Source organism: Seriola lalandi, unplaced genomic scaffold (genome assembly GCF_002814215.2).
Source record: "Seriola lalandi dorsalis isolate HSWRI2012SDOR001 ecotype SW California unplaced genomic scaffold, Sedor1 jcf7180002052459, whole genome shotgun sequence".
Taxonomy (NCBI): domain Eukaryota; kingdom Metazoa; phylum Chordata; class Actinopteri; order Carangiformes; family Carangidae; genus Seriola; species Seriola lalandi.
In genome coordinates this window covers 150,279-212,809 of record NW_019523012.1, presented here as the reverse complement: position 1 = coordinate 212,809, position 62,531 = coordinate 150,279, and the positions used below count along the sequence as shown (strand labels likewise).

The window sequence follows — 62,531 nt, the reverse complement described above, 5'->3', positions numbered from 1 at the left end:
AAAAACATCATAGTATAGTAAGGCATAAAAACGTCATAGTATAGTAAGGCATAAAAACGTCAAAAAACGTCATAGTATAGTAAAGCATAAAAACGTAAAAAACATCATAGTACAGTAAGGCATAAAAACGTCAAAAAACGTCATAGTATAGTAAGGCATAAAAACGTCATAGTATAGTAAGGCATAAAAACATCAAAAAACATCATAGTAAAGTAAGGCATAAAAACGTCAAAAAACATCATAGTATAGTACGGCATAAAAACGTCAAAAAACATCATAGTATAGTAAGGCATAAAAACGTCAAAAAACGTCATAGTATAGTTAGGCATAAAAACGTCAAAAAACATCATAGTACAGTAAGGCATAAAAACGTCAAAAAAACATCATAGTATAGTAAGGCATAAAAACGTCAAAAAACGTCATAGTATAGTTAGGCATAAAAACGTCAAAAAACATCATAATACAGTAAGGCATAAAAACGTAAAAAAAAACATCATAGTACAGTAAGGCATAAAAACGTCAAAAAACGTCATAGTATAGTAAAGCATAAAAAGGTCAAAAAACATCATAGTATTGTACGGCATAAAAACGTCAAAAAACGCCATAGTATAGTAAGGCATTAAAACACCATAGTACAGTAAGGCATAAAATAAAAAAAACATCAAAAAACATCATAGTATTGTAAGGATAAAAACATCATAGTATAGTAGAGGCATAAAAACGTCAAAAAACGTCATAGTACAGTAAGGCATAAAAACGTAAAAAAACATCATAGTACAGTAAGGCATAAAAACGTCAAAAAACATCATAGTATAGTAAGGCATAAAAACGTCAAAAAACGTCATAGTATAGTAAGGCATAAAAACGTCAAAAAACATCATAGTATAGTAAGGCATAAAAACGTCATAGTATAGTAAGGCTTAAAAACGTCAAAAAACATCATAGTACAGTAAGGCATAAAAACGTCAAAAAACGTCATAGTATAGTAAGGCATAAAAACATCAAAAAACGCCATAGTATAGTAAAGCATAAAAACGTAAAAAAACATCATAGGACAGTACGGCATAAAAACGTCAAAAAACTTCATAGTATAGTAAGGCATTAAAACACCATAGTACAGTAAGGCATAAAATAAAAAAAAAACATCAAAAAACATCATAGTATTGTAAGGCTTAAAAAGGTCAAAAAACGTCATAGTATAGTAAATCATAAAAACATCATAGTATTGTAAGCTATAACAATATCGAAAAACGTCATAGTATAGTACAGTAAGGCATAAAAACCTCATAGTATGATAAGGCATAATATGTCATATAAACACTGAAAAAGGTCATAGTAAATAAGGCATTAAAAATGTCATAGTCACCAAATTAATTGCTGACATGTTTTTATTTGTAGAGTAGTTCTCAAATTAGGATTGGATGAATTAGATTTGAAAAACTTGCTTACAATTAAGTTTTAACACTAGTACAAAACAAGCAGACACTCAGTTTTTAGTGTGGATCAGTGTGTGTATCCTAACCTTTCTGTTTTTACCATGAATGTTTTTCTCTCCATGTGAAAAATGCATGATGCTCTTCGCTGGTCATGATGCTATCGTCCTACTAGCAGGGATGTGGGAGTATTGCAGCAACAATAACATTGCTGCCTTTGAGGAAGTGCTTTGTTGTTCCTGCTGGTGTGCCTGTATCAGCAGATGACTTTCTGATGTGCTGGTAGAAGTCGTCTCTTCTCTGCGGGAGGGAACTAACAAACTGTAGCGTCTGATGGCTTCTCTCCACTTACCCTGCTCTTTGTGTACTGACACACACCAACCTGTACTCTCAAACCATCGCTGATGCTGCTGTCTGTGAGCACATCCTTCATCTGTATGTGTGTCCTCCTCAGGCTGATGAGCGGTACCGGAAGAACATCCAGGGTTCTCCTCAGTCAGCTCAGACCAAACCACAGCAGCCTCCGGTGCCGCCGCGCTCCGAGTCTTCCTACCCCAATGGGAACTCGGCATCCGAGGCACCCGCCATGCACCGTCCCGTGGAACCACAGGTAACCACAATAACCTCAAACCTCTTTCCCTTTCCCCTGAACTATTCCTTCTTCTTGACTCTCACAGCTGTTGAACACAGGCAGCATTTTGAGTTAGTGTCAAGGTCATTTTACACTAGTTTAGTGCCTAATTGGCGTGAGTTAGCAGTTATGATATAAAACAATTCAGTCTGCATATTTGGTACTTTTATATTATATTTCTCTCTTGATCATTGGGTAGATTTCTGGTCCTATCATTCACTGCAGAGAATTGAAAACCCTCTATCTCCGTTAAATGACAGTTCATTGGGAAACAAGAACATCAGCCTTTTTTGTATCTTCACCCAAATGTGACTCCAGATGCTGCCTGTGAACCTAAAATCTTTTCACACCTTATCATAATTAAGGTTCTTTCTTTCAGGTGATTTCAACATACTTGAGTCTTTGCTCTTGAGTCTTTGCTCTTGCGCTTTGCGGACGACTTGCTTGTATTTGTTTCTAACCTCCTGTAGATGTTTTCACTAGTGCTGTTTGACTGTGATTTCCTCTGTCCTGCGCTTTGCCTTCAGCTCAGCTCTTTTAGGTTGTTTCTTTGGATAATGGATCCAGCTATCTCCTGGTGTTGAACTTCAGGGTTGTCATTAAGTAATTTTCGTTCCCTTATTTTAACTAACTAAATTGTGACACTGCATTAAATCTCCAGTTCCCATTTTCTGTAAGAGGAGCTTGTTGTCATGAGAACACAAAGCGAGTGATCACTTCATCTAAAAGAAGTCTCTCTTTTTACTAAACTTTCTGTGGCAATGGAAACAAAATGATCACATCCTTGATTATATACTCCTCCCCTAAACTAACTCTTTGATTGACAGGTAGTCCTCCCACTTGCCGAATGTGTAATTATTACAGCGTTTCTTGTCTGTGTGTGTTTGTGTGAACATGAGGATGTTTGTCTGGTGGTACGTTGGGGGTTTGTACATCTCAGCTCCACATACTGTACCTCCTCATTGTGTGCGGGTGATTAAAAACATCCATAATTCATGGGCACCCAGATTTGCAGCAGGGTGACTCAGGCAGTATTAGTCATCTTCAACCCACTATGCATGAATAATCACAAGTCAATGAAGTCAATCTGTTTTGAATATGTCACACAGATTAAATTATATAGACACGATGCTGTAACTTGGTAAAATGGGGGGGTAATGATGTAAATCACTGGTGCAGTATTAAACATTTGCCATAATGTTAAAAGTGGATTAATCAGTTTTCTCTCATTAGCCGCGAGTCATCAGGCTCAGATGTGCCGTTGTGTTTCAACACTGATGCATACATACTTCACTGAGTCGTGAATCAAACTTGGATGGGTTCATTTTGAGGTGTTTTGATCAGGGCTAATTATATAAAAATGAAAATTACAGTCTGAACTACTTTAATTTCCAAGTTAAAAAAAAAAAATATATATATATATATATATATATATATATATAAATATAACAACAAACAAGAAGCTGTAGTCAAGGAGTGTTCATGCTGAATCTAGTTTCCAGACACTTCACTGGCATTTAAATTCAGGAAATGTTTTTTATTTCCAACAAGTTTTCATACTTAAATGGCCAAATACTTTGTCAGTGCAATCCTAAATGACACTAAAACATCTTATATGAGCTTTAACTGACCTGGCACCTCTGGTTCAGTTTAAACAAGTTTAACTAAAACTAAGTGGTTAAAGTGAAAGAATCCAAGTTGACCGCTGTGTCTAGTGTCGACCATGAATGTGTGCATGCTGTATGATCTGTGTTTGCATGCCAGCCTGTGTTCATGTGTTCGGACCTTCATGTGTTCATGCTCGGTACTGGTGGTGAGGCTCAGTCCTCCTGAGTCCTAAAACTGGTGACAACGAGGTTGTCTCATTGTAAACACCAGTCTCACTTAGAAGTGATGTAAATGAAATTGGACAAGAGACTGAATTTTAAAGCAGAACATATACTAAGACGCCTCCCTTTTGAGTTTTAAATAATAATAAATATTTTATATATTTATATATAATTCTTAAATCACTTCCTCTGAAGGTCTTTTGTGAAATGAAAAGTATGTCAACAGTTTAAATACTTTTGCTGAGATGAAGTTTGTCCTTGTTATTAATGTTTTTCCCAATAGTACTAGTTTTTTATTGGGATGACTTTCTTATCTCTGCCCTATTGTTATCAATTATTCTGAACATTCAACAAGTTGAGTACAAAAATGAAATACAGTAAAAGGATGTGATTCAAAATGACCATAAAAGGGGAAAGATGAACAACGAGAGTTTATCCCGATTGACTCAGGATCCACTCAGCTTCATCTCTCCATCTACCTCCTGTGCTTTTTGCTGTTGTTACTGTCTTTAAAAAAAAAACTTTCCCCATGTGTTACTTTCAGAAATCCAAAGTATGATATGCTACCTTTTGTTGCTCAGGCTCCACCCTTTTCTCCATCAATTAATAACTCAAGTTGTGGCTGGAATAAAAACTCTTAAAGTGGAATTTCCTTTCTGAGAAAAGTGTAGCCTCAGTAACAACAGGTATAGCTTCTATGTATGTACGTAACTGTTCTTCTTTTTTCCTGTTGCACTTTAAAAACCTGGGTTCTTTTGGGGCTCTGCTAAGATTTGGAGCCATACCTTTTTAACCATGTGCCACCGAGGCCAAAAGGTACTCAGGTTTTATCTCCAAACAAACATTAAAACAGCTGTGGTGAAGTGCTTTGGGCACAGAGGACCAAGATTGAAAATCACTGCATTAGAGTTACTTAAAAAAAAAAAAGTTGCCACAAAGAATCTCTCTAGCCCCTTTCAGACATGCACCCTGTAGTGTAAACATGGCATCAACTTTACATTACATTAATTTCTGAATAACAAGCTTTAACAAGTCACTTTAACATTCCACCTTCCATCAGGATGCAGCAGCAGAAGGTTAAATACACATAGATATTAAATGCAGGTCTTGTTCCGCCTTTTTAAAAGCTCTGTGATACATCTATACACACTTAATCTTAATCTCTAGTTCCAATTTACAGATGTCCTCTGAATGCCTCACATGCAGACTATTGGTACACAGCAAGCACAGCGAAGCCTGTAGTCCCCACTCAGTTACTGCAGCACACACTTGTCAAACTCAAACAGGTTTGTGACCAAAACTTAGCTCATTTTAAAAGAACAAAATAAGGCGTTCTAATGAAAGATTTACCTAAGTTGAAACTGAGTGATTTTATCTACCTGGGTGGGCCACCCAAGCAGAGCTTGTGTATGGGAAACACTGGGTGTGTCACATCTGAATAAAGCCATAATGAAGACCTAATTTTGGACAACATGAAACCAGTAATACTCAGTCTACCAAGGTTTAATTTCAGTCTTCATGTCAGTGTTGTTGAAGCTTTTACAGAGGGGTTCCTCAAGGAACTGTTTTAGGCTCCCGTGTATGGCTCCAATCTTACAAACCCCTAAAGATACCCCGAAAACCCCTTTTCTTTGCAGAGTGCTTTGCATGCAGACTGACCCGCCCTCCCCCCAATGTGTTCTGTTTTTGTTGTCTGTAAGGTCCGTTCCCATCTGGCTGCTTTAAAGAGCAGCGGCAGCGTGGCCTCAAACTCCTCTGCTGCCACCCCGCCCGTTGTGTCGCGGTCGCATTCTTTCAGCGAGCCGCTCACCCCTAGCTTTGAAAATCTTCACCTTCGCAACAGCCAGGAACCCCATCAACACCACCACCCTCCATCTTCATCACCATCCTCCTCATCATCATCATCAACGCCTGCACGCACTGACCCACAACCCCACCCCCAGCCCCAGCCTAGGCCCTTGCCCCATGAACCGGCCCCTTCAGAGGAGGTCCCACCCAGGGTAAGGACAGGATCGAAGACCCCCGGTGTAGCCTGGCAGCAGTAGTTAGATATTTTACACAATTTTCTGTTAACTGACCGAACGAGACGATTGTCCTGATTCCCAAGAGATCAAACTGTCATTATCCTCAACTGTTCAATTCATCACTTTAATAGCTTCCCACCCTCTGCCTTATTCTTTCTGCTATCAATAATTCATTCTTTTCTAGTGGTGCAGAAAGGGGAATTATAGATGATTTAATTAAATCCACCTTAAATTAACATAAAAGTTTTTGAAATGAGCAGGTTTGTTGGAGGCTTTAAATCACTTTCCCTCCCCATATACAGGATTCAGTGTCCTGAGGAAATCGCTCTGATTCTATTTCACTGATTCACAGGATATCACAAGACAGAGGATGTTACCATCACTCTGTGTGATATGAATCAGTGTTGACACAAACAGAGGTGGCCTGCTGTTAATATGACCACAACACTCAGTCTGTGACCCCTTTATAACCCAGCTGCAAGTACTGAGACAATGTTGAACACCAGGACATGTTGAGACAATCTGTTTCATGTTGCTTTTTCTTCCCTCACCAAATTTAGCCATTCACTGTATGACCACAAGGACATAAAAAGAATATAAAATAACTACGGAGAGAGAAAAATAAGCAAAAAGAGGAGAGTTCTTTATTTAGAACCCTTTTTTCCACCTGAATGTATAGGGCGTTGGATGCTCTGGCTAAGTATAGGAAAAACAGGGATGCTATTTGGCACTACCCACAAATGTGGGCAGTGAGAAATCAAAGAAGTTCAGGAAGATCTAAATTTAGTCCTCGGAGCCAAAGTTATCTGTCCTTCAGAAAAGGAAACCCTCTGTTATAAACAGAACTGCTGCCAAGCCGAACCACAACCCTGTCGAGACTTAATTGTATAGCACATAGACTTCCAATACAGCACAAACATCAGGTGAACGATGGTAGACGTCATTTCAGTCTTGAAATACGTGAGCAGGTTGTCACTGAGGAAGGACTGACCTTTCATTAACATCAGTCCATTTCCATTTTGTCCCCAACTTCAACTTCTAAACAAAGCAAAACAATGGCTGTTCATGTTATTCTCAATGACACTGGCTGCACTGACTGAGCTGAGTTCTGTTGTGCACGGCTGTGCATTGTGTGGTGTCGCGCTGCGCTTTGGATGCTCTCAAATGTTCTGCATTGGCTTTACTGCACTGATACGTGGCTCAGGGTGAAAAATGTGACTGTGTGTGACTACTGGTGTGTTTTACAGTGGTGCTCTGGGTGTGGTAGGGAGAGATGAAGACTCAGAGGATGGAGGGTGACTTGTCTAAATTCTGTGATGCATAAGTGGGATTTTAAAAGGATGCATTTTAGAGAAGTCCCATATTCTCATGGTAAACGATTTGTATCCAGTTGTTATCTCAGGTGAACGAGCTGCCATATTGGAGATTAACAGCTCATAAACAACAGTGACTGTGATGAAATTAATATTTCTCTGTACAGCAAATGATATCCACTGTCACTGCCTTGTTTTAAATAAATCTGACTATCCTGCAGGTAAAATGCTGAACTATAGACAAGACGGAAAACTATCCTCTCAGACTGTTCACTTTTATCTAGTTTAACACTTTCCAATGTGCTGTGAACACTGTTAACACACCAGCCGACAAGTTATCATTTCCTATGGGTTATGTGACTACATTAGCTTGGCGTGGTGCTTCAGAACTTTTCCAGTGGATGAGGTTGGTGTTAGTCAGGGTTGTTGTGACGCTGCTGTGAAGCCGTTATAAAGAGGATTTTGATGGGTTGAAACAGGTTTTATGTATTTTGTGTATTCACCGTACTTATCTAGTACGCTCATGCTCAGAGAGAGTGTATGTGTGAGCTGGTCACTGTCTTTATCATGAAAGGTTCCTGTCAGGACTACATCAAGGTCCCCGGTGTTGTCGAGGCGAGACTCGCCTCATCACCACGGCAACGCCTCACACAGCAGCCATGTTGTTCATCGCAATGCCGGCAGGTAAACTGACATAACCAACTGATCTGTATGATTCTGTGTTTCTCTTACGGTCTTTGTTTTTGTCCTCACACTCTTTTTCTCTTCTCTCTCCATTACTCAAGTCTCCTCTCTGTTGTAATACAAGCACCAAATCTAATTAGTCTTGTGGTTTGGAAACATACACACAGTTCAAAATATTATTAAATGAACTAGAGAGGATTTCCTGAGAAAAAAAAACACTGTCATACTGTATCCATTTAATATTCATTGACTTAATGTATTTCACAAATTTTCAAATGTAAATACTGTTATTATGAGGTATTCTCAGTCCTTGCTTTGTGTGACACTATATGGTTTCTGAGGAGTGGTTAAGTGCTTAGTGAGTGAGTTGTCGTTGGTGCTTAGTCAGAGCGCAGTACAGAGCATTTTGAAATTAAAGAGGAGTTTTTACTGTTTGGTGACAATTATAGGGACAAACTCAATGAACTCCATACTGTATACTTTAATGAATTACATCACTAATAGTAAATCAACTGTAACAATAACAATAACCATGCATAGCACCATTATGAATTTATGCACAATTGATCAGTTTGAAATAGTGATCAACTGGAAAAGAGTAGAGTTTGTATGGTGTAACATGGACAACATATGTATAAATATAATGCATATAATGGATAGAAAACTGAAAAACTCAAGTATAAAATTAATAAACTAAGTCCATCTTCATCATATAAAAACTATTAGCGATACAATCAAAAACCTGTATTTTTGCCATAGCTTATTAATTATATAAATTAATTATGTAAAAATGAATCCCTGAATTTACACACAGTCCATAAAAGGTCTTTAAAATAAAATTAGCATCAAATTACAGATGAGAGAAACATATATAGGATAAAACTGGGCCCAGAATCGTGCTCTGTAGGACTCCACTGGTTATATCACTAGAAGAGAATATATTAGCGTAGTAAGTGTATGTTTACACAGAACATTTTACGGAAGCTGACTCAGTCTGAGGCTCTGACACAAACAAAGTCATTTGCAGCCTTAAGGAGATGAGTTGAAGCGCTGTGAAGCAGCGTGAATCCAGGCTGCTGTTTTCAACTATGTAATTAAAAAGACATGAAACACGATGACTTTCTCGAAGACTGGAGAAAAAAAAACAAACACTTGCCTTGTTTTTAGACAGATCTTACACACACACACACACGGCTGGAGAGGAATGTTCACTCAGTGTCCTCACTGTCTGTCTGTGCTGCTATAGTCTTTGTGTATGGAGTTGTGTGGGAGGATTTATGTAATAGTGGTAGCTGTCTAACCCGTGATACTTCTTTACTTGTGTGAGTGTGTTTACAGGCACATGCACAGTTTTCTATTTCCAAACCACAAGCCTTCTCATGAGACTCTCTGTGTCATCTCTTTCTCTTCCTCTACCTCTGTGGTGCTGTATGTTATTTTTTCTCTAGAATGACACATATCCTGCGCTCACTGTACTATTACTTATTTAGCATATTTGTCCTCCTCATCATGAGCCTCATACATAATCTAATGGCCATTACAGAGAGATCATTTATAAGAATAAAGTGTTTTTTAATCCGAAACAGAATATATCTTTTATGTTTAATATTAAACCACATTCATAATCTATTTTCCACTGTGGTTTAGAGTAGTGTATATGAGTGTGTTGTGATGCCTTCAAAGACATTGTAGTATTCATTCAGATTATTTTTCAAAACAAAAAGGTGGGAATTTACATATATTTGTTTGGAAAGCAAAAACTGTTTTGAAATCCAGCAGCCATAATGGGGACATTTGAATTGAATGATATTTAATATTACAATACAAAATTACAAAACAATAAAAGAATACTGAAAAAAAAAGTCACAAAGTGCAGTAGGTGCAACAGCTCCTCTCCGACGCTACCAGTTAAACGTGGCTGTCTCTACAATGGCTTCATCTCTGACTGTCTTGGCTCTACAGTGCAGCGGAGCCTCGGTTGCTGTGGGAGCGAGTGGAGAAACTGGTTCCCAGACCAACCAGTAACACTGGCAGCGGAGGCTCCAGTTCCTCCAGCAGCTCCAGTAACTCCAGCTCTCAGCCCAGTTCTCACTGCGGCTCTGGAGAGAGGTTCAGGGCCCGCTGTGAGTCCACACACACTTTAACAAATCAGCACTCACAAACATGCAGGAGGTGGACAAAATACCTGAAACACCACCTGAACATACTTCAATATAGACACCACACACAGGTGAACACACATGTGCACATTTTCTCCAACGACATCACATTTTAGAAAAAAACTGACCGTTTCACCTCCGCCTCCTTCAGCATCTTCCAAATCGGAGGGCTCGCCCCTCCAACGGCCAGAGAATGCTGGGAAAAAACCAGAGGAGAGGAGGGACTTGGTCAGGCCGAGCAGACCAGCGGTGAGAGTTGAATCAAAGCTGACTGGACAGCACTGTAGCTCGCTAGCTGGGATAGATCTAGACCTAGAACTGTGTGTGGTGATAGAGTGTGAGTGATGATTTGACGTGGCCTGATGGCGATTGTTCTCCTTGGCTTTTTATTTTGTGTGTGAGAGAATAATAACTGGATTCTTTGGATTGTGTCATGTGATCTGCTCACCATCCAATGGAGACTTTTTGAACTGGATGTTTTTATCTTTGGATTGATCACTGGCTGAACGGTATTGCTTGCTTTTCCTCCACCGGTCTCTCTGGCTCAGCAGCAGCCATCTTAACACACGCCTTCTCTAACCAATAAAGAATTTACATTCTCTTCTATACTGTTATAATTTTTCATCTTTGCAGCTCTAATAATTGTCCCATTAGAATTAATCCACTAACCTCAGCTACAGTAGCTTGAAGAGCATCAGCTGTACGACAATCATCTCTTTCCTGGCTTCATGTTTTGGCTTTGCTGCTCTCACGTTGGCTTCACATTGGCTGGTGTACCTCCGTAACCACTCTTCCTCTCCTCAGCAGCTTTTTGTTTCCTGCTTTACTTTTTTCAAAGAAGATGAACTGAAAATCTTACATGAAGTCTTAGCTGACAGTTGACTGAGTGAATGGACAGACTTCCGACAAAGGGAGAAAAGTAGAAATCACTGACCGTTGACCCTGGTTTTACCTTTCACCACCTGACTTTTAGGACCTGACGGCTCTGGCCAAGGAGCTGCGTGCGGTGGACGACGTTCGCCCCCCAAATAAAGTGACGGATTACTCATCCTCCAGTGAAGAGTCAGACACCACCGATGAAGATGACGACGAAGAGGTGGACCAGGAGGCAGGTGAAGAGTCGACCTCTGGCCCGGAGGACTCCAGAGCTGTGTATGTACTCAAGAGTAACTTATCTCACAGTAACGGTAACGATCAATAACATCAGTACAGATCAGCTTCCTCTTACGCAGAACCACGTTGGTTCACGTGAAACTTCAAAATAATCAATATAGCGACTAACTTTTTCTTTATGTTCTACCAGCGTGGAACAAAATACAATTATTTTTCCCATAATGCATTTGTGCTGAGTAGCTCTCCTTCTGTTCTTCAGTTCCTCCAGGTTGAGCAATGGAGAGACGGAGTCGGTGAAAACCATGATTGTCCACGACGAAGGCGAGAGCGATGCAGGCTCAACGCCCTGCAAAGACAGCACCCTGATCGTCAGACAGGTACAAGCTGAGAGAAGAAAAAAAAATCAGACAAACACACCAAACATATACCACATACTTTCAGTTGTTTTTTTGTGTATTTTGTTCATTCATACCCCCGAGTGTTTTTCCATTTTGTTTATGTTGTGTTGATCATGTTCTGTTCTTGCATCCTCTGTAGCTCCAGAGTATAACAGAGTTACAAAGCAGCTTAGTGTAGGTTGGGTACACAGAATTTAATTATTCACATAAAGACTGCGAGCAATATTCAACAATGGGAATTTATTACTTTATCAAACATCAATTGAGGTTTGTTACATTTTCAGTTTATTTAGATTTACACATTTAGAAGTTGTGTCATCAATTAATACATACCACAAAAAGGTATTATTTCTAGAATCAATAAACTTATCAATTATCTTACTATATAATTAACCACTAACAAGAGTTTTCTTTCCGCCTGTAGACTAGCCACTGTAGTTTGCCCTTTGCTCTAGCTAACACTTTCCCTTCCCCTGAACTAATCAGGAACACATCTAGACCCAAAGTCGTGTACCCCTCTTTCTACTTCCAGAGTGCAGGTGACAACAGAAAGCGTCCGGGCCCCGGTCCGGGCCAAGCCCAGACCCCTGTCCTGCTTGCAGGCTTTCCCCCAAGCCCCGGCTCGGTGCCGGGCCCGGTTCTTGGCCACCACACCCCCAGCCCCCACCATCATCATCATCACCACCACCACCATCCCACACAGCACACGGACAGGAACGGCTTTGCCGGCCGCATCCATCACCTCCCAGACTTGATCCAGCAGAGCCACCATTCCTCCCCCTCCTCCTCTGCATCCAACTCCCCTTCCTCCTCCAGCCTTGCCAGCCCCTCCTCCATGTCCCCCCAGAGTCCCCTGGACAAGCTCGGCATCCTCACAGAGGTATGTCTCCCAGCCCCAACACGGAGGCCTGCTTAGGGGCGCCATTTCATGAGCAGGAGAGGGAAAAAGAGTCAAAATCATCACTTCCTGCCATAACTGGGAACACAGTAGAGTAGAAATCAGCTCACACAGTTCATTAGTAGAACTAATACTGTTATTTAAAAACAGATGAAACTGCTGATACTTATGTTCTTTCCACACTTCTGTGGAAAGTAGTATTTCGAAGTATCTGCAGATGATGTCTTCTCCTGCATCTATTTTTATTTCCTGGATCTGGAGGGCGCCCTCTGCTGATCACCATTGGCACTGGTGATCTGTCTCTAGCTCTACACGGCCTCCTCACCAGCTCTTGATTTTCTTCTCTACTGACAGACGCTTTTGGCAGAGAGATGGAGGTGTTGGTGAAGGGCTGCATTTTAGGACTCTTTTGGAAGTACAATAGGAGGACAAAACTAATTTTAATTTTTTGCCCTGTGAACATTATGTGAAGTTGATATTACACAAGCTGAAGTACTTTGGTTTGAAATACAAAAAACAGAAGATTGACTTGAGGGGAAGGATTTACAGCTGCCGTCCCATCTCTCGAACAGGCCTGTTAGCTCTGCTTTAGAGCTTTTCTGTTGAAGTGTCCTCTGAGGCTAGTTGTGGTTTTACAAGCATTCCCCCCCAAAAACATCTAAATCTCATTTTATTCCTTGATGTTCCCTATTTTCAGCAAACGCATCATATTCTCACATTCCCCCAGACAATAGATCATAGCGAACAGGGCAGTTAGGAGCATAATGGCAAGTATATTTCCCATGGAAATACTTTGGTTTCGTTTCCCCTTTTGTTCTTGTCAGCAGCAGTCCATATGTTTTCACCCTCCACCATTTCTTTTTGCCTTTTTCCTCAGTATTTATGATGTTACCCCCCGATTGAATGCCCATTGTGTTTGCATGCAACACATACAAACACCTCAGTTTGTTTGTTTACATTGTATTGTTAATTGTTTACATTGTTTACTTTATCTGTAAACATCTGATGCTATAAATATGTTTCTGATCAAAATGACATTCAGAGTTGTGATATTCTGTCACCACTAAATCTTATTCTCTCTCTGTAGAGTCAGTCTAGTAACAACATGCAGAAACACAAGTCTTCTTCCTCCTTCACTCCGTTCATCGACCCACGCCTCCTCCAAGTCTCTCCATCCACTGGCAGCGCCCTCAACAATGTCGGTACGTCCCCTCCCCCAGTGTCTACTGGGAAATAAATCAGACACCTAAAAAGGCTCACAACCATAAAGATAGAACTTCTAATCCCAGGCCTCCATCAGCCTTTCCATCAAAAGCTCCAGGAACTGGAGGAGCTACAAAGTGCAGACACTTTAAGTTTGCACATCAGGCTCAGGATCATCAAGTTTTAGAAAAACATAAGTTAAGAAAAGTCAAGGTTGACAATGTAGTGTTGCAACCTCCACAACAGTAGTTTGAAGCCATAAGTTACACTTTGGAGCTGTGGCCAATGAACCAAAATCAAAACCAGGTTCCTCTGGAGGCAACAGAGGTAAAGATCGAGTGTTCACAATGCTCGCAGTTGGTTAGCGTGGACTCACTGAGGTCACTGAGCTTGTTAGCTGCCAGTTTACAAACATAGCTCTCTTATCACGGCAGTCCTGCTGTTCCCATCGTCCCTCAGAGGATTGGCCATCGCCAAAACCAGATCTTTCCAGCCCTGAGGACTGTGGTATGCTGAGTCATTACCTCACCTGATGCAGCTGGTGACCAGCCACTGACCCCTTGAGTATACTAGATTGTTCAGTCTGCATTTAATCACCGATTTGATGAGTGTAGATTTTCCTACAGATGTTTTATGTCCAGATGGTGATTTAAGAGAAGTGGAGACAAGCAGTGGCCCACACTCTGACACAGATACCATCAAATAACATGTTGCAATGGCTGCAGAGGCGTTCTGAGGTTGCACAGCTTGTCATGTGTCCCAGTTTCAATAACAAACAAGAAACTTTCAGCATCTGTCGCTGTGTTGCTGAACTAAGTGACCTAAAACCACTGCTAAAGAAATTATGATGGACAATTGTCTTGTCTTCAATCAACATTCACAGCTTTATTTTTATTCAATCAAAATCAATCCTGTTTTTCTGATTAACAAAAGCAAATGAGATTCACCCACCTTTCTAATTCTGACCATTTGACTGACCCCCACCCTGCCTGGTAAATTCTACATCCTACACCGTCCTACCTAAGCCCCTCCCTTTGACCTTTTAGGCTATGGCAATGATGCCCGGCTGGCAGAGGCGCTGAGGGCCGACCCATCTCGCAAGGGCTCTGTGGTCAACGTTAACCCGGTCAACACTCGCCCTCAGAGCGACACGCCAGAGATTCGCAAATACAAGAAGAGGTTCAACTCTGAGATCCTGTGTGCTGCTCTCTGGGGTAAGAACGAAGGCGTCAACTCAACCACATTCTCATTGGTTTAAGAGTTAAGAGTCATATTTTTTAGGTTTTCATTTAAATTATATGATTATATTAAGTTATAATACACCAGCTACATTTCCAGGAATCACCCTATTTGCTCTCCCCTTTACCATCCAAGTGATTTTAGAAAAAGAAATCTGAGACCACTTTCCCATAAATATGTATTTATTAACAGGTTTAACATTATTAAAACATGATTTTTGGTACACAGCATGCAAGTATTTTGTAGTGATCTGTTTTTCTAGAGGTTGTAGCTATAAGTCTTCTCCACCTGGTGGCAGCAAAATGCTGATAAAGCTACAAACTCCATCCGTCTGACCAGACTGCACAGTGTCTTTCGAGCTCTAAATATATATATATGTGTGTGTGTGTGTGTGTGTGTGTGTGTGTGTAGGAGTGAACCTGTTGGTGGGAACAGAGAGCGGCCTGATGCTGTTGGATCGTAGCGGTCAGGGGAAGGTTTACCCTCTGATCAACCGACGACGCTTCCAGCAGATGGATGTCCTGGAGGGACTCAATGTTCTGGTTACTATATCAGGTACACACACAAACACACTGTGACTTCAGAGGACATTACATTGCCTTACATTAATTTCCTTGAGACTTACTTTAACCTTAACCTTAACTACTACTTGCCTAACCCTTACCAGAACCTTAAAATAGCTATTAGTAAGGTTGCTACAGAGCCAATGTTAGCATTAACTGCTGTTTACTTACCAGTCTTGCTAAGAGCTTCAGCCATTGTTGTGTTTACAAGATATTAGATTCGCCCCATGAGCAGCGCTACTTCTTCAGACTGGACGCTGATGAAATGTGCCGATCTGACCAGACTGTCTGATTAGCGTGCCAGCTTCAGGTGAAGGAAAGAAGTGATAGGGTTGCTTTCAACTGTTGGAGACAGCTGTTAACAAGTGAACGAATTAGGTTTAATGTTGAACTCACAACGTTTCTTCTAGACTAGTAAGTAAACAGCTGTTAATGCTAACGTTGGCTATGTAACCTAAACCTAACCTTAAAACTTTTAAGACTTGTTTTTTGTGACCATAAAGTGTCTGTGTAAGCAGATTTAGATCTCCACAACATGAGTAATACCTGGACCACACAGACATTTTAAAGATAGTTTAATTACACTTGCAGCCAAATTAGTGTTGGAAGGATCAATGAGATGCGAAGAAACTAACACTTAAACACACACACACACACACACAGCAGCTGCTTGTGCACACGAACAAGTGCACAAACACACACAGACACAGCGGCAGAGTTCAATCTAAATAATGTAGTGTGTGTTAATTATGAGACGAAAAAAGAGTTTCACTTATGTTTACTTCTGCTGTGTCAGATCATAGTGAGAGAGAGACAGAGAGAGTGTTTTGTCTGGTCTGCTTCTCTTCCAGACTTGCACACACACACACACACACACACACTTGCAAATACACACTGAAACCTGCTAAAACCAGCGTATTTTGGGAAAGAATGTTGCATAAATATTTTTGTCCCCTCACACAGTTAAGTTCCAATATTTCTCAGATTGAAAGTGCATCCACGTTCTTACTTCTCCTTTCTCAATTTCACCCACACACGGAGGCCGTGCAGTGTCACAACAAATATTTTGAGCTAAACGGATATTGAGTAAATCCCTGCCAGTTGAGACCACGTCATGTGTGTGTACAATATGTAACGCTGACACACACTATGCGCTTTCCATGATGGCAGGAAATGTCACAGAGAAACATGCGTCGATTTCCTTCCATAAAATTTGTGACCAACATGTAAAGATACACGTCATGGAAATTTATATCACTTCAATGTTTGAGAGGCTGACAAATGATCAGATGTAACCAGAGCTTAGCTTGTTTAAAATGTCTTATAACATCAGTGGAAATGGTTGGCAGTGTAGCTGGAGTGGCACCTCTGGTGCACAGAATGCCAGCAGACAGATGCATAAATAAGGTGCTCTGTCCGTTCTTGATCTGACCACGATCTTCACTGTTGTCAAAAGACTTTTCTACATCATCGATTGATAATGTCAGAGCTTTTGTGTTTTAGAAGTCAGGGAACATTAAATAAATTGACAGGAAGAAAGAGAACTACACCAGACTCATAGATATCAAGTTGTCTATGTAAGGTGTCTTTTCCAGATGCGTGGGTTCAGTTACACATATTCACAAATGTATCCCTGGGTGCTAGTTCTGAGTCTGTCTTCTATCCTTTTGTACATTAAAGTTCAACATCAAAGTTTCATTATTTCAGAAAAAAGATTTAGATTTACAACATGCTTCTAGTATTTTCATACGGTTGTAGCAGAATATGTTATCGAACTTAAAATCCACAGCTGGTGTAACTGCTGCTTCAAAGCAGTGACACATTTTTCACCTTTTTTTGCTTGACGCTTATGTGCATAATGTGCACCTTAATAAAACAGTTGGGTAGAAACTAAAGTCTTGAGCATGTCTACCTTACTTGTATATTATGGCATTCAAAATTAACTATCAAACTATCAGCCAACAAGTAACCAGACCCTTCTCATATCATCCTACAACTAAAGTGAAACTGTCTTTATTGTTATTCTTTTGAACAGTACACGCAGTAAAAAGAGGGACTGCCGGTCACACAGTGTTCCTTTGCATGTTGTTTTGTCCAAACTTGACCCACACTCAATCACCCAACTTACTGAAATATTGCAAAACACTGCAGACACAAGAATGGAGAGGGAAAATCCCACCACGGGGGCTTCTAAAAGATCACATTTGTTACACTGATCATTGCAGCTTTAAAGAGAGGAAGGCAATCATTCAGACATATGTCAAATCAAAACTGAGAATCACTGTAGGCCAGAATGAAATCTCAGCAAGCACTCAGCTGTCATTATAAGTGGCTTTCAGGGTTACTTTGACTAGTCCAAGTCCAAAGATTCAAAACTCCTGCAACACTTGTAGTATAAAGAACAACTTTACTGTCAGAGCAATGTGTAGCCTTCATCATGCAGATTGGCCTGTCAAATTCTCAAATGTAAAGTTTTATAATTCTAGAGGGAAAACAAACAGCAAGTGGAACAAATAGTCCTGACTTGACCTTTCTCGATCGACGGCAGGTAAGAAGAACAAGCTCCGTGTCTACTACCTGTCCTGGCTGAGAAACAAGATCCTGCACAATGACCCTGAGGTGGAGAAGAAACAGGGTTGGACCACTGTAGGAGACCTGGAGGGCTGCGTCCACTACAAAGTTGGTAGGTCATTTTCCTAAAATTTTAGAACATGTCAGCTTTAAAGCTGAAAAAAATGTGGTATCTGTTTCCCCATCAGAAATAAACCCAGGCACATCTGGACTCAAACAGAGGAGTCTGTTTACAGACTTCACAAACTCAGTTTAAGTTACAGAGGGAGTGTATGTGTACAAGCGCACGTCATTGATAAACGATGGAAGGAAAGCCCTTAGTTAAGTAATAATGCGGTAAAGATGTCCAAGTGGACATTTAACTGTCCTGTCTAAAATTCAGAATGTGATGGTAGTGCCACTGAGCAAAGACGGGCACTTCCTGTTGGAAATTCCTCTCCACTGATCAGAGCTGTCATCCACTTCCTGTCGAGTAGTTTTATTCATGTGTATCATATTTGTGGAAAACACGCTGTCGTACATGTGACTGTCTCCCTTCTCGGTTGACTTTAAATTAACATAAAAACTTTCAATTCAACTGCAAGCACTCTGAAGTTGTAAAGTCTTTAATGACTTGCAGGGGCTGGCAGTTTTCACATTTTTCTGTAAACTGAATATTGCAGCAGGAAATAAAATTACCTAATCATACATGGTGTCTTCAGATCCAAATGACCATCAGTTTAAATCAATTTCACTGCTTTAAAACAAACTGTTACTGGTACTGAGCCTTATTGGTAGTTTGTCAGATCAAGAAATCTATTGTCTAATAGCAGATCACCATACATCTGATCTGCTCAGGATTTTACCAATCAATCAGAGGAGAGATAGCCTATCAAAGTGGTTGGAAGAGTCAACAACGGGAAAAGAAGTGACCCACAGCTGATGTTGGTTTCCCATCCTGATGCTCTTTCGTGTTGTTCCAATGTTTTGTTGTGTTATTTGTTCCCCAGTGAAATATGAGAGGATCAAATTCTTGGTTCTGGCCCTGAAGAACTCGGTGGAGGTCTACGCCTGGGCGCCCAAGCCCTACCACAAGTTCATGGCCTTCAAGGTGAGTAAACTGACGACATTAGCTCGTTATTGGTTTCTTTTAATGACGACAAATACATGATATTTCTAAAGTTGGTTTGGTGAATTGGAACTTTTGTGCGTCTGTGTACTTTTATTGCTGCATTACCCAGAATGCATGCTGATGCCAAGGTTTAACACAGATCAAAGATGAGCTTCCTAGAAAGTTGTGTTATGTATGTGTTGTTTTAACTACAGATTCACTGACATTTGTTTGTACAGCTTGCTATCACCATTGATAATCTCTGCCCTGGCAAATATTTACTGATTTACTATTTACTTGTTTTTCTGACCTGTGTCCTTCAGTCTTTCGGTGACTTGGTACACAAACCCCTGCTGGTTGACCTGACCGTGGAGGAGGGTCAGAGGCTAAAGGTCATCTATGGCTCGTTCTCAGGCTTCCACGCTGTGGATGTCGACTCTGGGGCCGTCTATGACATCTACCTGCCCACACACGTAAGAACGAAAACATCTCACTTGCATGTTTGGGATTTTTCAGCTCTGTACAAGGGTATCAGAGTAAACTTTTGTTTTTCACTGCTGCTGCTTTTCTGGGCCTGAGTTTGTTGGTGTGTCGCTGCAGATCCAAACCAGTATCCAGTCTCACGCCATCATCATCCTGCCCAACACCGACGGCATCGAGCTGCTGGTGTGCTACGAGGATGAGGGTGTCTACGTTAACACCTATGGACGCATCACCAAGGATGTGGTTCTGCAGTGGGGGGAGATGCCCACCTCAGTGGGTGAGTGACAGGGGCAAAAGCTACACAAACACACACCTAGAAGTTTTTCTTTGTACATTTTTCCAGGTCAGGAACCAGTGATCTGGATCAATAGTTTCAAATGTGCAAAAAAAAAAAAAAAAAAAAAAAGTATTGATAAACTTTCATTCAAATATTATTTTCACTCTCTTTTAATTAACAGATATTTTCTTTTTGTTAGGTGTGTTACTTCCTCAAACATGTAACACAATAGCTTCACACATTTATTGGTTAATATATTCCTGATGGATCAAAGTCCTTCGTGATTTATTGAACATTGATTAATCATTATCTAACACACCATTACATATGCAAACAGCTATTGTATTTCACCTACACAAGCAACTTGCATTGATCATTTGTCCTGTGCAGCCGCAGAGGAAACAGACATACAGACAAACACAGTTCAGTAGTGTGAGTCTTTAAATATTTATATATATATATTTGTAAATATTAGTGTATTGATTAATTTACATACCTCTCTCCAGCCTACATTCGCTCCAACCAGATCATGGGCTGGGGGGAGAAGGCCATAGAGATCCGCTCTGTGGAGACCGGCCACCTGGACGGTGTCTTCATGCACAAGAGAGCACAGAGACTCAAGTTCCTCTGTGAAAGAAATGACAAGGTGAGACCTCCATGTAGACATTCAACAACACATCATAATCGGATCTGTTCTCATCAATACCGGTATCAATGACTTCCTCGAAGATCTTACAGCCAGCTTCCTCTACACTAGGACGATTACCCGACGTAATCGACGTTGTCGATTATAAAAATTATTCGACGTGGAATTTTAGTGTCGACGCGTCGTGTAAAACCACACAGGGTAAATGTTCACAGAACAAAACCGGAACTTTCTAACGGGACCGTTTATATCCATCGTCTTTGGTTTACCCGGATACAAGCGCAGCGCACGGACTGGGACAACGCGGTGACGTAATAGAAGTCATTGACTATGTGAATGATTTGCGTCTGTGTAATCTATTTGAACAACATGGCGGCGTCTACCAGCAGTACGACGGAGCATGTGGAGCAACACGCGGCAAAAAAGGCTCGCACACGGTCCTCCAGAGTTTGGGGATACTTTAATCTTGACACCAACAGTGCGGTAGTCTGCAGACTCTGCAAAGTGCATCTGGCATATCACTCTAGCACGACAGTCATAATAAATAATAAAAAATAATTGCAATAAAATTACTGTTAGGTTAATAAAAAAACATAATCGTTAGATTAGTCGAATAATCGAAAAAATAATCGCCAGATTAATCGTTTAAAGAATAATTGTTTGGGACAGCCCTACTCTACACAACAAGAGTTTTGTTTGTTTGTTTCCGATGCTCGACTCTGCTGTCAGACATCACTGCAGGGCATCTGAGAGGACACACGGGAGCTCGCTCTCATGTCCCGTTGCTGTTCAAAGTGAATTAGGCTACAGATTTTAAGCTAATGCTGCAGTCTGCTGCCCCGAGGTTTTCCAAAGTCACTTTCAGTTTGCTCGAAATTGTTGGTTCAGCTCTTTCAGCTGCAGAATTGACTTCAAAACTAATCTAGTTTCTGTTCTCCAAACTTTGCTGGCCTGTTTGGACTGATGAGAAGTAAAGAATTACATATTCACTCATATCTCTTTGCTTCCTCAGCTGTGCTTTTATGATAAATTATGAGCTTCTGAGGACTGTAAGATACAGGAATCAGTTTTCTTTCCGGAAACATTTTTAAAGATCCCCCTTCTTGGTCAATCAGTTTAGTAATCAGTTGATTAGGTTTGTCAATTTTTTGGTCGGTGTAAAAACGAAAACAGCTACAGTAAAATTTTATAGAAATAATGTGACAGATTTTTCTACTTAAATTTACTAATCTATTAATTGACCATAAATCCACAAAAAATGGTAATCTTCTATTCTGATTGATGTACAGACGGACTGAACTACGTCTGAAGGGTCTAAAATATCCAATAGTGATTATTGTGACCAATTGCAATTATTTATCATGTTGTATAAATCAAAACTCAATTTGCATGAGGTGAACCAGAATTTAAGTTTATTATCATTGGTTTAAATAATATTAATGTTACTATCATTCAGTCGCATTGAAATCCAGATCTAGATCTGAGAACAAAAAACATTCACAGTCAAACAACCAACACGTTTTACTTTTTTATATTAGTAGATATAAAAAGTATTTAGGTTTTCTTGTGTTCAAATTCAAACTGCAGCTGAAAATGAGTGAAAGCAGAGTGTGATCATACCTGACCCGTCTGTCTGTCTCCTCCTCAGGTGTTCTTCGCCTCCGTTCGGTCTGGAGGCTCCAGCCAGGTGTACTTTATGACTCTGGGCCGAAGCAACCTGCTCAGCTGGTAGAGGTCCACACCCTGCCCTCTTCCTCCTCCTCCTCCTCATCTTCCTCATCGTCCTCCACCCTCGCTAACACTGGATCTCAGAACCCACCGTCGACGACTCGTCAGCCCTTGGACAACCAAACGAGAACAAAAAAACAACCACCAACCAGCCCTTTGGAGCAGTCGACAACAACAGCTTCAGCTTCCTTTGCTGCATCCAAGCTCCGGGGGGCCACCTGCCACAACCGGTCACGCGGTTATCACCCCCTGAAATACCTGAAGGGACGGCTTGCGTACAAAATGAAATCAGTGATTAATTAATACATGAAAGGAAGTAGAAATAAATTTAATGTGAATTCAAGAAAAGGGGGCAAACAACTTTTTGTTTCCCTCTCCGTTTTCTTGGTGCTCATCAGATTGCGATGGGATAGATTTTGTACCTCTGCATCATTTCCGTGCTCCTGGGCTGGTCAGTAAGCTTGAGGTCTTCTAACTACTAGTACTGCTACCACTCTTATTACTACTACTGCTACTACCTTCTGCAGGTCTGCCTCTTGTCAGAGAGTTCCCCCTCTGCCCCATGTTCTTGCCCCCTGCCCTCTCTTGTGAGCACTTCATGGGGCCGGTGGGGTCGGAGTCTGTTGTTTTAATGCTACAGTAGTGTGTGTAAATGTACTTCTGTTTGGTCCAATTACTGCTGACATGCTGGTTAGAGGTTGAGACTTGTCAGCCAGGGGGAAACTGTAAAACCCAAGAGCTGGTGGGACAAGCAGGAGGGAGGGGCCTAATGTTTGAGGATTTACTGTAAGTCTGACTGATGGGATTCGACAGGACGGTGTGTGTGTGTGTGTGTGTGTGTCGTTGAAGTATTGTGTTGTTCAGACAGGTGCTTTAAAAAAAGGGGGACGACAGAGAGAGAAAGATGTTGAAGCAGATGGATTTCAGAATAGTATTTTTTGAATTATTACTATTATTATTATTATTCCTTGAAGATAAGTGTAACTATGTGGAGTTAAACATGTCTTTTACCTTGTTTTTTAAGATTTACGCACATCCACCCACACAGTCCACAGTTTGCTTGCTTTTACTCTGAACCCACAGAAGTGAGAGGTGTGTTTGTCTAAGAAGAAAGTGATGTGGGTGTGGTCCAAAAAATACAATAAATAAAAGGTGTCTATGTACAATAAAAGTTAATTTAAGCTTCCGGATAGTGTCAGTGGTCATGTTTTTCCCCCACCAGTCAAACATGACGACCTAAACTCAACTCGGGAAACTTGAACTGCTGTGAATAGTCAAATATAAAATGAGAAAAAAAAAAAAGGAAGATAATGATAATGGAGTGAAAAGGTAGAGGGGGAAGTTCAATAAGTGTGTGTGCGGTCAGAGAGTTCGGTGTCATCGACAAATTGGATTTTTGTGGCAGAGAGGTAAACGTACGGTCAGCAGGCTCGATTCAGTAGTTTTTTTTCTGGAAAGCGGCTTTTCTATCTTCCATTTCGTTATCTCAAATCATTTCATTTTTCATTTGTATGAATGCAATGCACTAAGTGTCCAGAATGTAGAAAGACTTATTACTGTGTGGTGGTCTAAGGCATGAGATGATGTTTTTGCTTTGTATCTTGTCACAAGTGATCAATCCTAGATGTTCAATTTCGACTTAAAAGACGATCGGAACCTTTTCCACAGCTGTGAGACTCTGAGGAAGCAAACGCCTTGAGTGCGTCAGAGCTGAGGAGGGTTTTCTGGCATCGTGCGAGTCCGCTTCACGTACGTCAGGCACTCTTTCCATCAAATGAGGACACAAACCTCAACAATTCAACACTCAGACTCTGGATTTCAGTGTTACTGTGATGAAGTGTCACAAAATGGGCAACACGGGCTGTTTGTGAAGAAACTGAAGACGGAAACCCACTTTTTCGGGAAGGAATTGTTTTCTCTCTTACGTGCTCTCCACTTCCTGCTCCAGCTGTTATTTAAGTTGTCTGTATATGTGAAAGACTGAGCAGCAAACTGCAGCATCGATCTCCTTCAGGCCATCTGCTGGACTGGATTCTCCTCCGTTTCCACGACGACTGACAGATTGCACATTGTTCACTGAAAAAAAAAATGGGGGAGGGGGAGGGAGAGTTTAACTTGTGCTCTGACTTCATGTCCAAACATGACAGGTCACAAACCAGTTTACCTTGGGTGTGTTTCTTTCCCCTGACGATAACAACTACACACACGAGCAGTTTGACAATCCCTCCCCTTGTACAGAGAAGCTGTATGGACCCCAGTGCTGTGTCGTCTGAGGTCTGTGTGTGCAGTAGTACCCAGTGTGTGTCTCTTATTGCATCAAGGCCTTGATGAGTGGCTGTTTTGACTTCATGAAAAAAATTGTGGTTATTATTAATATTCTTAATGAGCTAAAAAAAAAAGAATAAAAAAAAAAAAGGTTGAGTTTTAAGTCTATATCTGATGAGAAACAACCGTCGCTTGTCGACTCACATTGGAAAAAGTGCCAAGACGGCAGCATATAAAACATGTAAACATATTGTTATGAAAACCACTACTTGGAAATTCTTTTTTCTTTTTTTTTTTTTCTTTTTTTTTAAAAATCACTTGAAGAATTGTGTATTCTTAAGTTTTAGAGCTAGTCGAGAGGCTTAACTATAGTTTCTGTTGTTTCTGTAAGTCTACGTACACGTAAATATGCGACTGCGGTGGTTTAATATTATTCCGCTCACCTTAGGTGGAGAAAATGTTTACAGGGGCAATGTTTTGTTACACTAATGTGCATCACAGTATTTATGTTTAACGCATATGCGTCTTGGTTCTTTAATTCTTTGGGTTTTTTTTTTTTTTTTTTGCTTTTTGAGCCCGGTTTTTATTGGATATTTTCTTCTTTTTTTTTCATGTTCCCTACTTCACTAAATCACCGACTTACAAAAACAATAAAGAACACACATGTTGTTCATTTCAGGTATTCACATAGCGCTGCTTCAACGTGGAAACTTCGCAGTAACGTTCCCTGCAGGCTTGGACGTGAGGCGACGTATTTTTCCTCTGCTGTTTCTGCCATGCTATTCTAACTTATGTCCTCTCTGTGTATGACAGGAAGTCATGTATTTTCCTGAAGGCTTTTTTCTTTGAATAAACTTTAAAAGTAATTTTAAAAGAAGAACTTGTCTTTTGTCTTTGATAGGCTGCACATACATGTTGTAACACACGTTGGCACATTTTTGTTTCAACAGATTTTCTATTAATTTGCTACTTCATATTTCTGTGGCAACGCTGTTTTCACATAAACACTCTGCACTCAGATAAACAATACACCATGTTAACTGTTCAGTCGTTCACAATGCAGTTATGTTGTAGTGACCATTGACATGAGCTGCTTCACAGAAAATAGTATATGTTGTGTTGTAATTTTTGACTTCTTGTTGAGGCCATCCTGTGGTGTCTGTTCTCAGTGTGAGTGGGTGTCTGAGCTCTGCTGAAAAGAGAAGTAATGACAAATGCAGTTTTCTGAGCATGTAAGGAGTCACTTATTGACATGAGTTAGTTGTTGCAACTTATCTAGTTCATGCAGGTGGGTGCACACAAATCTATGGTCTCTTCATCGCTAAACCCTGCGATGACTTAGCCCACCTTTAAATTTATAGGATGCACTCTATCACTTTAGTCTAACTTTTTTTTTTTTTTTTTTAAGTTTGACATCTTCAGACAAATTAAATGTAAGATGTCGACCTTTTACTGTTGTTAATCTTATTAAGTGGGTGGTTTCTGAAAAATATTTTTTTAAATTAAAGCTAATTGAAACATGGTCTTCTATGAAGTAAAAAAAAGTAAATTAAGACTTTGCTAAAAATCCAATAATATATTTTTGTTTGTATTTGATGACCGATATTACTGCAGCCATCATCTGCAGACTTTGGCTCATGTTCTACAAAAGTTGATACTGTTTTCAACAATGACTAAAAATGCTGCAACACACTTCTGGAAATGTTTTTTTTTTTTTTTATCTGTAGTTCCAGTTAGGGTAAGATCACTCCGTCGACGTGCGATTACATTACTGTAGTCATGGTTTAGGTAAGGTTTTTGGTCAGAGCTTCGCTGACTTTAATGGTAAAAACTACTCTGACTACATGCATGGAGTTTGTCATACTTGGTGACGAAAAAATGGCATTTATTTTGTGTGCAGTTTCCTGTGAGAGCAGGCGTCTATCTTCAAATCCTCCCACTAAGCTCTACTGTATCTAATCTGTAAAAAATATTATTTTTAAGATGTTAAAATTATTGCTTCGCCAGAATATTTAATTTATAGATGCCGCTATTGTAAAAAATCCCATTTTTTAGCTTAATCCTGGCTGCTGCATTCTGGTTCTGTCACTGAGAGGAATTTTAGATCTTTTGCATTTTTTCAGCTGTACAAAACAGTCCGCTATCCATTTGATTGATAGAAAAACGTGTCACGTTGGGCTTATGGTGCAATTATAATAATACGTCGAGTGGCTGGAAGGTAAATTCCTCCGAGGATGAAAAATGAAGCAGGTCCATCCTAATGTTTAGTCATCTGTCCGGTGTTATTGAACACCAGGGTATCACTGATAATGAGGCGATCTGGAGAATTCCCAAAACATGCAACATCTGCTTTCTCAACGGCCAGACTGAGTTTAATGAATGGTATGTTCTGTTTCGCTCAACTTTTAACCTGCATGTGTCAAAGATCCTGGAAGAACAGTGCTACTGCATGTGAACGCTGTTTTTTGTTTACTTAAGGCTCATTCTGTATTGTATGCATGTACCCCCCCATACCAAAACTACAATAATAAACACATTCATTTCAATTACTGATAAAACTCTGGTTTGCAACTGAGGATGCTCCACACAGGCTGAGACATAAACAGAATCTGCTGAGATTAAAAGTTGAATGTTTAACTGTCCGCTTTGTTTTGGGTAAATGTCGTTGAAATGTAATTTTCATAAAAATGAGAGAAGTTCAGATTGCAGGAAAACTGCTGTTTAAATCTACAACCAGAAGATGAGTAGATTATTTATTTATACATTCTTTTATGTGTGTTTTAGGAACACCTGTACACTTGCTTATTCATGCAATTATCCAACTAGCCAATCATGTGGCAGCAGTGCAATGCATAAAATCCTGCAGATACAGGTCAGGAGCTTCAGTTCATTTTCACATCCAACATCAGAATGAGGAAGAAATGTGATCTTACTGACTTTGACCGTGACATGATTGCTGGTGCCAGACAGGTTGGTTTGAGTACTGAAACTGCTGATCTGAGATTTTCCCACACAACAATCTCTAGAGTTTTTACTCAGAATGGAGCCAAACACACACACACACAAAAAAAAAAACATCCAATGAGCAGCTGCTCTGTTGATGAGAAAGAGCCTGATAGAAAGGTTGTGATAAGCAGAAAGGAATCTCAGAATGCACATCACCTTGAGGTGGATGAACTACAACAGCAGAAGTCCACGTCAGGTTCTACTCCTGTCAGACAAGAACAGAAATCTGAGGCTGCACCTGCACAGTCTCCAGATCTGAAGCCAGTAAAACACCTTTGGGAGACCGGCAGCATGAACGTGAAGCAGTCATGTCATCATGGAGCAGAATCTAAAAGAAATGTTTCCAACACCTTGTGGAATACAAGCCACGAAGAACTGAGGCTGTTGTAAGAGCAAATTGAGAAACTACTCGGTATTAGCTTGGTGTTCCTAATAAAGTGCTCAGTGAGTGTATTTGCTAAAACAGACACTGGATTACAGTGTGGCTGCACCCTGACAGGATGACATCATTTCACCAAATCTCAGTCTTGCCACCCTATAGCTTGCATCACTGAAAAGCACTCATGTCACTTGTATGTCTTTAATGGAAAATGACCCAGTCATGATCAATACGTAGCCCAGTTTGAGTAATGCACCAGAATGTGCCAAAGGTGAATACCATAGTTTCTATCTAGTGCAATGACAGAGCAGTGAGTCACACCACTATTACACAGCTGTTTTCAAACATTTGTTTATGCAGGAGATACCAGCGGAGTGCCAGCTTTTCCTGTTCAGACAGAATCTGCTTCAGAGTCAAATATTAAGTATTCGAGGAAGAATTTTACTGCTTTTTAGTCACAATGTAATTCGCACACTTGTACAAAGCCAGAGAGGTTCAGTGACCTTGCTCAAGGACAGCCCACGTCCTATTTACTACAAGTAAAGTTAAAAATTGCTGGGTTCCTTTTTAGAACGGAGACAAGTATTTGATAAGATCCTTCCTCTGATTGTGTAACGCTCACCAAGATCAGACGACATTATTTTCATCTAAAAACTGGAAATTTCAAAATTCATCGCATAATGAAATGAAGACTGTTACTCTAACTCTTTAAGCAATAATACAAACTTTGTGTAATAGTACAAACTTACAATGAAACTTGCTGCAGTTTGTCCCTCTGGTGTTTTATCTTAATGCCAAGTGTTCATTTTTGTGAGAGATGCCTCTTTAAAAATTCAGAAGGCTGTTCAACAATATTAAGGTTTTTGAAAGTATTTCCAAAATCCTCAATGACTTTTCACCCTTTGACAAAGTTTATGTTAATGTTACAACTCAAAGCTTTTCTTAATAATATGTCTGGGTCTGATGGCAGAAATCTACTGTTACATCACCTAAAGGTTTTCTATGCTGGCACCCCTCCCCTGGTTTCTACTTGCTGCAATATCAAATGCCACCTGCTCCTGTGAATGCTGGCATGCTCACGTACTGCCCTACAAGAAAATTAGGGAATGTTGCACATTTCATTATAGTCCAACTGGCTTGGAATTACTAACCATGAGGTATAAAAGCTGAGTAAAAAATACAGAAACTGTCACCACACCCCGTGAGCTGTGCAACTCCTCCATTATGCAGCTGCACAACAATAGTACAACTGTAACTGTAATGGTTACTCTCTGGTCAAATGACTCAGTGAACAGCTCTGAAACTAGTCAAGAGGCCACATCAAATTATCATGAAATGATCAGCTTTAGAGCTCAAAATAACAGAGGTGACATTATAAAGTAATAGTCAGGAGGTGAATGTTTTAGTATGAATTACTTTAAAATGACAACTCATCAAAATGCCAGAAAAGTGCAATCTAGGGCACTGCACTGACTAATGCAAACTAAACAAATTTCTACTAATGAATACATCACAATAACAAATTAAATATAATATTTGCGTCTTTTCAGAGAGGTATATTAGAAGATCGATACCTCTCTGTGTCCGTCTGTCAAGCATGGAACTGGAGCCAGGAGATCATTAATCTATTTTAGTAAGAAGACTGGAAAGCAGGGGCAAACAGCGAGCTTCGCTCTGACCGAAGTTCAAAAGCACACCCACCACCACCACCTCTTAAACAAACTAATTAAGCAGTAAGAAAGTAGAAAATGGTTCCACTGACGACGGTTTTCTACAACTAGAAACGTTGATGATTTCAGAACCACGGACAAAATGCTTTATGCCTCCATAATATTGTGGTGGTCACAGAAAAGTCACAGGTCAATATCTCAGAAACTGGGCGACTGCATGGTGAGATACTGCTAGTGGTGAGAAAATGTTTTTTAATAATGTGGGTGAATAACCCCTTACTGATGATCTTTCTCTCATCTGTGGATAGCTGGGGTGTGTGTGTGTGTGTGTGTGTGTGTGTGTGTGTGTGTGTGTGTGTGATTGTGCTCAAACAAACAGAGATGTCCATCGTCCACAACTGACGCAATAGGCAGATGATGTCAGAGGAACAGCAACAACAGTTGTAAACACTTGTAAAAAAGTAAAGCACTACTTTTTCATCAGAATGAACTTGCAGGAAATACTTTTAACTGTAGCTTTTTTTTTCTCCCACAATGTATGTGTGTGTATGTGAGAATGTGTGTATTGAGGAGTCAGCAGAGATGAGTGGTGAGCTGTACAGGACACTGCGTTACATTGGGAAACCTGAGAAATTTCCATCTCAGAGGGGTGGGAACCTTGAAAAGGGAGCACAGGTTCCCCCTGAGCGGGCGAGAAACTGACCACATGCTTCTCCAGTCTACGCTCTCATCACATCTGCCTGTCACACTGCCGGGGCCGCCATACTCGTCTGTACAATGTGAGTATACTCTCTCTCTCTCTCTCTTTATATATATGTATATATATACACACACACACACACGCACGCACACACACACGCAGGTGCATAGGCATAGAGTAACACCACACTAATACTACATTATATATATATATATATATATATATATACACACACACGCACACACACATATATATCCACACACACACACACATACATACAAACAAACAATCACGTTATTAGTATTACTTGTATTTACTATATAGTATATAAATATATATATATATAAAATACTAATACAATTTTATATATTTATATACATAGACATTTACTGTATATTCATAAACACAAAATACTTTTATGTTCATAATATTGCTATTTTTGAATATATTTTTGCTTATATAGGGTTAGGGTGCTGCTTATATTTTTTAGCTTGATCACAGACTGTATGTGGGTATTTTCAGTTCATTTATAGTATAGAAAATACTGATGTACATCTGTCTATAATATCACATAATCTCTCCATAATTAATAAATACAGTCATATATAGTTTTTTTTAAACATATATATATATATATATATATTTTTTTTTTTTTTTTCATCACAAAATCTCAATATAATATTTATATTCGATTCAAATGCGGCTGAAGTACTGCAACGATGACCACTGAACTGGATCATTATTGGTCTCTCTCTTATAGACAGAAACTGAATTACATTCCTAGAAACAGTATAATATGTGTATTATGCAATTGGCAAACCATTAGATATGACGTATTAAGCTTAGGTGGGAGTTTTTGCTTTAATTGGTACCATCCTTGGGCCAAAATGTACATTAAATCCCACATAATACCACGCTTCATGCATTGTGACTCATGTCTATTGATGTTCATTTACAGCAATAGCACTCCCACAGATTTTATGAATGAGATCGCCCTTTGATGACATACTGAAACAAAAGATTTTCTCAGGGAAAAAATGTATCACTTGTGTGCGTCTGTGCAGGCGCGCAAGTGTGTGTGTGTGTGTGTGTGCGCATGCGAATGGGTGAGAGCGAGAGAGATATTGTTGCCTGCTGTCAGCTGATCCTGTAATCACAGGCGAGGAAACAGAAGCAGAAGTGAAATCAGCTAGTTTCCATGGAAATGATGATTTAACTCTGCGGCAAAAATTCTCTGCACGAACTCGAGAGTTTACCTTCCTGTCTGACAGAGACCCAGCTACAACTGAGGAAGAATAGAATAGAATAGAATAGAATAGAATAGAATAGAATAGAATAGTGAGGAGTATAAATGAACTTTGATAAAATACATTATGGAATATAATAATATAATGATGTTAAATCAAGATATGTAGAATGTAAAATGTCAGAATAAGAGCTTACTTATTTGTTACTATATGTATTTAAACAGAAATCAAATGTAGTACAACAGTCCTAATTAGATTTGATAATGCTCATGAACAGAATTTATTTTCAAATTGGATATATAATCTATAACATTAAATGCCCAGATCTTCAATCAGCAAAATACATTGGTGAAACCTGCTGCTAAAATTTATAGACACATATTTAATAGTGGAGCTAACACCAGACAACTATTCTAATTATTCTATTTCATTTATTTATTTTTTCTGAAACCATTCAGACAGAAGTCTTTAGTTATATTTTTTATTCTACTGTTGCTTTTATTTATTAAATTTTGCTGACCTCTAGTGCGAGTGGCCTTTATCCATTTAATGTGACTCATCTTATTGGTAAACCACTTGTGGTTAAATCTGGCTGCTCAGTGGGGGCGGGATGAATGGGAGTGCCAGATGACACCTTGTGATGTCAGAAGGTTCACAATCTACATAAGAGTTTAAATAAAAGCTAAATGTCAATGAACCTTTAAGCCACTTGAGTAAACGACATTGGCAAATCGCTTTTGTCAATATTTTGTTTTTTCTCCATTAGTGGCACTTATGTTATCTTTACTGTAATCGTTATCTCGCTCGTTTGCTCTTCTGTAGTATTAAACCCAATTATTTTCACTGGAAGCTGAAAGCTGTCTCAGACGGTGCACTAGTTAGACGTCACTTCACATTTTGTCAGTGGATCTTTTATTTCAGATTTTTGTCCCCCTGCAGACTGCTATCATGGTTCGCTTGGCACTGATGTTAGGTCTGGTCATCATTGAACACGTTTATGGAAGACCTCCATTACCTCCTCTGCCTATGGAAGGTGAGCATGCTGTATATATTATGTAGCTACACAAACTGTATATCATACGCAAATAAAAACTGACCAAATTCTGTCCTTTGAAACTGTATAAAAATCACACTTGAAGGCCTCCTAAGCACAGTGTATTTATCTGCATATTGTATATATACAGTATGTCTGAGACCACTTCCCTATAAATACACAGTATATACTTTTAATGTAGTACAATAATGACGTGTTAACAGTTAAGCTCACCTTAACCAGTGAAATGGACCAATATAATGCAGCATAATTCCTTTGGACACAGGCAACATGAAGAATCAGAAATGAAGCAGGGGCCTGCCACAGACTAAAAAAACTCAGCTTCTTGGTATTAACATTTTCTGCAAGTGGAAGGGAAAGCAACTATTTCACTCATGGTTTATCAGGCTCATTCATTTAGCATAACAATATGTTAGTATAAGTGTAATAATGAAGTTTCTGGGTTCTCCCCTGCAGACGGCTGCCACCAGGTGTCTCCAGAGGTGCCGCTATTCAGAGCGGATGGCGATGCCGTGATCCTCTCTTTCCCTGTTTTCAAGAGACAGCTCACACTACGCAACATCGCCCCCCCAACAGCGAGGTACCTTATCACCAAGGACAACGGGACAGAGGGTGAGGCCTTTGAGAGCAATGGGCGTGTCCAGCAGCATGATGAACAGCTGTGGTTTCTCCCGGGTCAGGCTTCAGACTCAGGGGTTTACAACTGCACCTACAGGTATCCATTGAAACACTTCTCACGTATTTTCATCCCTCACCTGTTCTGCCATTTTCTTTGTGCTCTACTGAACATCATTTGCAAATGGTGACTGAACAAACTTTACAGTCTTGCAACTAACAAATGACTAGACAACTTATTTCAACAGCTGGTGGTTTTTCCCATGTGATATATGTCATTTCTCTGGAAACTATATTCAATATTCTTTTTATCTCCAAGACATAATAATGCAATGAGACGGGGAACCATAATTCAAATCAATGAGTAATTTATAACAAAAATATGTATAAACAGCTTTTTTGACAGTATTTGACATTTTTAATACTAATTTTGATGTTCAGACTTAAAAAAATATAAAATGCAACAAATCTCTCTTTTGTGTCCTTCTCTTAATTTCTAGAAGGTTGTGTTTTCTCTTGCCTCCCTCCTTAGACAGGTTAAGGTCAGAGCGTGCTACAAAACAAATCTCTGAAACTAGCAGATTTGATATTTTTGCTTAGAAGGAACGTCAGATGTAGATCCAAATTATATCCTTACTTGCTACACCTTCTTGCGAACCACAATTTAAAATTTCTGTCCTCACTTTTCTCTCCAGAAATGAAACCTACTGTGTAACCGGGAGCATCAGGCTATATGTGTACGAGTCCAGCTCATCAGACATAAAGAAACTGTACCATCCAATCTCAGTCATAGTGGGAGAGAAGCTGATGTACAGATGTCCCTCTCTAAGTAACTTCAACAAGACGGACAGACTGATTGAGTGGTACAAGGTGAGAGGAATTAATACTTTTTATCCTGGATGTTGATCAGCATCAATAGTTCAATGACTAATTGGTCAGTTGCTGAGACTTTAATCTTTTAAAACTCATTTTTTGACTTTTGTGATTTCTACAAAAGGCTGACTGGTCTCCAGTCTGTTTTGAACCAGAACATTGTTACAAAAAGAGTATGTTTTTTTTTTGTTTTGTTTTGTTTAACTGAGCCTTAAAATTCAAATCAGTTGCTAATACAAATCAGCTTGTTAACTTAATTTAGAGCAGCAATGTATTCTTATTTTCAAGATATGGACACTCACTTTTGAAAATGATTGAAGACAAGTTTGTATACTTGTTTTGTTTTAAGACCTTTAAGACTTAAAAAGATGAATTAATGGACAAAAATGACTTACTATCAATTTTATTAGCGCCAGTTATGCAACAATTTGGAGTATGAGAGGCCCCAGCTAGATCAAACCCTCAAGAGTTTCAGTGTTAGTGCCTTGCTCCTTCCCTGTGAGTGACGCAGTATGTATTTCCCTGACAGGACTCCAGCACCACTGCCATTCAAAGAGGCAGAGTGAGCTCCTCCAGCCGGGAAAGTGGTAAGCTAATTATCCCTGCTGTGAAGCGATCCCATGCAGGTGTCTACACCTGTCAGCTCAGCACGCTCATCAACGGCCAGCAGTACAAAGTCAGCAGAACTATCCAGCTCGAAGTTGAAGGTAGGTGATGTGTGATGTCACAACACTTGTCATTTCTCTTATTTACAATGCCACTGAGGAGTGTAGGCGAAATCAGAGTCGTTTTAATTTTCTGTTGCAAAATACTCCTATAAATGATGGTTGGCATTATTGAATAATATTCATTATTATTGCCAGTATGTGCGTGCAATGCTTGATGAAGCACAGTGCTGCAGATCAGGCTGTGAAGTCCTACTGGTTTTGCTAGTCATGTTTTATTTCTGCTCTATTTGATAATAAAAATGTTAAATTGTTGATCTGAGGAAAAGTAAATTTAGATTCATTTTCAAAAATCCACAAATTGAGTCAGTATGACAAAACATCTACTATATATTACTTTAATTATAGGATCTTGAGTAATAATCTTGAGGAGATGTCAGTTTTTTTAGCATGCTCTGCCCTCTAGTGGCCTAATAGCTGCAACACACTGACTTAGCTCAGCCGAAAGGGACCAGACAACTCAATCCACACATAACACAAAAAAACACTGTTAATTGGCATGAATTGTTATTATTGTGTGAAATAAGTCATTGTTGCTGTCATTTGACGAGTTGTTGTGGGTATGTGTCTATTTGTGTCTACCAGATCTATACCCTGAAGTCACCACTGTGCCTGACCTCTCTATGACCTCTGACCCAGAGCTTATCAGCAGCAGCTACGACATTGTTCACAGTGAGTTTTTTGGAGCTGTGTTCATTATTTATTTTTCTTTGTGTGGACATTTGTTAACATTGATGCTACTGCTCCTAGATTGTTTACATTTTACTTTTTAATTCCTACTGTTTGCGTCTATTTATCAAATGTTGTTTTTATTTATGTTTTAGCTCCAATAATTCACCCACCTGTTATCATCTCGCCACGGAATGGGTCCATTTTTGAAACTTCACATGGTAAGTGATAAAAATGTTGGGTTTTTTTCTCATATGAAATTTCATGCTTACATGCAAAAAAACATTAATGAATAAACAGAATGTTCAGTTTCAACAAATGTCCAATGTCAATTCACTTCTGACTTCATTTAGGTTCAGGATTGGAGCTGCTTTGCAAGGTGCTCACTGAATGTCAAATGGCAGATTCAACTATGATCACATGGCTGGTCAATGGCCGATCAGTGGAGTCATCATACCTCGATGGGCGGGCTCTGCAGGGGGGAAGGAGGTAATTGTGGATTTGTTTTAGATAAATATATCCTCTCAGTATTGAAACCTGAGGTCAAAACAAGAACTTTACAAGTGTGAAGCAATATGTTGCCACCCACAAAAAGAACAAGAGCAACTTTCCAACTAGGAAATAATGCAGTTTGGAGCCCACAGGTAGCAGAGAAACATGACCACTTGACTTTATAACAGATTGAAATCTACATTAAAACTGGAAAATTTCACACAAGAATTGTAAGAATTAATTGCTTTTATACACGATGAGTGTGATGTTGCTGCAGCCATCGCACCGTGTTATTTTTAAATACTTTTTATGATTTATGAATAGCCTAAGATGTGGCTTTCATTCTGTAAATAGGGGAGTATTATTGTATAAACATCTTGCCTAGTTTAACCCTTTAGGTACATCAGACAGATGCTTGCAATGTTACCAACCCAAATCATAGCATGTTATCAGATAGCTGTGTCTGTCTCAACGTTTCCAGGGTAACCAAGGTGTCCGAAAGCTGCCACATTGAGCTGATGCTAGTTGTTGTAGCGATGACAGATGAAGACATGAAGACGGAGATGAAGTGTGTCACTCAGAACGAAGGAGGAAGACAGGAAGTTGTCACACAGCTTCAACTAGAGGGTAAGTCGTGTGTTTTTGTGTTGAATGTGTTAATGAGAGAGCCCTAACGAAACACTTGTTACATTTTCTAAGATGTCAATCAATAACTTAGTCCAAGATCTAACACGGGGCATCACTTTGTGTTACAATACGACAAAAACAACAGAAACAACTGAAGGAATAACGTTAATGTTCGTTAAGCTAAAGACAATAAATCAACCTTTAAATGTTAAGTTAAACTTGTTGTTCAAAGCTGCAACTTTTTCAGCATTAGAGAAACATAGTTCACAGTAGTTCATGAGGCAAGCTCAATCAATCATGGCTCCTTCTAAGCATAAGAATGATACGAAATTAGACCCTACGCTGTTATGGCTGTTTGTCATGTTCACAGTCAATGGAAAATTTGGACATGAAGAAACAGTGTCAGGAATTTGTTAAAGATAAAAAAGGTTTTGATTAATTTTAGAATCAGTAGGTTAAGAGGGATTTTATTTTATCTTATGTTACCGTTTCTTACTGCATTTGTTTCTTCTATAGTTAAATTGCATTGTATGTTTTGTTAATGTGCAAACCTTTCTCAAACCATTCTCATTTGTTTAACATTTCTTTGTGCAAGCTTTTTTTCCACAACATTTTAACGAGTTATGCCAAAATCTGCCATTTCAAAAAGTGGTGGGGACACGTCTCTAGTGTCCCCACTGTAAATGACGTCTATGCAGTGGAATTATTCTTTGCAGCAATACAGACAACCACTGGCCTCTACTGCATATCTAAACATTCTTTACCTTTATCTCTGTTTTTGCAGACTCCACATCTACATGGCTGGTGGTAGCTGCAGTGGCTGTATCCTGCTTCCTGACAGTGGTGTCCTTCTTCCTCTATGTCCTCTTCAAACCTCAAAGGAAAAAGAAAATGGATTACATTCTGGCTCGTCAGAGCAGCACCATCTATAGCTCTGCTAGTGAACAAATTTCCTCCACAGACAGAGACTTTCTTTAACGTGTTTGCTGTTATATCAATTTAGTCTTTCATGCATTGCAGGGCATGTGATGTTGTGGCACCACCACATTGTGTTTTTGATAAACTGTCCTTTTACAGGGATTCAGTGTTTTTAAAACAGTAGCTGCAGTCACTTTTTGATTCAGTATGCGCTCATGTGGCCATTGCAGAGGCTTTCTTTCATGCATCTATCTAGTATCGGTGTGGCAGAAATGTCCTGCTGAGGTGTAATACAGAATAACCAAACTGACGCTTCACAGAAGTTCAGCATGCAAGTTCAGTGCATGCTTCTACCATGGAGAAACATCTGTATATACATGTATACAGCATACAACTTTATGTGAAGTCATTCCAATCGTTTATTTTGTTCTAACACTCCATTAAAAATACACTCAGGGGCAACTTTTTTAGTGACACGTGAAAAATGTAATGCAATCCAATACAACAGGTCAGCCATGAATTCTACCTTTTACAAAGATTATAATGTCCATCTTTGATTGACACTGTGAGATAGGTATTATTTAACCATGTTTTTATTACTGAGGTTATAGTTTGCAGTTGAAAAACATCTAAAACACCAACAGTTTGAATGCAGTCCAATCCAACACCAAACTATATGTATATGTGTTTTAAAATATAATAAATGTTCTCAGGGAAGCATCTTGTGAAGTAGAAAAGTGTTAAGTCCATTTGCTGATCATATCTGCACATTTACATGGCAAATCGGAAAGTGGTTTGAGAAACTACTGTGTGTTGATGTGTATGCTTGATTGAATGTACCATGTTTAATGTTATGATCCTATAACAGATGTGTTGCATTACTGCTCCATTAAAAGTTTGGTTTAAATGTTCTGGTGACTATTTTAACCAATGCATAATTTTATGGTGGTTATTGCACATAAGACATTATTAACATTCCTCTAAAACACAGACCGTGAGGGGCACGAGAAAACAAGGAAAGATAAGGTGAGAGAGCGTTAAACATGTACTGTAATAACTACTCCTATTCCACAAATATAAAAGTGGCTTCACTTTCTATGGTGCAATTTCCAGAGAAGAAACATCAATCATCAGTGCAGTATGATAAGGTCACTCTAAAAACATATTCTTGAGATCACAAAGGCCTATAGAAACCCATCCATCCATCCACCCACCCACATCCTTTTTAGGGTTGTGTGAGACTGGTGTGCCCTCAGCGAAAGGCAGATATAGACAGTCAAACACATTCACATCAACATGTAATGTGGAGTTTCTACCTTACCTATCGTTGGACTGTGAGAGGAAACAGGGACACTCAGAGGAATCCCATGCAGACACAGAGAGAACATGTAAACTCCAAACAGAAAGGCCTTCACCCAACCTCTGAGCCACCTTGCCAACCTGCACACAAACAGAAACATGTACTGTATATTACTCATATGGAACTTTGAAGTTGACAATGATGAAGATTATGATAAAAACATAAACTTAAATAAACATATATTTAAACATAAAGAGGAATTCTTTATAGAACAGTTTCATGGTTAAAAGTGATAACTTACATTGATATTTTTTACAAATCTGCCTCAGGCGTGTAACAACACGGGTTCACACACAGAAAAGTCCAAAGCCAAATTAATCTATTTAAATAATCAGTGAAATAATATGGAGGGTGAATGATATGGATGTTTTCAGTAGTCAAGTTGCTTCTCTGTGCAGCCACAAGAGGTCTCACCATGACAGTGTTTTAAATGTAGCCTCCAATGACTCATTAAAGTAAACCTTATGGGAGACAGCTGCATACTGCAGGTTGGGTTAAACTAGTGCTAAAGTAGATTAATCCGATAGAGCAGGATAAGACACAGGGGAGATTGTTAACAACAATATATCTGTATAAATTAACTTGTCTCCTTTGGAAAAAAACAAATGCTCTAAATGCTGTGTAAGAGATCTGTGTATAGTGTGAATCACATGAGCAAGGGGATCCAAGCTGTTCTCGTTCCAGTTATTGCGCAACAGAGTATAGTACGTCTGACCTTAGACCTGCCATGCCAACCAAGCTGGATTTTGCTGGGACAAGCATTGGTCCCCCTGGTCACCAAACACGATAGCTACTTTGAGACAATTTTTTGTTTTGTGACATGGTGTATTCACATGCTGGAAGTAACAAGTAGAAGATGGTAAATTGTGACCATAAAGGTCTGCAACATGGTCAGCAACAATACTCTGAGGCATTCAAACCATGATTGATTGGTATTAACCGAAGTGTGCCAAGAAAACATTCCCAACACCATTATAGCACCACCACCTGCCTGGACACAAGGCAGGTTGGTAATCCAATCCAAAATCTGACCCTACCATCTGCTGCCTCAGCAGAAATCCAGTTTCATCAAACCAGGCTACGTTTTTTCTAGACGTCAACTGTCCAGATTTGGGTGAGCCTGAGCCCACCGCAGCCTCATGTTTCTGTTCTCGGTAGACAGGAAGTAGAACCTGACATGGTTTTCTGCTGCTGTGGCCCATCTGCCTCATGTTTCAAAATGCTGTGTATTTAGAGATTCTTGTCTGCTTACCACAAATGTAAAGAGTGGTCATCTGAGTTACTGTAACCTTTCCATTAGGTCCAACAAATCTCATTCTCCTCCAATCTCTCATCAACAAGGTGTTTCCGTCCACAGATCTGCCGTTTACCGGATGTTTTTTGTTTTTGGCACCATTCTCAGTAAACTAGAGACTGTTGTGTGTAAAAATCTCAGATCAGCAGTTTCAGAAATACTCAAACCAGCCTGTCTGGCACCAACAATCATGCCACAAACAAAGTCCCCACTCTGATCTTTGATGTGAGGATTAACTGAAGCTCCTGGCCTGTATCTGCATGATGTTATGTGTTGTCCTACTGCCACACGAATGACTGGATGATTTGATTGAATAAATAATTGCATGAATAAGCAGGTGTGCACATTTTCCTAATAAAAGTGTTCAGTGAGTCTGTTTAATGTTGTGGTAAAACATCAGCTTTAATGTGATTAATGCTGGTAATCCCACTGAGGCCACATCATACATAATTTACAACCTGAAATTCGCCTACACAAAATCATAGGAGGAAAGGGAACCAATACCACCCACTATTAGAGAAAAATACCCAAGTTAGTTCATATTTGCACAAATATCTATTAAAGCATAATCATAGTGTAGTTTAAATATTGTACTGTATATAAGCTTTAAAAGGTCCCATATTGTAGAGAGTGAGAGTTTTTATTATAAAGCAGGTCTAAGTGCTATATAAATAATGTGAAACTAAAAAAGTGAGTAATCTGTGTGCAAAAAGCACACAGCACATATTCAAAAAACTGTCTTAAAACGAGCAGTCAGGACTTTGACTTTGTGATAGCACAACAAAAATGTCACCACCCCTCAGCTATCTCCCCAGCACGGCACACCTGGACCCAGGGTCCAACCCTGCAGGATCTGATTTCTCTCTAGTTTTTACCTGAAATCTTCTATATTTTCATTCAATCATTCAGAAAATCTGTTGTTGCTAAAGCTCTAGGGAGAAGCCCAAAAGAGACACCAGAAAAGTTTAAAATGTGGGACCTTTAAAATGTGATGTTTTGTATATCACTATAGCAAAACCTTGACTGACTTGAACTAGCACAGTAACTGTAGTAACTGTACAAGTTTGAGAACAAGAGTTAGCAAATTTCCCGCAAAAGGGTTTACAGTGTTCATTCACAGATTGACAGGAAAGACTGAGCAGGAATGTTCACTTGGAATTGAGCAGTACTCAGGCTGGGCATCCGTCCAGTTCCAAAGCATTACGCAGCTTTTTGTCAGTGGCTTCTAAACAAATAATCTGAAATATCAGAATGTTTGTCATCTGTGTTTGAGGGTGATAGATAGAGCGAGGGAGGCAGAGAGGGGAAAGAAGAGGCAGAGAGAAGAAGGGAGACGGACTTTTATAAATATAAGGTAGTGTGAAATTTGGCTTAAAGAGGAAAGAAAACTGTTTTTGCTGTTTTTTTCTGTGTTTCAAAGCCTTTTGTGACCTGTCAGTGTCCTTGGACAGAAGTGATCCAGTAAGTTGTCAGTTTCTGTTCTGTTTCAGGCTGTTGTTGCAGCCTTTTCTCCTGTAGCATTTTCAGTCTGGCTTGTGGTACATGTTCATTTCTGACTGTTGTTTATGTTTGTGTTTTTCAGCCATGGGTCTGAGTTCAACATTAGGAAGTCTTCTGATTTTCATCGGGTTATATGGGATCTGTACAGGATTTGAGCATGGTGAGCTGAGTCACACTTTTCTCATAACTACACAGACCTAAATAAATACTACTATAACTCTGAACACACACACACACACACACACACACACATATATATATATATACACACACAGGAGTTTTGTCACACTATTTTCGGGGTTTCTTGGAAAACGCGAAGTCTGCCAGGCTGCTATTGTAATCAAAGTGCACATGAGAAGATGCAGCGTGTTTAGTGCTACAAGTCAGGCATCTGTGCAGCTATACATCCCTGAGCTACTAGTCGAATGCTGGAGAAGAAAATTCAACAAGAAGGAATGGTCTGATGCAGTAAAAATATATGCAGGAGCAAATATAAGCATACTAAGCATAAGAAAAGACCCTAAAATTAACCTCTCAAGACCTACTTAAAATTTCCTATAAAGTCACTTTAAAGAAAGGTGAAGCAAACCGTTTTTTTGGTCATGAAAACTTCTAATGAAATTGCCTAGCCTTGCCTGCCAAACAATTATTTCTTGCTGGAAAAATCTCAGATTTGACATTGAAAAGTTTGCTCAGAGCTCCATCTACTGTATGGCTGAATAAATGACAAATCCATTCTCCACTGATGTGTTTATTCCAGAGAACTGTACCAACTACAAGACCCAGTTTGAGAGGGTTCTCTCGGTTCCTGGGGACATGGCTATGCTGAACAGCACCTTAGTATCTCCAGACGTCTTTAACATCACAACTGTCCCATACAGCATCACCTGGTATGACCCAAAGACAGGTCAATTAATGAGCAACCAGACCGGTCGAACCCTTGTGCATGGAGAGACTCTGTGGTTTCTTAACGCAACGCTGGAGGACAGTGGGGATTATGTGACCATACTGAGGTACGGTCACTGATTTTGTGTGTCTGTCTACACTTTATTAATTTTTGTTCACTGGGTCTGTCACTTTTTAATCAAATTTTGAAAAAGCAATACCATTTGAAATAGTTTGCCTCATGGTCCACCAAAGGGTGTGATCAGCTTGATCATTCCATCATTTCCATCCAAATTTTTGCGATATGTTTTAACCGAATTTTCAGCAAGTCCGCAAAAGAAAATGTAATTCCCTCATCCTGAAGTCTATTGGTTTTTTGAATTAGTTTTTGGTTAGATGACTAATATTAGATCTGAGGTTAACATACGTTCAAGACACTTTCACATTTTACTCTGCGACATAAAATACATGAGCAAATTCCTGTCATGATCTCTTTAATCTCTTCAAAAGGGCCAGTTGCTAACAAGTGGCTAAATGAGACTACAGAGGTTGTCAGGGACGTTAAACATCATCACGCTGAAGACAAAAACCAATCTACTATTAAAAAATAAGTGGACAACCTCGACTGACTGAAAGATTTGTATGCAATGATATGCAGCACATTGGGAATGGGAACTGAAAAGTTTGATAGGGGGGTGTTGTCCTTAACCTGACAAGCATTTGATTCATCTGCTCATTGCTTATTCGATGTAAAATTTGAAAAAAAGTTCTCAATCATTTTCCAACAGAACTCCTTTTCACTGCTACATGCAGGCCACCAGTCTTGTAGTGGAACCACCAGTTGCTGGAGAGTGTGGAAGCCCAAGGAAAGTTTTTCAATCACTTACACTTGGAGTCGCCGACACCCTGTCCTGCCCTCTGAAGGACTATATCAATAAACTGGACAGCTACAACATCAGTTCTTCCCTCACGTGGTACAGAGTGAGTTATGGGAAAGTTAAGCAGTGACATAAAATACTCAGTCATTGAGTTTACTCCAGATGTTTTTACTCAGCCAGATCTATATAGACAAATTAACATAACAATTATAGCATGTGTCAGTTTGGCAAATTAAGAACATATATTTTACAATGAGTAAGTAATCTAATATAGATTCAAGTTATACCTACTGCCACTACTTCAACTTCATTTATTTGGAAACTTTCTGGCTGTCTACTTTCCTAAAAAAGTCTCTTTTTGTCTTTATCAAAAGCCTGACCTTTGTGTTTTTCTCTTCCTCATCTAGGGTTGTGAGCCCATAGTGGAGGGGAAAGATGAGTATAGCTACAGGGATAGGACCAAAATATCGATTAAAAAGGTGGAAGAGCAACACAACAGCACCCACACCTGTACTCTGACCTTCACCCTCGGTGGCATCACGGGATCCGTGTCAGAGACAATTAAAGCAGAGGTCACAGGTCAGAATGGAGATAAGTGCTTGAGTGTGCAAGAGAGGGACTGTAGGCCGTTTGTCCTATAGTGGAATAAACTTCAATAGAAAAATGAAGAGGGAGAAATTATTCCCATGACCCTAAACTGATTGACAAGCAACAGTTTGAGGAGCTGTAAGAGAGCTAGTAACTAAGGATGCCATGGTGTGGAAATTATCTCACTAATTCATAACAACAGCTGTAATACCAATTACACTGGATAACTGTTACCTTCAGATGCTGCCACCTTCATCAGACAAAATTTGCAGATTGCCTCATTAATGTTATCAGGTTCCCTTTTGGCATTTAAATATGTAATATTGTCAAGTAGATGCTTTTGCTTTTCGCATTGACACCAAATCCTCCACCATCATCTTGTAAGTCAACTCTCCTCTCGTCACGTGACAATCCTACTTGTAACACTTTGGTGTCATTCCATATGCTGTATATTTCCATGATGAGACAACCTCCACCTCTGTTATTGTACTGTAGTTAATGTTGGCTCTCTTTTCAGATGTGTACGCTATGGTTCCACAAGTGCATGAACCAGCCAATGAAATAATTAAGGCACAGATGGGTGAGTCCTTGTCTGTAACATATTCTGAGAAATATGGTGTTTTACAGTTAAAATGTTTATTGTTGGCTCAGGAATTGTTCACGCAAGTGTACAGTTCAGGTAGAATACTTTGTCATGTGAATTGCTGTATTCTATGTTTTCCTCACAATTGTCAAATCTGACTAAAATAACTATAGCTGTGATAAATTTACAGGATTGTAAAATCCTGTCTCACTGTATTATCAACCACAAAATGGACTTTCTAGATCGCTGAAATTCAACTTTTCACTGATACCTGAAACATTTATCAACACAAACACAGTGCTGTTTTCGGTCTCAACACCCACTCGGGTTTAATGCCCCTTGTGAGCATACATTTGCTGTGTACTAATCTGTTTGAGAAACACTACCTGGAAAATACTGTATTTTGCAACTTTAAATTTAGGGTTATAGATGTTGTCATGTGTTTAGGGTCCAGTTTCACCAAACGGTGCCGTGTGTTTGTGCCGGGTATCGGGGTGCACTTTATTGATGTCATTTGGTCATCCAGAGATTACATTTTCAGTACCGACCCCTCTGACAGAGTCTACACATCAGAACAACGGTCAGTACTTTTACTTGTCCTTCTATTTGCTTTGTTTATCTGCTGCTTTTGGGGGACAACAACTGAATAATAAGTAAAGTTCATGTTGACACTCTTGCTCTAATCAAACACAGTACCATCACATTTGTTGCATTACTTCTCTTTTTTCTTATGAATCTGTTCTCACCAGTTCGTCAATACAGCATAGTCCTAAACCAGGTTTGTGGTTGGAGCGTCTGTTGACGGTTTCTGAGCTGAGGGAAGAAGATTTTCACATCAACTACACTTGTATAGTGTTCAGTTCCCACGGCATGCCTCAGGGATATTTTACTCTGCTACCAGCAGGTAGAAAATAAGAGATAAAGGGGCGTCGTATAGCGTAGTGGTTTAAGCCGGCGCCCCATGTGTAGAGGCTACAGTCCTCGCTGCAGTTGGCCCCGGTTCGAATCCCGCATCGGACGGCCTTTCGCTGCATGTCATTCCCCCTCTCTCTGCCTCCCTGTTTCCTGTCACTCTCCACTGTGCTGTCCATTAAAGGCATTAAAAAAAAAAAAAAAAAAGCCGAAAATAAGAGATAAACCGAGATTAATTAGTCGGCCGATTAACTGTTTGTTTGTTTTTTCACAATCTTAGTTTTCTTTGATAACCTGTTGATATGTTATTCAAAATAATAAGTCGAGTGCATATCTACTTAAGCAAACATACAGAGACAATGTACATTTTTCAAATGTTTGTTCAAGTAAATAATACATTTGTGTTAAATAAATGTTCATTTCAGTTCAGCAATTTTGTTTCTCATTTTTAAGTGACTTTTCTCAGACTTTCAGACACCACTCTATATATAATGACATTTATAAAGTATAATCCCCTATAATTAGAAAATTCAATTCATCAGTGAAGGTAAGACTAAGTTTATTTCCTTGTTGAGTGATGACAAGTACAGGGTATAGGTTGACATGAGGGCATTAGACAGACAAAGAAAGATAAGGTGGCAAAGGGAAAGACAAATGTGTACTGTAATAACAACTCCTATTCCACAAATGCAAAAGTGGTTTCACTTTCTTTGGTACAATTTCCAGAGAAGAAACATCATTCATCATAAATGCAGTACAACAAGGTCACTCTAAAAACATTCTTGATTCTTGAGATCACAAAGGCCCATAGAAACCCATCCATCCATCCACCCACCCAAATCCTTTTCAGGGTTGTGCGTGACTGGCATGCCCCAGTGTGCCCTGAGTGAAAGGCAGATATAGACAGTCAAACACAAAAATAAAGTTTTATGGTTAAAACAGTGATAACTTACATTGATATTTTTACCAACTTAGCTCAGGTTTGTGACAACATAGGTCCACATACCAAGCCAAATGGTTTCATTTAATTACTGAGAAAAACAATATGGAGAGTGAAGAGTAGATGTAGTCAGTAGGGTGAGGCATGTATGGATGAATAAAAGTATGTATAGCCCCTCTCTTGTATCAGGTACAGGAAGTTGCTCTGACTAACCACACAGGCTCCAACAAGAAAAAAAACAGAGCAGCACAGTAAGCCACAACAGGCAGTACTGATTTCACAACTTCAACTTATAGGCCTTCAGATAATATTTTACTAATGTGATGGTGGGTTTATTGCTTAAGGATTTGTTTATCAATTAGTTTTTAGGTATTTTCATCTCATGTTGTATCTATGTGCAGCCACAAGAGGTCTCAACAGGAAAGTGTTTTAAATTCAGACTCTAATGACTCATTAATAAAAACCATATGGGAGACAACGGCACGCTAGAGATGGATTCATCTGACAAAATAGGGTAGGACACAGAGAAGATTGTTTAAAGCAGTTATATAAATGAACTTGTCTCCTTTAAAAAAAGAAAACAAGTGCTGTAAATGCTGTGTAAGAGAGCTGCATATAGTGTGAATCACATGAACAAGAGGATCCAAGCTGCGCTCCTCCCAGTTATTGCGCAACATATTAGGACACTAGCTGGCTTTCAAAAGATCCCAGAAAAGGAAATTGCAACATGTGCTGAAGTCTAAAACAGAAGAGGAAGTCAGAGCTAGGGAGGACATGTCTGAGCTTAGATTTAAGTATTTCTTTTTCTTTGTTTTTTTTCTTTTCAAAAAAGATGTCTACAGGATGTTTTACAGGATTTTCATGTGACCCGAGGAGGCTGTTGCCTTTACCAACTGACTAGAGTGACATCAAGCTGGTGAGTTCCTTGTAATGTTAATACTCTGCATAATCAGAATTCCTGGTATCGTTATTACTGTCAAACAAGATCAATGTCCCATGCCAAACAAGCTGGATTTGGTGCCTCTGGTCACCCAGCTCCAGAACTACTTCAGCACGTTTTGTTTTTTTTGTTTTTTTTTTTAAATATATTCAACAGGATTCCAGGTACTTCAGAGACAGATTAAGGGGGTTTATTTCCAGGGGTTGAATAGAGAGGTGGAACAACATAACTTTACAGTAACTATACAAATTCAAATGATTTTTTTCAACCCCAAATTTATGTAACTATCTAAATATTTTCAACAAATCTTTGCTGTTATGACCCCACCTGCAGGAATTCCCATCCTATTGGAATTTTTTGTAAGTAAAAAATTTTTTAAAAAACAAATAATATATATATATACACACTGTATATGCACATGCTTATGATTGACTCATGGGTGACTCAATACTATTTTTTTTGTGGCATTATGGAGCAATAATAATGCCACTCGTGGTCAAAACCAATCAGGGCAGTGAATCAAAGGCACTTCTTATCACTCCAATAATCCATTTAGACAAGATTAACCCCCTCATTCATCACTGACAATCTATTTATTTGATTATTCAACAACAAAATGTCCTACATCACTCCTTAAAGTTTCAGCAAGGTTTGAACAGAATGGCTAAAACACTGAGTACAAGTATCAACTTTCAAAAAGCACATCCAGCTCTACTCAACAACTATCCACACAAGCAAAAGACACATCATTAGGCGACTGCACACTGCATCCTTGTGAAACACACTGATAATGTCTCATGCATTTACTGGCATATTCTTACCTGCCCCAAATTCTAACCACAAAGAAATCCCCTGGTTTGTAAGGTGGAAAAAAAAAGGAAAAAAACACACTTGTGGTCAAAATGTTTTTGCTTAATAACACCCAGCACGAGCTAGGATGTGTGCTCGAACTGCTACTTTGTGGTCGTGAATGTAGTTCACATATTCCACAGGTTTTTAGGGACTGAGTCATAGTTGAGATACTGCCAGTCTCCTGGGGATTCCTCCACCACGTGGGGAAGCCCAGGTGTGGCTTCAAACCTCTTCATAACTGTACTTTGCACTTGCTTGTTGTTGAATTGCCATTAGATCAGTTTAACATTTAAGTGATGGGAACCGAAATAGTGGTGGTAGACGAAATGCTTCCTTTTAGTCATTCACTTCCTTTTGTTCTTCAGAGATTGTAGACCTTTTTAATCACAGTTGGTCATTAAATTTCTAAGTGAAAATTAGCTGATTTATAGATTTTTGATAACAAGGATTTCTTTAAACATTTTACCATAACTACATAACTCAGGGGATATTAAAATCTTTGTAGCTTCTCACAGCATCATCGTCTTGTGGTTGTTGAGATAGAAGATGAAAGGCACACATTTTCAGTCATATCTATATCTACAATTGGGATTATGTTCTGTAAATTAATGAAACTGCAATAGCAACTGTTTGGTCATCTGTTCTGTGACAAAAATTTCTGGTCTAAACATTGTGTTAAAATATTTAAGTTGAGGTTTAGGTGCAATATTGCCATAAAGGTTAAGGTAAGTTATTCTATGGTGAGTTAACGTTTTGTTATTTTGGTTAATGCAAGCCGTTTTCGACAAGGTTATGTTAGGATTGATGAGGGTTAGCGGAAGCTTTTGTTGGGTGTTGAAATTCAAAGGAAGGTGAAGAGAGGGTTGAGAGTTGCAACCCAGACACGCTTTTCCTCCTCTTTGTCTCTGCTGTTTGTGCTTTCATCTCATGGGAGGTGGGACACGGCAGATGAATCATTGGTTGAGCTGTGCGGTCTAGTCTACACTCTGCACGCAAGGGTCAGGGTTGAGGTTTCCCTCTGTCAGCTCTGCTCTGTCGCATAAACTCTTTCATCCTTCCTCCGTCTGTTCGATGCCTGTAAGTTGCTTTCTCTGAGGTGAGTCAATACATTCTGCTGACTTTTGGAACACACTATTAAGAAAAGCGTGTATACACTTTTAGAGAAGTGTGTTGTAATTCTAACCACAAAGGACACATTTCCTTTTACACTTGAATCCAATAACGATCTATTTTTAAAGGTATGTATTGATAGTAATATTGATTTAATTTTCTCCGCCTAAAGAAAACAATAGGTACCTAAAATCAGTCGCATTGCTTTGAGATAAAAAGAAAAAGAGAAAAAGCAAAGATTGTTCTAGAAAAATCAACATTTCAATTATTATTACAGTTGTTCAATGTTGGTTTGTGTTACTCAAGAGCCTCCTGGATACCTGCAAGTTATGTCAAATATTTGGATAAAGCATGTTTTTCTCACTGCATGTGTTTTTCACTGTCAAAGCTGTGCAGGTGTTTTCTCTACAACAGTGTCTGAGCCATGTACCTGGAACACAGCAACAGGGACACAACGTAATTGCCCATAAATAATTAACATAGCACAGAAATTAAACTAAAGGAGGTTAATTAATATATTAGGCTTTGATACATGTGGGTTTTTATTAATCAATAACTTGTCTGTACATCTCGACTTCTCTTACATTACTTGGTCCACTGCAGTTTGATAAAATGGTTTAATTTGCTTTGACAGGGCAGAAGACTTAGCCGTTTATCAAATTATCACACTCTTTGACAACTTTGTATTATTGCAGTATGTCGCAATAACGCAAGCTGTTCTGTGTAGTTTTAAAGCCAGGGTGGAAAAAGTAGTGGTGAATAAAGCTGCTAGCAGTCTCAGAGAGCATCTCACCACTAAACCAAAGAGGGACACGTGCTTATTACTGAGAAATATACTTTCACTTGTGACTGAAAATAGCTCTGTCCTCAATGTCAAACGGGTCATTTTCTCGTGCTCTGCTGTAGGAAAGATAACTCCCACTGTTTTCCCTCTTTATTACTAAGTGAGTCATGAAGTTTGATTACATCCCACAGGCTAGAGGGCTTCAACCTAATCTCCATCAATCCTAATTCAGAGACTGCATTGATCACACAAGCTGCTCTTAAATGATATTTCCAACATAATGTCTGCAATTTCCTTGTTTCCACACTTAAGGGCTGAAATTTGTCAATTATATTAGAATTTTCCCACGTTGTTTCTTCCCTAATCAGTCCAGCAGAAGAGTATTTGCTGCTGTATCTTAAAATTTCCAGTGCCTGCTTATACTCCGTCTTCAATTTCAACTATATTTTCCCAGAGAAGGTTAAAAATAAAGTGGTTTAGCTGCAGAACATGATCATCAGCAAATAATCATGTGGAGTGTTCCTCTAATGGCCACCATGTTTCTATTCGCCAAAGAAAATAGTCCTGACCTGACATTTAACAGTCAACGTGTATTAGCATAACACTAAGCAAGTTGTTGCATGTACTGCAGGTTGTACTGAGGGCTGTATTGAGGACCTGAGTTTCAATTCTCCATCACAACTCGGAAACACATCCTGTTCCCCTTCAAAAGGAAAAGTTTTTTGCTTTGCTTAGCACTTCTCCATCACTCTAGGAACATAAGAACAGGCCTAGTTTCCCAAAAGCATCTTATGGCTAAGATGATCCATGATGACCTTTGTTCCTTTTTAATTCTACAGGCTGAGAGGAGAGGACAGTCTTTGAAGTAATTTCAAGAGATTAGCCCAACTTTGTTTAGTTCAAATCAGTCCCAAAACCAAAGATACTCGAGTTCTAATCCAGATTGGGCCAAAGTAGGTTGAAAGCTTCAAACTAAACATGTTCAGTTTAGACAAATCAATTAGTCGATCAAAAGGAAATTGACGAAAATATTGATTGTTAGTAATTTATCAAGACTAAATGCTTTTGCATTTTCTTCTTTAAGTTTCACGAGGGGGAGGATTTGCTGTTATTCCCTGATTTATATCATTCGGGGATGAAACAATTGGTTAATTAATCAATTAAGTCAATCAAAAAGGAAACAAAAAAACAAAACAAAACAAAACATGAATTAATTAATGATAGTGATTCTTTTTCAAGCAAAAATGCATTCTCTGATTTCAGATTGGTCATCATGAGATACTGAACTAAATATCTTTGGGTTCTGGATGTGTGGCTGGATTAAAAAAAAAGAATCTGAGGAAGCCACTTTGAGCTCTGGAAAATTGCAATATCAATTTTTCTTTATTTTCCAACCTGTTATAGAACAAATGATTAATCAATTACTCAACAATATACACAGGAGCTTAATCAATAATGAAAAGAGCCACACCAGCCATAATATCACTGTAATTTGAATGTCTTTGGGATTTGGACTGATTACTGGAAAAAAACAAGCAGTTTGATGATGTCATCTTCACCTCTGAGAACTTGTGATGGGCATTTTGTAAACAGAACAATAAAGAAATATACTAATTAATCATAACAAATAATGCTGCAGCCCTCAGTCATTCACATAAACACATGGTTTTGCTAAACAAATGGATAAAATCTCTGATGCTGGGGAGGAAATGAGACACAGTGGAACAGATGGAGTCTGGGCCATGTGGGAGTGCTAGCTGTAAAACTTTCCCTCCAGGAGTTTTGCGTTGCTCCACTCAATCGCAGTTTCAGCTATGAGTGTGAGTGAAGAACAGCAGGTGGAAGTAAATCTTGCTGCTGCTGCCTCACGTTTGTTTTGTCAGTGAATCATAAGTGGGGACGGCATGTTCATGATTCACACCAGGACAGCAGCTCAGTTGGACACATATATGCATTAATCAAAACATAATCACTGCCAGAGTTACTTTCCATTGTGGTTTTCTGTTCTGTTTGTTTCCAGTTTAACCTTTAAATTGTGAGGATTTGCTCTTGTAGTATTACTCAGCTTCGTGACTGGACTGTTTTCTTATTGAAACTAGGATATCTCATTGTCTACAATAAACAACAAAAGCAGCAATAAAATATTTTTTATTTGCGTACGTCATCTCAAAAATTGCCAACATAACATTGAATTGGAAATAAAAATATTAACTTAATGTTGTTTATCAAGCTGTTATGTTTTGTAGATGTTCATGTTGTCACAACCTTGGACCTGTGATCACTCTTCAGTCTGTGTTGCAACCACTGCCTCACAAACAGATGGACAAAGTACGCACGACTGAGCAGATTTGTAGGCAAACACACCCAACTACCTCTTCACTTAACGCAAACAGAAATAAGTGGACACTTGTTCCTTTCTGTGAGTTTGCTGTAGTGAAATCAAACATTGCATAAATTTGTGCAGTTAGTGAAGACCCGTTTCCCAACGGTTTGTGTGGTTTATGCCATGCAAGCGTTTTATGCAACCCTGCTTTTGATGCCAGGTTACAACATATGGCTTTGTCAAATTAATATGTTTATCATGATTAATTAAAACGAATATCTTACCAACAGAAAATATCATGCTGGACATGATAAGAAGCCTCTATCTAAAATTTGTAGAGCAGTTATTGCTTCAACAAACATCAATAAACTTTCCACATTTCCCAGCAGCCCCTGCCCCCCCTTCCCCTGTCCATGCTTCCCCTCGCTTCAGAGGACAAACACACTGGCAATATTTCCATCAGCCCCTCACATCTTCCACCGTCTGCTGTTTCCAGATAAGGGTAGCTTCAGCCTCGTTTCCTCTGGACTAACAGTGTCCTCCTCTTGTTTGGCGCCTTAAAGGAATCCTGCTGAGGCTCTCTCCCAAATCTGACATAGTGGCTCAAAATAGCTGTGTCCCATTCCAGAGGTCGGATCCTCCAAAGACTACATTTCTAGACAAAACAGAGCATAACATGCTCACAAGGCTTGTCCAATTTCTACGTGTATCCTCAGCTCTCAGTATCCCACAATCCATTGCGTGTATGCTGTTTTTAAATAGAGCGTACAATTCTTGTGTAGTCGTAAAAATTGGAAATATCAAGTGATTTTTCTGATCACAGGGAGTGACAGATAAAAGGAGGGTAGACTTGCACCTAGTTCTATAAATGTTCTGTGTTCCTATTTCAAATTTCAAAGTGATATCCTCTATGTAACTTCACATAGAAACACCTAACTCTCCTGGGTAATTGAACAATCCTATAAGTTTATATTGAAGTCAGCCGTGGTAATTAATTCAGGTTTGTTTCTGAGAAATCATGTTTTGTCCCTCAGTTCTGGCATAATGTGAATGCCCTAATTCTACCATTTACCAGCCAACTGTCACAGTAGAGAATAAAAGGATTGCCACAGTGATATCTTTCAAGAATTTTAAAATCCTTTCTTGTAGTATTACCACTATGCAGTGTTTTTAAGCCTTCAGACTGAATCTAATACTCAAACCGCCCGTCCTGTGTCATATTTAAGTGTGATCAGGATGTGAAACACAGCACCTTTCACTTTTTAAAACAGTCTAGTTACTTTAAAAGGTCACGTGTGGAGTTATGTTTACATTCGGTGTTACTCACCAAAATACACTGTGTGTACTCTTGGGGTTTACCAAATATGAGGAATGTATTTCCATGCTCATGAAACACTTCAATCTTATCTTTTACTAGCATTGTTTACATCCATGTTTACTAGCAAGCAGGCTTCTCCTTCCCTGCTTTTGTCGACGTATTACTGCATTTCATATTCCATGTGTATAGGTAGATACAAATGCACTATTAGTTGTGGTCTCTGTGACCCTATAGACTGTCTAGACTGTGTAGAGTCAGAAAAGGCTCAGAAAAGCCTCAAAGTTGAAAGCAGACGTGGAAACAAAAAGCCACTGTATCAACACTGGGCAGGAGCAACCTCTTTTCCTCTTTTCTTTTAACAGTTTCCTACCAGGAAGACACATTTTTATTAACTTGTTGTCTGCACTTAAGCGCCGGATAGATTATCAGTAATATGTGGAAGTGAAGTAAAGATAATGCTGTAAAGTGAATTATTAAAGATGACACAAAGTGTCAAAGTGTGGTAAACTTGGTAAACAAAATGGAAAAAACGAAAAGAAAACCAACGGTCTAAACCACTGCTCAACCTACAGTACAGCCAATCACCAACACCTCTAGGCCTCCAGTTACAAGGAAAAACACTCAATAGATATTTATCTCCTCCACTGACAGTCATTTCCATATCACCCCGGCCTCCCATGCTCTCATGTCTCCGTCATTGCCTACTGAACCGACTGCACTCTTCCCACGCTCCTCTCTGCCTGGGCTTGTCCCAGAGTAAAACTATGCTCCCTATGTGTTCCTAAAACTCTGGATCCCTAACAATAACCAGATGCAGCAACTGAAACCTGTGTGTTCTAAAACAAAGTTTAATATTCTTTTAAGGTTCTTAATGAACACTCAAAAAAGTAGAGCACTTATCCTATGGTTCTTAACGCTCCAACATGCAATCTCCATGTTTGTTTTTTCACTTGAATACCACTTAGAACCATGGATTATTACTTTGTGTATTTCTAGATCCATATATGACACAAGGTAAAACTATGAAGTTTTACATAATTTAAGCCCATTAAAAAGTGTGTGACAGCGGTCCACCAGTAATAGCACCAGTAAAAGCATTTGATGATGTGCAGTCTAATAATAGTAATAATGCTCATAATCAGCTATTCTTTTGTGAACTCTTTGTGACAGCAGAGAACATAAACATATCAAAAGCAACAAGTCATTCTCCACGTGGGTTCTGATGATGTGTTGATGATGCAGGATGATCATCACCAGTGTCCAGTCATTCAATCATCTGTCAGTCTCTATGAGTTCATGTTTACTTCTCTTGGTACTAAAATGCAGAAATCTGTATTTGTTTCCCTTGGTCTGGACGAAGTAAAATGAACAACAGATGCGAAAGTTAAACTTTTTCAAACCACAGCGTTTGCTGCTCACACCTTTCAAATCAGCACCTTCACACCACAGCATCTGCAACACCTCACATTCACAGCAGCCAGCTAAACCACCAGTGCAATCTCCATCTACACAGCTTTGTTTCCATGTGTCTCTTCCTGTAGCAAGTGAGAGCTATAGATTGTGGTTTAGATAATTTTCCTTATTTCGTCACTACTGTTTGCTTGCCAAGGCTCGTGTCTGTCTTAGCACTCAGAAAATGCAAAGCTACAAGTGTTTGACTGACATGAGCAGAATACCCTCGTCTTCAATCACTGTCAACCCAAAGCCAGGGGGATGACAAATAATTTTTAATCAACAAATGTCTCTGGGGCTCTTTTCCACCAGATTTGTAATACACTGGCAGAAACCCTGACCATCATAACTGCCAATGAAGCACTTGCAATTTCTGCCAAATGTTTTAAAGAAGCCACAAACAAGAAAATGGTAGTGGAAACGCTGATGTTTAATTCAGCATTGTGAATGCATGCTATGGTAGATGTGGTTAGATTAGATCTGCTATCTGCTGAGGACTTTCCTATCTGAATGTGGCTTGATGTTAAGTTCAAATACAGTACTGAAGCTGCTGTTCCAACAAATTTAGCCATGTATGTTAAACAGTGTGTTATGACTGTCTTGCAAAATTCATCTACATACTGTTGGGCCATAACCTTGGCTTTTTACAACTTCTTAAGGAAGCCAATACAGATATTTGGTTTATCTTACCAAGTTAAGTTTTTATCTTTAAAACATTACTAACATAGAAACAATTCAAGAGTTCAAGTAAGTTGTCCTTGTGCTCATCGCAGATCCAGTTACAAAACTATTACTAGACAGCAAAATGAGCCAAAATGAGCCACAGATGAATCAACTGGTCGTCAAGTTTGAGAAATTAAAACTTTTTGATTATACTTTATACGCATTCTTTTTTGAATCCCTTTGAATTCCCTTTGGAGCTTTAGTCACTGGATTTCAGATCCACAAGGAGGACTCAGAGTTCTATTTAACTGAGTCAGTGCCCACCCAAATGCATTTATGTCTATTTCCAGCTTTAGTCACATACTTTCTTTACAATCCCACCCAGATGACTGGACATCAAATATATTCTGAGCTGATAATACTAGCTAGAACTGGTCATTTATCAAACAACCAATAATGACTCCCCCTTGATTTCCCTGAAAAGCTCACTGTGAAATATAAGTTTTTTCCTGTAGAAGTAAATTAAGGTCCTGCGCCAATGTTTTTTTTATACATTCGTACATTACTTGCTGTGCTCTTTAACAGATAAGTTCTGAGAAATTTTATTCAGTTTTAGGTCATATTTTATTTCTTAAAAGCTTCTTCTGTTTACACATCATAATACCTTTTTCTTCTTTTGTTAAATGAAAAGAAAGATTTCTAGAAAAATATTATATTTCTAAAAGTAACTTACTGAAAATTCTAAAAAGATACTTATCATAACTGTACTCAGGCTTGCACAGGTGTTAACCTAACCTAACTTAAAAAGTAAAACCTATAAACTGTTGTAGCCTCAGTTTTCACACACCTACTTTGGATTACAAGAGTCACAAGCTTCAACAACCACAAATATGTTTTGACATCATTCAACAGACCGACACTGACACGCTCTGATACACTGCTCTCAAAACAGCCTAAATTCTGTGTGACACAGATTCCACAAGAAGTTAGAAATATTCCTTTGAGATTCTGGTCCATGTTAATGTGAATGCATCACATCATTCCTGTAGCTTTATCAGCTGCACATTCATGCTGCCAATCTCCCGTTCTACCAAGGTGTTCTGTTGGATTCAGATCTGGTGAGAGTGGAGGTCACTGTAGTGAGTTTCACTGTAGTCATTGTCAGGTTCATGAAACCAAAAATGATAGTAGAAGATGGTAAATTGTGACCATAAAGGGAAGCACATGGTCAGCAACGATACTCAGATAGGGTGTGGAATTCAAACAATGATTGCTACCTCAGCAGAAATGCAGATTCATCACACCAGCTTACATTTTTCCAGTCTTCAACTGTTCAGTTTTGGTGAGCCTGAGCCCACTGCTCACAACAGATGGACAGAGTGGTTATCTGAGTTATCATAGCCTGTATATATCAGCTCCTACTTAGTTGGGCCATTCTCCTTTGATCTTTCACATCAACAAGGAGTCTCTATCCACAGACCTGCTGCTCATTAGATTTGTTTTGTGTTTGGCTCCATTCTGAGTAAAAAATCTGGACACTGTTGTGCATGAAAATCCCAGACCAGCAGTTTGAGAAACACTGAAACCAGCCCATCTGGCACCAACAATCATGCCTCAGTCAAAGTCACTGAGATCACATTTTCCCATTCTGATGTTTGATGTGAACATGAACCGAAGCTCCTGACCTGTATCTGCATGATGTCATGCATTGTGCTACTGCCACATGATTAGCTGATTGGATAATTGCATGAATAGGCAGGTGTGCAAGTGTTCCTAATAAAGTGCTCACTGTACATTTAATGTTGTGGTAAAATATCAGTGTTAATGTGATTCGTGCTGCTTATCCCACTGGAGCCACATGCAATATAAAAAGTGAATGTAAAGAGGCTGTAGACCAAGAGTAACTGAAACCTGAAATTAACCAACACAAAATATTAGTGGGAAAGGGAACCAATACCACCTACTATTGGTGAGAAATACCAAAATCTAAAAGGACAAGAATCAAGACACAAACACTAGTTCATATTTTCACAAATATCTGAAGACATAACTGCAGACAAGAGCTAATAAAATATTAATAGTGTAATCACAGTGTAGTCTGAATACTTATTACTTATGTTTTGTAAATCGCTAAGGCAACAGAGAATTTTCTCTGGAGCCATGACAATTCCTCGACTGACTTGAACTAGCACAGTAATAGTATAGTGGTATTTGTACAAGTTTGAGAAAAAGAGGAAGAAAATTTCCCACAAAAGGTTAACAGTGTTCATTCACAGATTTACAGGCAAGACTGAGCAGGAATGTTCACCCCCCCCCCACTGTTCAGGCTGGGCCTCCGTCCAGTTCCAAAGCATTACGCAGCTTTTTGTCAGTGGTTTCTAAACAAATGACTCCTGAAATACCAGAATGTTTGTCATCTGTGTTTGAGGATGATAGATAGAGCGAGGGAGGCAGAGAGGGGAAAGGAGAGGCAGAGAGAGGAAGGGAGACGGAGTTTCAGAAATATAAGGTAGTGTGAAATTTGGCTTAAAGAGGAAAGAAAACTGTTTTTGCTGATTATAGCTGTGTTTCAAAGCCTTTTGTGACCTGTCAGTGTCCTCGGTCACAAGTGTTCCAGTAAGTTGTAAGCTTCTGTTCTGCTTCAGGCTGTAGTTGCAGCCTTTTTTCCTGTAGCATTGTCAGTCTGACTTGTAATACATGTTCATTTCTTACTGTTGTTTATGTGTGTGTTTTTCAGCCATGGGCCTGATTTCAACATTAGGAAGTCTTCTGATTTTCATCGGGTTATACTGGATCTGTACAGGATTTGAACAAGGTGAGCGGAGTCACACTTTTCTCCGAACTACACAGAAGCACATAAACACTACTGTAACTGCCAAGTCTAACTCTAACATCTGCCTCCAGTGTGTACAGAAGCATTTTATCGCCACCCTGTGACCACTGCTGTAACTGCAGCAACTTGTGTGTAACTGTTATGACACGTGGGCTCTTCTGAAGTCTAACACTGATTTCTGACTGGAAAAAAGCAGACTGCCAGGCTGCTGTTGTAATCGAAGTGCATATGACGATGATGATGTTTAGTGCTATAGTAGCTGAGCTGCGATTAGAACCTGACCAGACAACAAAGTTTAACTCTACATGATGCTGCAAAATGGCACATTACCATTTAAGTTTTATTTGTATATTTATATATTTTGTGAGGACTAACTTGTTCTAGCTGCTGGACAAGAAGAGATTAAATTAACCTGAGTAATTCTACTTTAACAACAGTGTCACTGAGAAAAGGAATTAACCCTTCAGCAGCTCAGTGACCATTAATAGATGTAGTAATACCGGGCAGCTCCAGATGTGAATGTGAAGCAGACAGCAGACGTACTCAGTACCAATGTTCATAAATATATAAAATTATACGTTGCTGTTTTTATGAGACACAATAAGGGGAAACCTGTTCAAACTTGAAGACTTAATTACAGCATCACAACTAAAAAAGTATACACCATTTATACATGATACTGTGTATGATGGTGAACCAATTCAATTCTTATTTGAGCTTCAGTTCTCTAATAGTCTAGGTGCATAATGGGAACAACACAAAATGTTCCGTAGTTTCAGTTACAGCTGCCAGGGAATGGCAAGAATCCATGTAAGTGACGATGGAGCATCATGGAAAAATACTGGAAGTCAGGCACCATGTCCAGTCTGTGCAGCTCTAAATCCGTGAGGTACTAGTGGAATGTCAAAAACAAAATCCAGCAAAAAGGAATGGTCTAATGCAGACTTTCTCTCTTTCTCATGGCTGATCTTTTTTACCTAATCTGTGAAAGTAAAAATGTAAGGGCAAATATAAATACCAAGCGTAAGTAAAGACCATAACCCTAACCTGTTCTTCTTAAAATCACTTAAAAGTTAGGTAAAGCACATCAAGTTTTTTTTTTTTTTTTTGGTCATGAAATCTACTAATAAAATTGCCTAGCTTTGGCTGCCAAATAATATTTCTTGCTGGAAAAATCTTAAATTTGACATTAGTTTGCTCAAAGCTCTATTGAATGGCTGAATAAATAAATCTATTCTCTTTCTTTCTTTGTTGCAGAGAACTGTACCAACTACAAGACCCAGTTTGAGAGGGTTTTCTCGGTTCCTGGAGACATGGCTATGCTGAACAGCACCTTAGTATCTCCAGACGTCTTTGACATCACAACTGTCCCATACAGCATCACCTGGTATGACTCAAGGACAAGTCATGAAATGAGCAACCAGACCGGTCGAACCCTTGTGCATGGAGCGACTCTGTGGTTTCTTAATGCAACACCAGAAGACAGTGGGGAATATGTGACCATACTGAGGTACGGTAGCATCAGCAAAGATACAAATATCAATTGAAACTTGAAAGAAGCAATAGAAAATGTATCCTGTTGTACACCTGGTGGTGTTTGTGTGTCTGTCTACACTATATGAATTTCTGTGAATATTCAATGAATTAAACAAGACTAGGTCAAAACCTAGTATGTGGCTGGACCTGATCCAGATTTTTAAACTGCAATGTCAAACTCACCAAACGCATAAATGAAAGAAAGACTGAGTTGTGATTTCAGATGTATTTACTGATGATTACTCAGAGAGAAAGTTAGGAGAGACAGACTATCTTTCTTTTTTTTCCCAGGCTTTGTCTTTATTTTAGTCATAGTGAGAGAGAGACGGAAAAACTGGAGAGCGAAAAAAGAGAGAGCAAGACTAAGCAGCTCTGTCTGGAGCTCTGCACTCTGATGACCAAAGGTGGAAATACCATCACTCAGGCCCCACTGTTGCTGTCTAGCCAAAAATTTGTCTGGAAGCTCAAGATACCATTTGAAGTAGTTTGCCTCATGGTCCAGCAGAGGGCGTGATCAGCTTGACCTATTGCATTCCCTATTGACCAATCAGTGGGCTAAACCAATGAGTAAAAATGGAGGACACTATCAAGCAAAGTTGTGCTGATCGGATAATCCTGACACCAGGTCAAATTCTATTTACCATCATAAAAAGCAGCAGGATAATAAACCAAATTAAATGACGTGTTCTGTCTGTCTGTCAATACCCACTCTTAAATCACAGCACGGCTCCTATGCACAACAAGCAGCTTCATTACAATTAGCTGATCGTGTGTGTGTGTGTGTGTGTGTGTTTGTGTGTGTGTGTTGCAAGCATTGTTATATGCACTTATATACGTTAAACTGTGGCAGGGCAAATTAAATTTAATATTAATTCAATACTACAAATAATAAATTGCTAGATTAGTGGGAAAACAAGTCAAATATTGTCTTGACATTTGCAAAGGCATGAGGAATTGCGATCATTTTAATGATCGTCAATCAGGCGTTTATTAATTGAAAAGTTTGATAGGGGGTTGATAGGCCGCTCATTGCTTATTTGCAGTAAAATAAAAGTTGAAGAAGCTAATTTTCTTCTAAATTTTCCAACAGAACTCCTTTTCACTGCTACATGCAGGCCACCAGTCTTGTAGTGGAACCACCAATTGCTGGAGAGTGTGGAAGGCCAAGGAAAGTTGATCAATCACTTACACTTGGAGTCGCTGACACCCTGTCCTGCCCTCTGAAGGACTATATCAATAAACTGGACAGCTACAACATCAGTTCTTCCCTCACGTGGTACAGAGTGAGTTATGGGAAAGTCTTGTTGAATGCCATGATAACCCATCAAGTTCAGTCCAGTTGTTGTTACTCGGCCAGATCTATACAGACAATTTAACATAATCATGGGGCATGTCAGTTTGGCAAATTAAAAATCTATATTTTACAATGAATAAGTAATCTAACATAGATTCAAGTTACCTTAATATAATTTGGTTTTTTTTCTTTTAGTACCTACTGCCACTATTTCAACTATTTCCTTTGGTTACAAATTTGCTGGCTGTCTATGTTGCTAAAGAAGTCTTTTTCTTTTTACATATTGTCTTTATTAAAAGCCTGACCTTTGTTTTTCTCTTCCTCATCTAGGGTTGTGAGCCCATAGTGGAGGGGAAAGATGAGTATAGCTACAGGGATAGGACCAAAATATCAATTAAAAAGGTGGAAGCTCAACACAACAGCACCCACACCTGTACTCTGACCTTCACCCTCGGTGGCATCACGGGATCCGTGTCAGAGACAATTAAAGCAGAGGTCACAGGTCAGAATGGAGATAAGTGCTTGAGTGTGCAAGAGAAAGACTTTAGGCTTTAGGTTTGTCCAAAACATTGCAGAATGTGAGAATTACTTCCATCACCCTGAATTGATCACAAGCAACAGGGAGGAGCTGTAAAAAAAAAAAAAAAAAAATTAAAAAAGCTAATAACTCTTTGATGTAATTCCATATGCTGTATATTTCCATGATTAGACAACCTCCACCTCTGTTACTGTACTGTAGTTAATGTTGGCTCTCTTTTCAGATGTGTACTCTATGGTTCCACAAGTGCATGAACCAGCCAATGAAATAATCAAGGCACAGATGGGTGAGTCTGTAACATATTCTGAGAAATGTGGCGTTTTACAGTTTAAATGTTTATTGTTGTTTAACTTTTAAGTTTAGCTTTATAGATTAAGAGAAATGGTTGTTTTATTGTATGTGTATGTGTTTAGGGTCCAATTTCAC

General features: G+C 39.2%; 4 protein-coding genes across 8 annotated transcripts in view; all 4 read left to right on the top strand.

Annotated features, from left to right (window-relative positions):
• Positions 1 to 1,806: 1,806 nt before the first annotated feature.
• On the top strand, positions 1,807 to 25,413 carry LOC111650532 (mitogen-activated protein kinase kinase kinase kinase 4-like; the record flags this gene model as incomplete). The annotated part of the gene is made up of 17 exons (XM_023400423.2): positions 1,807 to 2,043; positions 5,594 to 5,893; positions 7,805 to 7,914; positions 9,877 to 10,037; positions 10,225 to 10,322; positions 11,047 to 11,225; positions 11,446 to 11,563; positions 12,117 to 12,464; positions 13,570 to 13,684; positions 14,732 to 14,899; positions 15,336 to 15,479; positions 18,036 to 18,170; positions 19,048 to 19,148; positions 19,472 to 19,621; positions 19,749 to 19,908; positions 20,415 to 20,554; positions 22,203 to 25,413. Coding segments are annotated over 17 exons (2,748 nt in total), but the record flags the coding sequence as incomplete, so codon positions are not given.
• Positions 25,414 to 29,929: 4,516 nt separating this feature from the next.
• LOC111650527 (interleukin-1 receptor type 2-like) lies at positions 29,930 to 38,433 on the top strand. The gene is made up of 10 exons (XM_023400417.2): positions 29,930 to 30,381; positions 32,489 to 32,582; positions 33,060 to 33,318; positions 33,914 to 34,088; positions 34,621 to 34,798; positions 35,402 to 35,488; positions 35,641 to 35,706; positions 35,839 to 35,974; positions 36,459 to 36,604; positions 37,389 to 38,433. Exons 2-10 carry the CDS (start codon positions 32,498 to 32,500, stop codon positions 37,580 to 37,582), a joined length of 1,326 nt encoding a protein of 441 aa, XP_023256185.1. The 5' UTR covers positions 29,930 to 30,381; positions 32,489 to 32,497; the 3' UTR covers positions 37,583 to 38,433.
• A 2,962-nt stretch (positions 38,434 to 41,395) lies between these two features.
• Positions 41,396 to 45,951, top strand: LOC111650537 (interleukin-1 receptor type 2-like). 2 transcript variants are annotated; one of them, XM_087172371.1, is made up of 8 exons: positions 41,396 to 41,530; positions 41,759 to 41,836; positions 42,437 to 42,689; positions 43,350 to 43,542; positions 43,847 to 44,018; positions 44,545 to 44,607; positions 45,058 to 45,190; positions 45,360 to 45,951. In XM_087172371.1, the coding sequence occupies exons 2-8, from the start codon at positions 41,761 to 41,763 to the stop codon at positions 45,523 to 45,525; spliced, it is 1,056 nt and encodes a 351-aa protein (XP_087028497.1). In that variant the 5' UTR covers positions 41,396 to 41,530; positions 41,759 to 41,760; the 3' UTR covers positions 45,526 to 45,951. The 2 variants fall into 2 exon arrangements, with proteins under 2 accessions (XP_087028497.1, XP_087028496.1); XM_087172370.1 differs by having other exon boundaries at positions 41,432 to 41,637.
• A 1,220-nt stretch (positions 45,952 to 47,171) lies between these two features.
• The window catches only part of LOC111650536 (interleukin-1 receptor type 1-like), a 21,793-nt gene continuing 6,433 nt past the window's right edge, over positions 47,172 to 62,531 (top strand). The window contains exons 1-7 of one of the 4 annotated variants that reach the window (XM_023400427.2): positions 47,172 to 47,378; positions 58,642 to 58,719; positions 59,995 to 60,247; positions 61,364 to 61,556; positions 61,898 to 62,069; positions 62,329 to 62,391; positions 62,519 to 62,531. The exon at positions 62,519 to 62,531 is cut by the window's right edge and continues 120 nt beyond it. In XM_023400427.2, coding sequence (XP_023256195.1) covers positions 58,644 to 58,719; positions 59,995 to 60,247; positions 61,364 to 61,556; positions 61,898 to 62,069; positions 62,329 to 62,391; positions 62,519 to 62,531 — 770 coding nt within the window. In that variant the 5' untranslated portion in view covers positions 47,172 to 47,378; positions 58,642 to 58,643. Of the gene's footprint in view, positions 47,379 to 49,197; positions 49,351 to 58,321; positions 58,521 to 58,641; positions 58,720 to 59,994; positions 60,248 to 61,363; positions 61,557 to 61,897; positions 62,070 to 62,328; positions 62,392 to 62,518 lie in introns of those variants that run through there. The other 3 variants (XM_023400429.2, XM_023400430.2, XM_023400431.2) reach the window with 3 other exon arrangements.

Excerpts from the sequence above, each read along its gene's own strand:
- LOC111650527 (XM_023400417.2), top strand. The coding sequence starts at position 32,498 with ATGGTTCGCTTGGCACTGATGTTAGGTCTGGTCATCATTGAACACGTT. Across the intron at positions 33,319-33,913 it reads GTTTACAACTGCACCTACAG|AAATGAAACCTACTGTGTAA; the intron begins GTATCCATTGAA and ends TTTTCTCTCCAG. Across the intron at positions 34,089-34,620 it reads GACTGATTGAGTGGTACAAG|GACTCCAGCACCACTGCCAT; the intron begins GTGAGAGGAATT and ends TTTCCCTGACAG.
- LOC111650537 (XM_087172371.1), top strand. The coding sequence starts at position 41,761 with ATGGGTCTGAGTTCAACATTAGGAAGTCTTCTGATTTTCATCGGGTTA. Across the intron at positions 42,690-43,349 it reads GATTATGTGACCATACTGAG|AACTCCTTTTCACTGCTACA; the intron begins GTACGGTCACTG and ends ATTTTCCAACAG. Across the intron at positions 44,019-44,544 it reads AATTAAAGCAGAGGTCACAG|ATGTGTACGCTATGGTTCCA; the intron begins GTCAGAATGGAG and ends CTCTCTTTTCAG.